At 31.2% G+C, this 54395-nt stretch overlaps 5 protein-coding genes and 1 long non-coding RNA gene across 10 annotated transcripts; 4 read left to right on the top strand and 2 right to left on the bottom strand.

The window, feature by feature from the left end:
- Window positions 1-6737: 6737 nt before the first annotated feature.
- Window positions 6738-9131, top strand: LOC130804120 (transcription factor MYB46). Its single transcript, XM_057668451.1, has 2 exons — window positions 6738-7315; window positions 8121-9131. The coding sequence occupies exons 1-2, from the start codon at window positions 6996-6998 to the stop codon at window positions 8836-8838; spliced, it is 1038 nt and encodes a 345-aa protein (XP_057524434.1). The 5' UTR covers window positions 6738-6995; the 3' UTR covers window positions 8839-9131.
- An 8929-nt stretch (window positions 9132-18060) lies between these two features.
- Window positions 18061-26385, top strand: LOC130803941 (uncharacterized). The gene is made up of 3 exons (XM_057668176.1): window positions 18061-18778; window positions 25515-25700; window positions 25776-26385. Exons 1-3 carry the CDS (start codon window positions 18185-18187, stop codon window positions 26061-26063), a joined length of 1068 nt encoding a protein of 355 aa, XP_057524159.1. The 5' UTR covers window positions 18061-18184; the 3' UTR covers window positions 26064-26385.
- On the bottom strand, window positions 23118-36909 carry LOC130803942 (uncharacterized). Of its 4 annotated transcripts, XR_009039962.1 has the most exons (5): window positions 36679-36909; window positions 32631-32785; window positions 25903-26006; window positions 23614-24346; window positions 23118-23448 (listed from the first exon to the last, which is right to left on the bottom strand). It is a non-coding gene; the product is annotated as an uncharacterized LOC130803942 (long non-coding RNA). The 4 variants fall into 4 exon arrangements; XR_009039960.1 differs by lacking the exon at window positions 23614-24346; XR_009039961.1 differs by lacking the exon at window positions 23118-23448 and having other exon boundaries at window positions 23517-24346.
- On the top strand, window positions 29434-36664 carry LOC130803940 (protein DETOXIFICATION 43). Its single transcript, XM_057668175.1, has 14 exons — window positions 29434-31343; window positions 32560-32658; window positions 33088-33209; window positions 33315-33566; window positions 33675-33874; window positions 33956-34091; window positions 34178-34274; window positions 34368-34468; window positions 34566-34729; window positions 34828-34899; window positions 34974-35090; window positions 35180-35275; window positions 35385-35506; window positions 35619-36664. The coding sequence occupies exons 2-14, from the start codon at window positions 32579-32581 to the stop codon at window positions 35671-35673; spliced, it is 1614 nt and encodes a 537-aa protein (XP_057524158.1). The 5' UTR covers window positions 29434-31343; window positions 32560-32578; the 3' UTR covers window positions 35674-36664.
- A 1363-nt stretch (window positions 36910-38272) lies between the features above and the next one.
- On the bottom strand, window positions 38273-39257 carry LOC130804265 (uncharacterized). Of its 2 annotated transcripts, none has more exons than XM_057668648.1 (3): window positions 39040-39257; window positions 38720-38947; window positions 38273-38591 (listed from the first exon to the last, which is right to left on the bottom strand). In XM_057668648.1, exons 1-3 carry the CDS (start codon window positions 39091-39093, stop codon window positions 38466-38468), a joined length of 408 nt encoding a protein of 135 aa, XP_057524631.1. In that variant the 5' UTR covers window positions 39094-39257; the 3' UTR covers window positions 38273-38465. The 2 variants fall into 2 exon arrangements, with proteins under 2 accessions (XP_057524631.1, XP_057524632.1); XM_057668649.1 differs by having other exon boundaries at window positions 38273-38579.
- Window positions 39258-41544: 2287 nt separating this feature from the next.
- Window positions 41545-52608, top strand: LOC130804016 (uncharacterized). The gene is made up of 13 exons (XM_057668304.1): window positions 41545-41677; window positions 41772-41839; window positions 44316-44397; window positions 45295-45378; window positions 45588-45627; window positions 46412-46457; window positions 47380-47438; window positions 50280-50347; window positions 50676-50759; window positions 50913-51014; window positions 51102-51169; window positions 51545-51651; window positions 52247-52608. The coding sequence occupies exons 1-12, from the start codon at window positions 41622-41624 to the stop codon at window positions 51622-51624; spliced, it is 837 nt and encodes a 278-aa protein (XP_057524287.1). The 5' UTR covers window positions 41545-41621; the 3' UTR covers window positions 51625-51651; window positions 52247-52608.
- The last annotated feature ends 1787 nt before the right edge of the window (window positions 52609-54395 follow it).

Below are 54395 nucleotides of genomic sequence, written 5' to 3'. Positions count from 1 at the left end.
TCATTTGCCTTTAAATTCACCAATTCTTATGAAAGACGGTTTCTTTGAGAGACTATTTATAATTGGGCCGACCCATTATATTTTTATTAAAATATTGTAAAAATAATGTGAGTAGATATTTAAGATATTAAAAATAGGCATTAAAAATACGATAAATAGACATTAAGTTTTAATAGACTGAGTTTGAAATATGTTTCTCAAAGTGTCTCTTTTTCTTACAACAGTGAATTGTGTTAGTGTCATAGACACAAAGCTGTAGCTTTCTTAATTGTTGTTTTAGAGTAGCTTTAGAGTTTCTCCTCTTCTTTTGTCTTCTGAATTTTGCAATTTGTTGGATCCTATCCCATAATTCATGGGTTCTTTCCTTTTCACTTATTGACTAGATTTTCGACCCAAATTGTACATTTTTATTTTGTACTACTTAATTCTGTCATTTTGTTATCATGCATTGCCATTTTTTTAGTACCTCATTTTATTGAATTTGCTCTAATTTTATTATTGGATATGATATACTTTTTAAAAAAATTTTTAGTCACATTTAATTTTATTTTTTTCATTTATATATTTCTTCAACTTTTTCATAAATACACATTATTTTATTATTTTTACTCATTTTATTTTTCAACTCATTTATACTAAACACAGAGATTAGGGTGATTATACAACCTACGACCTACGGGAATGGGAAAGTATGTCTTGCACCTTTTTAGTTTCACATGAAAATTTAATTATATTCAATATGTACAACCAATTACAAGTCTATCAGGGAAAAATTATTGTCAACAAGTACTCAATTAAGTTTATAATCATCATATGTAAAACAATAACAGCATGGCTCTTGTCCGGCAAGTATATAGCTTTTCTTATACAACACAAATAGGCAATACACATCAAACATAAAAATTGAAAGTAGGGTAGAATTTGAGAAATAAGAATAAATAATTAAAATAAAAAAAAATGCATGGCCTGATTATAAGCAAAAAACTTAAAAAGATTAAGGATTAAGGATGAAAGGTATCATTGTATTGACAGCTGAATAATACGTTACTAGATCATCTGCGTACATACTACGTACTACTGGGCTAGCTAGCTAACAAAACCAAATTATAGATGACAATTACATGCCGACACGTTCAAAGCTTAGCTTAGCAAAGGGGAAAGTATTTTACAAGCACTACCTACCTTCACTTTCAGTCTCTTTCTCTTTCTCCTTCTTCACATATTGTCTTGTTTTCATTTAATTAATTAAGCAACTTAATAACATGAAAAATTCCACACACAAAACATTAGCAAACGTTGCTTTAAGGCAGCTGTACGTCTATTTATGCGACTCACCATTTAAAATGACAATAGTTTCAACCTTCTCCCCCAAAACATAAAACCTAGCTCTACCATTTTTCATCCAAATCATATCTTTTCCCCCAAATCCAAAGATGGTAGAGATGGGTTTATGTTTTGGTAGGAAAAGGTTAAAACTAATGGCATTTGAAATGGTGAGTCGTAGAATTAGGCATACAACAGCCTTAAAGCTTCGAAATTAACGTTTGCTAATGTTTTATGTGCAAAAAGGTCATAGTAGAACAATCTGGTAAACTTCAGGATTACCGCATATATTTTTTAAGTTTTGGTTACCATGTGAAAAACCCAAAATCTTAGGATTACCATGTGGAATTTTCCTAATAATATTAACTATACAAATTATAACTTTCAATTGGCTTGTTTTTCACAATGTCAAATTTTCAATTAATGTTCTCCAATCACAAAACAAATCCTTAATTCAAATAAGAACATGTGTTTATTGAGAGTAAATATTTAAGAAAAATAAAGTCAAACTTATTAGGCATGACAATTCATCACATAATCTTACCGTAATCCATTCGTGAGGACACGGAACATCCGCAAACTCAGGCCCACAATACCCACAAATTAAGAGCGTTGACTTGCACATACACTTGGTGAGGTTCAATGTTTCCCAAAATCATATGGTAGTATGAGGATTAGCTCACCCAACATATATGTAAGTGTACAATCCACTATACATTCTTTCTACTTTATCACTTTACAAGTATTTATTACTTTTGACGATAATACTTTCTTAATTTTGTATCAAAAACCTTGCATTGTTTTTTTTTTTTAACGTTTATCTCTTTTGATTTTCTACTCCAACGACCTTATCTTTTAATTTAATTTTAATTTTTCGATATATATTTACACATAATTCAATCGAATTCATGGAATCTAATATTAACTATTTTTTAGAAGTTATATAGAGGAGATTCGAAGAAACAAAAGTGGGGACGAACCCCACTCCACATTATATGTGAAGTGGAAGCAAAATATAACTACTTCTACTAGCTTATACATGAATGGTAAGATGATCATAAAGCCATGATGATTACCTTGTGAGTGAAGTTTAATTTTACCCAACCTCCTTGGCCCAACCTCATTGATGGGGACATTATATGGAGTCAAAGACAAGAACACCAACTATCCCCTTCACTTTCTTTTTTATTTTTTTTATAAAAATGCATTTGTACGTTTCTAGTAGAAACTTTTCATTTTTTTCTCAAATTTAATTAGAATAACAAAAATTATATTTCTTCCCAACCTAAATTGGGTGTATATTTCCTTTTTCATAATCCAATTTTATTAAAACGAGTTTACATGTTTTGAAATAAAAAATAATCAGAGTGTTCACGGCACAAATTGACATGAGGCATTATAATTAAGTATGACAAAATGATATGAATTTCATAATTAAATTAAACTTAATTATTAAGAGGTTTAACAGAATTTTGTTACAACCGTGACTCAAACTAAGTAAGTTACCATGGGTTGAAAATGAGTCAAGGTTGTTGGATTCAGTGGTAGAAGGTGAGTAGGCTTTGTGGTGGCTGGACTCAAGACGAATCGGCGCAGGTTGTTGTTTTGAGATGCGTTTTTCTATGGACAACGCCGACTCGGTGTAAGTGGAGGCTTGCTTGACAGCTAAAATCAGCTTTAGGGTCTGACAAATGATGCAATTTTCCAGAAGTTTAAGTCGACTTGGCGGCGGTATGCAGGTAGAAACAGCCGACTCGGCTGTGGTCTGCAAAAAGCACGGGAATTATTTTCCACTAGTCTTGCCGGTTACTTTGTGTATTAATCATGTAATAACTTCCTTTTATTGGGTCTTATTATATATACCCCATTTTAGGGTTAGGGCATAATTATTCACAATTTGAGAGAGACACAAAAGAGCCATTATTATTTGTGAGTGTTACTGTGATTCATCTTGTAAATTCTTTGCGATCATAGTGAAATTATTTGATCTCGGTGCTGGTGGACGTAGCTATCACATTGATAGTGAACCACGTTAAATCTCTTGTGTCATTTTCTTATTGTTTGCATTGAATTTCTTTATTGTTTCATCATTGTTCATCGATCTTGCGTCCGCTATAGCACAACAATTAGCATTAAGAGCTCAAGTTTTGGCGAGTTTTTTGATTGAAACAACCGTTGGAGATTCTACAATAAGAATTGAGAAATTTATCGGGAAAAATAGCTTTGGGCTATGGCAAATAAAGATGAAAGCTCTGTTGAAACAGCAGCAAAGCTGGCGTCCATTGGCTCCAAAGAGTACAACTGCAGGGTTGGAAGACGGACTAACTAACGGGTAATTAGCAATAATGGAGGAAAAAGGCTCATTCTACCATTTTTCTAAGTTTGGATGATCATATCATCACGGAAGTCGTTGATCAAGCTACAAAGACGGAATTATGGCTGAAATTGGAATCATTGTATATGACTAAGTCGCTGACCAACAAATTATTGCTGAAATGGCGATTGTTTAGCCTTCGAATTCAGTCAGGTACTCCTTTATGGGAACATATGAAGAAACTTAACTCTATTTTACTGGATTTGCGTAATTTAGATGTTAAGATAGATGATGAGGATGCTGCGTTAATTTTAACTGTGTCTCTACCGTCTAGCTATGAGAATTTTGTTGAATCTTTTGTTGTCGGTAAGGACTCACTGACCCTAGAAGAAGTGAAGGCAGCACTTCATACTAAGGAACTTCGTCAGAGAGCTATAGGTGATAACAGGAAAAGTGACAATGGGTTGTTTGTTAAGTCCGAAAAATTGAAAAAGAAAAAGGGGTTTAACAAAGGCAACAATACTAGGTTGGATGCTGGAAATGACAATGAAGGATCTAGTAAGACTGTGGGGAAGACCTGTTATTACTGTGAGGAACCAAGTCACTTTAGAGCTAATTGTTCAGTAAGGAAGGGCAAATCCCAAGCTGCTATAATTGATGAAAAACCAAAGAAGAACTATAATTCGGAGGAAGACTTGACATTAGTAAGTTTTCCTAAGTCTAGGGATCTGTCTGATGATTGAGTTCTAGATTCGGGGTGTTCATTCCATATGAGTCCGCGTCGAGACTGGTTTGATACGTATGAGTCTTGCAATGGAGGTACGGTTATTGTAGGTGACAATGTACCATATAAGATTACGGGTATTAGGTCCACGAGATTGAGGACTAGTGATGGGAGAAATTTGATATTGACTAGGGTGCGGCATGTCCCTACTTTGGGGAAGAATCTGATTTCATTGGGTACCTTGGATGATTTGGGGTACAATGGAGTGTTTTCGGATGGGGAGCTGTCCATTTATAGAGGTTCGGAGTTGGTACTCAAGGGTACCAAGAGGAACGCCGTCTATGTCTTTGAAGGTGTTACACTGTCTAGTTCTGCGGTTTACACATCGGTGTCTCACCAGGAGATGACCAAGATTTGGAACATGAGGTTTGGTCATATGGGGAGAAGGGGATGCAGCTATTGTCTAAGTGGGGTCTACTATCTGGGATCAAGATTGCCAACCTTGAATTTTGTGAGCATTGTGTGTTTGGGAAGAAACAAAGGTCAAAGTTCAGCAAGGTGCTCATTGCTGATGATGTGCTCGATTATATCCATTCATATTGTTGGGGTCCATCTAGGGTTGAAGCTATGGGAGGTTTCCGCTATTTTGTGTCATTTGTAGATGACAAGTCCCGATACACATGGCTTAGGTTGCTTCAGTCAAAGGATGAGACCTTCAAAGCTTTTAAGCAACGGAAAGCTTTGGTGGAGAAGCAACAGGTTAGGAAGATTGACAAGCAAAGAACAGACAATGGGTAGAACCAGGTTAAGTCGACTCGGCGGCAGTGTGCGGGTAGAAACAGCCGACTCGGTTGTGGTCTGCAAAAAGCACGGGAATTGTTTTCCCACTAGTCTTGCCGGTTACTTTGTGAATTAATCATGTAATAACTTCCTTTTATTGGGTTTTATTATATATACCCCCATTTTAGGGTTAGGGCATAATTATTCACAAATTGAGAGAGAACACAAGAGAGTCATTATTATTTGTGAGTGTTATTGTGCTTCATCCTGTAAATTCTTTGCAATCATAGTGAAATTATTTGATCTCGGTGTTAGTGGACGTAGCTATTATATTGATAGTGAACCACGTTAAATCTCTTGTGTCGTTTTTTATTATTTGCATTAATTTCTTTACTGTTTCATTATTGTTAATCGATTTTGCTTCCGCTGTCACACAACAATCGTAAATTCCAAAGGAAACTTAAAACATATTGTTAGTAGGTTTGTCTGGGAAACTAGCTCCAAAATACGAAAATGAACACTAATTATTTAAGTAACAGAGAAGAACTCCAACGTAACCGGCCAGCCAGATACTTAAATCATCACCAATATTGCAATATGCAAACTTAGCAAAGCCTTCGCAAACTGCTGTAGAAAATGCTATCGACAATTTCATAACATCCAATAGGTGAAAGTCTTTTCTTAAGCAATTATTAATTTAATGCTTTGATTTTTATTAAATCATATATATACATATATATTAAATTATGTGAAAACTAATTAAAGTGGTGAAAAATTGAAAACAATTATACATAAAAAGTTAAAAGGTGTGTATATTCCGGTGGCAATTTGTAAATAATTGGACATTTATCAAAAAGTGTAAATATATGTTTAAAATGTATATATATATATATATATATGATTGATATGTGTCTATACCCTTTAATTATAATTATATTAGTCTTGGTTGAAAGATTTTTTAACAATTATAAGGAATCCGTACTGATTTGAAAATATGACTTATTTGTGTGCTTAATTGTTTTTCCATGAACAAATTAAAAGAAATAAGGAATAATAGAGGAAAAAAAAGAAAAAGAAAAAAAAAGGAAGGCACAAACAAACAAAGAAATGAAGGTGGAGAAAAGGGAACAAAATAATTAGGATAGAAGGGTTCCCCTCCAATCCGTTTTGTAGCTGTCAAGTTAACAAACCAACTAATTTAAAGACACTTTATTTTATGATCATTAAATTAAATTAAATTAAATAAAAAGCAAGTGAGAATGTGTAATTTCACATTCTAAGCAAGCTTAGAAGCATCAAAGTCATGATTATCATTCCCTCCTTATGAAGCCTTGTATGAATAAATTATGATGATAAAAATCTACTCTCACTTAACATCCAATATAAGTATATAGCTAGCTAGGTATCGAAGACAAATTAATCCCATCCGTGAAATTAATCATTACTTCCCTTAATTAGCTATGCATGCTCTGGATAGCTAGTTTCAGTTTTTTTTTTTTTTTTTTTTTTTTTTTTTTTTTTTTTTTTAATCTTTTAAAATTTGTTTTTCACGTATATAAATATTATATAGTACTGTACAACTAAGCTAGGAGTATATAATAGTATAATTGTAGCCTAGGTGGATGATAATCCAAAATCCAAATATAAAGAGATGGGGAAGCTCATATAATAATTGATGAAAAAGAGTAATAGATGAGATAGTCCAAACTAAGCTAAAAGAGGAAAGCTAATAAAGATGGATCGATGAGAATAAAAGCACAAATTATTGGTAATAAATACTTGACGTACTATTGAATATATAATAGGCCGGGTAGCTAAGGTTTTAGAGATATTAAAAGAGAAACAATATAATTAATGAGAGGTATAATAATGGGAAAGAATAATGATGATCGGCATAAGAATAAGAATAATAAGAATAAGAATGTGGCGGAAGTGATGATGAAAATGAGAAAAGGATTATGGTCGCCAGAAGAAGATGAGAAGCTTATGAATTACATGGTGAGAAATGGAAATGGATGTTGGAGTGAGATAGCAAGAAATGCAGGGCTTCAAAGGTGTGGTAAAAGCTGCCGTCTAAGGTGGATCAATTATCTCAGACCTGACCTCAAACGAGGTGCCTTCTCTCCCAAAGAGGAACACCTTATTCTCCACCTTCACTCCATCCTTGGTAACAGGTTTCTTCCTAACCTTTCCTTCTTTTCTTATTAATATTTATTCTCCACTTTCCACTCTAACTTCAACTTTCCATTAACAATATATAGGAGTATAAACTATATATATGACCATTCAGCACAATATAGGAATACAATAATCTCAAAGCCCGGCCCTTATCTTAATAAAATTTCTTGTAATAATTTTGTGAAAATACTAACAATTTAGAGTCTTAATTCTAAGATAAGTTCTCAAATGAGATGGTTTCACAATGCGTGAAATTTTCTTAGCTTCCGTAATTACAATGTATGTCTTCATTTGATAAAGATATAATTCTTAGCTTATTCCCTTTTAGAAATAGCTTTATTATACTTGTAAAATTCTTGCTTTTATTTCTTGCTATTATTTGTGCATTTAGTATATAGAAAATTTAAGCGGACATAGTTTTGCTTCCGCTTATATATAATTCGTCATATTTTATAGGTCCACCCTACGAAAGAGTATTAGCAGCTAGCACATACAATGTGTGTTATGTTTTTACACTAAAATCATAGTTATAGTAAATTAATTAATTAAATTATATATTTTGTAAGTCATGTTTTATTAATTTTTAACGTGAGAACATACAATTTTTAAATACGACTAATATTTATTTAGTCCACCCTAAAATAGTGTAATGTTTTCTCATTTTCCATTTATTTAAATCATGTAATACTATTATTTAAAATAAAGAGTGCACAATATTTACAATGTGAACTAATGGGGTTTATAATATACGTAAAATTAAGGTTTTATTAAGTGGATATGTTTGTATGTGCGGATGTATAGGTGGTCTCAAATAGCAGCACGTCTACCTGGCCGAACAGATAACGAAATAAAGAATTTCTGGAACTCCACCATTAAGAAAAGAATGAAAGAAAACAAGAATAAGAACAACAGTTCAACAATGGAGGGTCAGGCCCAGGATAATTCAAGTTTGGTGAGCGGCAACGCTGGCTATATAATGAACCAAACTGAAATGCTAATGCTTCCGTCGTCGTTATCCTTCATAAAAAATAATGATGATACTCATCATCAAAGTGGTCTAGCTAATTATAACATGATGTGCATGCAGCTGCATGATCAGGATCCCTTAATTTCATCATCAACTTCTCTATCCTCAAACTCATCATTTGATAGTTCTCTGCCACCCCTTCTTGACAATTATTCATGCCTACACCCACAAACACAAGATGATTTTGGTAATTTTTCTGTTAACCACCACCTACAACTACTCCATGATCAAGTAGTCACACCCACAGAATCCGGAATAATAATGTGCAATAACCATCCAATTATTAGTAGTGACAACCAAAATCAGAATTGTTGGGTTGATATGCTCAAATCACATCCAAATGGAGACATGACCTTGACGATGCAGGATCATTATTATGAGAATGGGATTAATACTACCGGAAAAGTAGGTAGCTTAAAGATGGGAGAATGGGATATTTTGGACAGTTTGTTGGGAGATGTCTCCTTTCCTTTCCTTGATTTTCAAGCTTAACATTCACTCTCTAGCCTTCATATAAATATACGATATGATATGATGCCAAAATTTTGCCCATTTTATTTTGATACCTACGCCCAGGTTACTAGTGGATTCATTTGACCACTGAACTCCATAGTAACATATCGATCACAAGTACAGTGTACGTTTGATTGGATCTACCTTTTCTTTTTCTTTAATTTTTTCTCGTTTTCAGGATTTTGCTTACATGAATCGTTTCATATTCATATATATATATATATATATATATAAGAAAAAGAAATGCATAGATAGATATACGTAAACTTATAATATATAGGCAGCGCAGTGCAATAAGGACTATGAGAAATAGTAAATGTGAATAGTCAATTGTTGTAATTCATACAAACAGTTAATATTAATTCATACTCGTATTATACTTATTCTCTTATCATCCTTCAATGTTTATGATAGTATATGTATATTGCAATTTTAAATTGGAAAGGCATGCTTCTTAAATGTTTCTGACATTCATCATGTCTTTCCACAAATGATATGTTCCTTATTATTTTTGTTTTGTTGTGTCTTGGACTTGTGTGGAGCCTTAACATATCATTTGTACTTTGAGATCTTAGAAAAAATGTCACAATAAAAGCATTCTCAAAAAATAGAGTAGTAATGTTCCAGAAAGAAATTACTAGGGCAGATATCGTTGAGGATCGGAGACAGCCGTCAATCATAGACCAGCAAAATCAAGCGAAACATGGACCAATAATTAATTTACGTGGATTTATAGAGTTTGGGCGGGTTACTAACCCAACTTATTGGCTACAAAGTGAAGATGAGGTGCCCAAATCAGTAATAAGTAACAAAACAGTTGCTAGAAATCTACCTTATAGAAATTACAATGCTGGTCCACTTCTTTATATTTGTTCACTATAAATCAACATTACTAAATGCCGACCGCCACTGTTTTATACTTTCTCTGTTCCGTTTTAGTCGCTACATTTGCATGAGTACGGGTATTAAGAAAAGTGATTGACCTACACTGTAGCTGATTATTTATTTTATAGAGTTTATTATTTTATTATTGTTATTGAAAAAGAAAAAGGAAAAATAGGTTGTTAGGTTACTTTATAAAGTATAGTATAGTATTTTATTATATAGTATAGAATATAGAGTAAGATAAAAATAGGGGTAGGTAGAACTTTAAATGATTGTTTTATTACTAAAAAAGGAAGTGTAGCAAGTAATATGAAATTGTCAAAAATTGTTAATATAGCGGATATTATGGAACGGATGAAGTGTTTTTTTTTTCACCTTTGGACTTTATCTCTAACTTTTCTTTAAATTAAAAATTGTCAACTAAATCTTAATTCATTATTTGTGTATTTAAGAAATATGAAAATTAAATTCATCATTAAAATTGTTGAGAAAATTTTTTCTATGCAAAGTTTTAGTAATTTTCTTAAGTTTAACGATTTTTTTCTATAAAATGGGTTAAATCTTCAAGTATTCACTTCACATATGTCGAAAAAAAGGGCTATGTCATAGGTTTCTATTAGACAACTCCATATATTTATCATTGTATTTGAAGATATTTAATAAAATTTATTAAAATATAATAAATTAACATGCCACCGAAAATAATAAAGTTGATAAAAGAATAAAAAAATTTAAATAGGGGCCAAGTCATGTAAAATGTGCCATTGTACCTAGATATAGTCACACATTTTGTGCAACTTGACATTTTTATTACTTTTTATGAAATAAATTGAAAAATAATCAATAAAAAATTATATTTGCGTCTAGAATATATACTAAAATGATAGAATTGTGTTTACATTGAATAAACATTGAGTTAGATAAATTTAGAAAATCAAAGTTTTTAAAGAAAGGGATAAAATTGAAAATTTAAAAATAGTATTTTTCTGACTCAAAAAACTAACTAATAAGGAAGAATCACAATAACAAAGGAAGATAAGTAGATTTGAATAGGTTTGAGGGTACGGTTTGTCGCCTCTTTAATAAGTTTTTACCAATTGAGATATTAATGTAAGTTATATGGGTTTAGATGACCAATTCAAGCCAAATCTGCTGGCCCATACCATGAAGTGCTTGCATTGTCCAAACAATATTGAAGAGAGACGTATGGATTCTTCAATCTTTTCGTTAAATTATGAACTTAATTAAGACTAAAAACATGAAACATGTACATAAGAATTCCCAGTTGGAATTACATAAAAGGTCGATCATTAAACTGAACAAGTAGAGAAAACAGATGTTACGTAGTGATGAAGGGCAAGAAATAGGATAATACAATGCAAGTATTGAATTAGGTTGGTTCATGATAGAAGTATATATAATAAATGAATCCCCAAAAAAGTGGATGATAGATAGATAGATATGGTCCCAAAAAGTTAAGTGAAGATAAGAAAATGGGCTAATATTATTATCCAAATGAACAGCGGCAGTCCAAATTCCAAATCGTGTAATTAAGACTGAAGTGTCATTTGTCAACTCTGAATCTCAACACTCAACATGGCTATGTTTCTAAACTCTCAAACCACAAATGTGACGTCTTACTACTTATATTTAAATTGCCTCCTGGGCCTCTTTGCTTAATGCTTTAATGCTTAGATCAGCTGTTTTTTTGAAAGACTGTCTATTAATAACACAATTTTAAAATAAAGAATTCATATGAAAATTATTTGTATTATTAGACAATATAAATTCATATATAAATTGCATTAAACCCGTCTCATGTTAAATTTTTTGTAATGTTTGATTGCTGTGGCAGCCATATTGGATTTATTCGATCTCTTTATTACTCTTAATTACAGGCACATGCAATTGTCATTCACTTTCTGTGCCAAGTGACAGCAACATGATCAATCATGTAAAATTTTGTGTAATGTTTTTTGAATTTTAGTTTCAAAGTTTTTTCCTTTACATTGGACAACTGCTCTAGTATGAAAAGACAGAAAAGTCCTAGTCGCTATGGATAATCTTTTTTCGGTCACTATGGGTAGGTGATAGATATGAGATCTTATTCGTATTCGTTATGGATATACCTAATTAATCATTGATATTGCAAAATTTTAATTAACCTCAAGCGCACAGTTGACGTGTAGCTACGAGTCGAACACAAGGAGGCGAGCTAACCAATTTGTTTGCCTTGTGACTACAAGACACGTATCAACAAATAGTTGAGTTGAGAAACTAATACTACAATGCAAATAAAACTAATAATTAAAGCTAAGACAATGATTAATACGAAGATAATAATAATATAACAAACCTACGGCGTTGGAAATCACCTACTTCTAACATGGGAGTCAATTACTTTTATAATTGTATGAATTTGAGTCATTGACATAATTAAACGTGATTTAATTAACCTCAAGCTTCCGCTCTATTGATCAATATCGGTTTAAGACCTTACTAGTGTTAATCCTCAAACTTCCGTTTTATTGGCTAAACTAATACGAATTTAACTTAAATATATCTCAATCTTAAATTAATCCTAATCTCAAACTTCCGTTTTATTGAAAAGGTTAATAAAGATATTTAAACTAAGATTCATTAAGCATAGATTTAATTATAGACCCAAATTTCACACAATTAATCGATAAAATATCATTCCATGCTTCGAATTAGGGTTTTTACCCTAACCCTAAAGAGAAAAACTACTCACTAAACATGGTAATGAAAATACAATTCATGATGAACGATGACTTAATTGAAACACTAAACATGAAAATGATGAACGATTTCAATGCACAAAGATAAATAATAAAGCAATAAACAAAGAAAACTTACTAATTGAGAAGAACGTAAATGTAAATTGCAAGGAAATTTAACGTAACAATGGAGTTTAACAACAAAAAGCTCTCAAAGAAGAAGAACAAAAAGAAAAATGCTGAAAATTAAAAATGGAAAAACTGGCCTCTTGATAAAAAATAAATACCACTATTTATAGTGGCTCCAAAAAGTAACCGTCAAAACGCACAAAAAGGGCACCTAACGTGATGGCAACGACTCGTGACATCAAGGGCGATGAATCGTCGCTTTGCTACTGCCTGGGATATGACACTTCAGTGAGTTGGCGACGAGTCGTCGCTTAGCCTCTGGAATGCAGTGATCAGATCAGAAAGTATGCGATGAGTCGCGGCATATATGAGACGACTCGTGGTTTTGGCTCTGGACTATTATGCTGAGATCAGTAGATGTGCGACGATTCATGGTATTTTCTGGAACGACTCGTTACTTTTGTTCTGGACTGTAATGCTGAGCGACGAGTCGTGGCTTTTTGGCATGGCGTAGCTACGACTCCTTTCTTCCCCTTGGAGCTTGTTTGGTTCGATCTCTTCATTTTTTTTTAGGCTTGAGTCATTTCTCCAGGCCTTCACTCTCTTATCACCTCCAGGGACCTAATAAAACTCCGATTTTGCCTTAAAAATTACATAAAATATATTATTTAGCACATGAAATAAAAATATCAAATACCCCTAACAACACTACCTAAAACCCACTAAAACATCATATAAGGAACGTGGAAATAACACAAATAAGTGCAAATAATTGCACTTATCAATCATAGTGGTTGGAAATAAGTTTAAATACGTAACCAAATGAGCAAATGCGTGTATAAAAATGTTAACTGTAATAATAGAAATATGATACAGAAGAACATATATCACCCACCCTACCATTTTACCATCTCTAAATTATTAACTTGTTTACTAAATATAGTGTATTGTTTTTGTGTGAAATATATATATATATATATATATATATATATATATATATATATGTATATATATATATATATGTATATATATATATATATGTATATATATATATATATATGTATATATATATATATGTATATATATATTATATATATATATATATATATATATATATATATATATATATATATATATATATATATATATATATATATATATATATACATATATATATATATATACATATATATATATATATACATATATATATATATATACATATATATATATATACATATATATATATATACATATATATATATATACATATATATATATATATATATATATACATATATATACATATATATATATACATACATATATATACATACATATATATATATATACATATATATATATACATACATATATATATATACATACATATATATATATATATATATATATATATATATATATATATATATATATATATATATATATATATATATATATATATATATATATATATATATATATATATATATATATATATATATATATATATATATATATACTTGTACAAGATAACAAAGCTGTTTTTTGGTCTTATATTTGACAGATATATTCATTTCATGTTAGTTGTACCACAAAACTAAAATAAGTTTTAATTTAAATAACAAACAACAAAAAGTAATTGTATTTCATTAATTGACTGCAGCCAACAAATACTCATATTATATGTATAATATAATTACTCATATATACATACCATTATACTCCTTCCATTACACTCAAAATGTCTCATTTACTTTTTGACACTATTCACTTGTTATTTTTAATTTATATTTTATTTATAATCTATATATTAAAACATAATCAAGTGAGATTTTGTTTGATTTATTTCTATGCAAAGAATATTAATATTCACTTTTTATAATATTTTGTAATGTATAATAAGAGATATTAAATATTAAATAAATATATTAAATAGCATGAAAATATAAATGAGACATTTCACGTGGAATGGGGATAGTAATATAGGTATCATGAAAAAGGAGGTCCTCCCATTCTCTCAATAGTTGGAATTGATTTAATTTAATTGGATTAATAATTGGCAAAAATAATGATAAAAGTAAAATTTCATGTATCGCTTAATTATTCAAATGCCCGGTCAATAATTACGGGCATAAGGCACAGACCTTTTACCTTTATCTAGCTTGCACTGCATGCCAATTCACAAATCACAATCATCATTATAAGACCAATATCCTATTTATAAGGGAATTTAATATGCCTACACGCAATAGTTCCCTGTTTCTGAATGAATAAATAAATAAATAAATATATATATATATATATATATATATATATATATGAGATTTATTGAAAAGAGGTTGAAAATGAAAAGGGTAAAAATGACTCTACATTCTTGATTTCACTAAAATAAAAAAAAATTTATGGTCACGATTGAGCCAAAAACTCATAATTATAAAAGTAACTATGTTACACAAAAAGGTAACTATGAAATAATTTTTAAAATATTTTTAATTGCATTGTATCTTTTTATGTATATATAGTAACCAAATAAAATAAAAAAAAATTTCTTCTCACCCTTCTCATTTTAAATCCTTCTTATTTGATCCTATATATATATATATATATATATATATATATATATATATATATATATATATATATATATATATATATATATATATATATATATATATATATATATATATATATATATATATATATATATATATATATATACATATATATTTATATATACATATATATATATATATATATACTTTTTTTCAGAAAAACGTGTTACTTTGGATTTGTATTTTTTTCTGACAGTTACTGTTTTTTGGTTAAAAGTACCAGATTTTTTTAAAAACACAAGTAACACAGTTTTTATACAAAAGTAGCACGTTTTCTGTAAAAATGTAACACATCTTTTGATTCTCACGGTTCGCATATAAGGATCTTTTATACAAATAAAATTGTTATTATGTTCATAATATGGTTGAAAATTTAAATCAATATAATTACTTTTCACGCTTTACGTTACCTATAACTATAAGTACTAGCTTATAATTTCTCCATTTCATAATATTTGCTACTGATAGTGATTTCCACACAATACGTCACACTCAGTAGCAAGTATTATGGAACAGAAAAAGTATTACTAAGTACTTTTCCCGTTTTATAATATTTGCTACTGATAATGACATTTTTTCACACAACATGTGACACTTAGTAGCATACATTATGAAACGGAGCAAGTATTATAATCTGATGGCTTTATTGACTTTATTCATAGGCAGATTATAGCCGTTCATTTGGAATCACGCAAAAATTAAAAGCAAATAGTCTTTTACCGAATTAGGAGTAATAAACTGGAAGAAAAATGATTGCTACGCATAATAAGTCGAAATTAAGAGACAAAGTGTGATTTACTTTGCCATCATGCTTTGACACCAAAAAACAAGTCTTCCGAGTAAAGTAGAAGTACTAATTATGAGTAATTAATATTAGCTTAGTAGTATATAGTCCCTCAGTCTTCTATGTTTTCCATTTATTTTTTTTTCAGATCTCAACATATACTTTAAAATCAAATAAATTTTATTGTGAGTTTTTAAAAATTCTAAAAAGTTGATATATTTGAAAGTATATATTGAAACGAATCTAACAAGATTTCAAATTAATATGTTTTTTCTTATAGATCAATGAGAAATTGTTGTCAAAGTTTGACACTAAAATTCATAAATTTTATTTGAGAAAAACATATAAAATAGACGAAGTATTTTATTCGTTACATAAGATTTGCACAAGCGTTCAAAAATTATTATTTTTGTGTTAAAATGACCATTATAATCTATACAAAAATAGATGTAAAGTTAATGAGTTATAAATAATGAAAAAATAAGTAAAATAAATAATAATATAATAGTTGTTATTTTTGCCAAAAATAATAAAATAGCAGTTAGTTTAAATTTGTTAAATAAGAAATACTCCCTTTATTCTTTTTTTTCTTCTCCTCCACTCTTTGCACTTTTTTCTTAGTAAATTTCAAATTTTAATATCTCTAATTATGCATAATAAAAAATTATATAAAATACATAATAAAAAAGTATAAATTATGATAAATTTATTAAATCTCATATGAATATATTTTATTTTTTAAATATATCTTTAAAAAATATTAGAGAAAGAGAAAAAATAGTATTCATACTTCATAGACTAGTGTCTATTAGGATCTGGGGATTAGGGCGGGATTTGCCAAGACCAGGGGCTCATAACTCATCAATTGCCCGAATACGAGGCAACTTCACGCCTTTGATACTTCATTTATACTTTCTTCGTTCATTATAATTGCTAAAAGTAAGAAAAAGTAAATTTGTAGGGAATAAAATAGAAAAATTGTTCAAATAATGTTATTTTTTTTTATTTTGTTATAATAATTTAAACTTTTAATTAATCATAAAAATATTAATTTAATATGCTTTGAATTATGACCTATATTTGTCTAGATTATAATACTAATAATTGAAATACGTAATAGGAAATTGATAGAAACCACATAGCTGGGTGCGAAGGATTAGTATGTGAGGATAAAATAAAAAAAATAGTGGTGAAAACGATGCTATATTAGAGATCAAACAACGTGTTTTAATCTCTAATATCACCAAGATCAAATGTATGAAGTCTTGTGACAAACAAATTACACTATCAATAAAACCAATGTTTGTAGGAGATAATAATGCAATAAAACGACACAAAGATTTAACGAGGTTCACCCAATTTAGGCTACGTCTTCCGGTGTGTAGTATCTCTTATATTATCATGAGAGTTCAAAGAACTCTCAAATATGGAGAATTACAATAGAGAATAGATTAGGCTAGTGTTTTGCCTAGGGTGTATTTTTGTGAATGTGTTACAATAGCATATGAGACCTTTATTTATAGAGGTTTGTATATTAATGAGTATTACATAATTAAGGCTAAGGATTAATGCACAATAAACAACTCAAGGAACGTCAAGAGTAAAAAAAAAAACCGAATCCAATGCTCAGTCAAGACAATGCTTCATAACTTGGATATTTTGTACAAGAATTTTTACCCTTTAATCTTCTCATTAACTATCATTCATCATATCAACTAAAAATGGTGCACGTTTATAGAATTCCATCTCTATACTCACACTAATACATAGTCATAAATGGTGCACTCAAATTCAACAAGAGTGAATACTTGCTAACATAAAAAATGTTGTGAAGTTAAGAAATAAAATACTAAAACTGAAAAGGGTGAGAATTTCGTAGGCGAGAGTTGACGCTCCCTGTGAAATGTGGTGAGTGTGGGCTGAATGATTAAAGTTGGCAGGGATGAGAGATGAGGGTCTATGCATGGAGCCCATTAGTATTGTATGATAAGCATTACTACTATTCTACTAAATACTAATTACTACTACTAGAAATACTCCAAGTAGCATTTACATTTTACAATTATAAATATCACGGGATACCACATTTTACTGCACACTGCACAGCACATACTGCTATATAAGATCAGAGTTTTTATTGTCTCAAGAGAAGTAGGGAGAATCAAAAGAAAGAAATGGAAGTACAGATTATGAGAAAGATGGAAGAAGAAGAAGAAGAAGAGAGAATCCTAGGCCTGGAATATGGGAATAATAATTACAGCAACTATTATGTTCAAAGCCCATCTTCAGTCTCTCATGCTCACACTCGCAGCATTTCTCATTCGGAGTCTGATAATAATAATAATAATAATAATAATATAATTCCGCCCACAAAGTCACTTCTCCACAACCAACACCAACACACCAATCTGTCTCGCTGCTCTTCATCTAGAGCTTCCACTACAACAACTTGTATTCCCCTTCCCAATCACAATCATAAGATCATCCAAGGCGCTCTTATACCTGTTTCTGATAATCTTTCATCTTCCAAAACTAATCTTAAAAATGTAGTAGTGCTTGGTAATAATACTAAGTATAATAATGATTATGAAGAAGAAGAAGAAGAAGATTATGATTATGATTGTTGGCAATATTTGTCATTCAACACTTATCCGTCCTCCCTTTGGATTGCTTTACAATTGTTATGGAGGTTTCTACTCAGTCTCATCTTTGCTTTGCTTGTTTTCTATCTTATCACCATGCCGCCTCCTCCCCATCTTTCTATTAAGGTACTCTTTTTTCTTATTCTTTTTCATTTATTAATGATTACTAGCTATACCGCATACTACCACTACTTTATTATACTTACTACTTCATCCATTATTGTGAATGAATAAACGAGATTATATAATTATTTTTAAGGAAATTTGCAAAAAAATACCTTTTAAAACCCTTTTTTTTTTGTAAAGAAACACCTTTTATAATTTTTTTTTGTAAAAAAACACCTTTTAAGAAACTTTTTTTAAAAAAAACACCTTAAATTAGTTTCCGGTGACTTTTGTCAACTTTCCGGCGTTGACTATGCCAGTCAACGCCGGAAAGTTGACAAAAGTCACCGGAAACTGATTTAAGTTGTTTTTTTAAAAAAAAGTCTCTTAAAATGTGTTTTTTTACAAAAAAAATTATAAAAGGTGTTTCTTTACAAAAAAGGGGTTTTAAAAGGTGTTTCTTTGCAAATTTCCCTTATTATTATTATTAATTTTTTTTAAAAAAAAATTTTTTTTTTATATAATAATAAAAATAAAATTTTTTTTCAAAAAATAATATTAATAATAAAAATAAAAATAAAAATAAAAACAAAAATTTTAAAAAAAGTTAAAAAAAATTAATAATAATAAAAAAAATAAAATAACAATAATAATAATTAAAAAAAAATAATAATAATAATAAAATTAAAAATAAAAATAAAATTAAAAATTTTTTTTTTAAAAAAAAAGAATAATAATAATAATAATAATAATAATAATAAATATTATTATTCTTTTTTATTTTTAAAAAAAATATTTTTTAAATTTTATATTTATTTTTAATTTTATTATTATTATTATTATTTTTAATTATTATTATTGTTATTTTATATTTTTTTATACTTTTTACTTTTTTTATTATTATTTTTTTTTTTTAGTTTTTTTTTTAACTATTTTTAAAATTTTTGTATTTATTTTTATTTTTATTTTTATTTTTATTATTAATATTATTGTTTAAAAAAATTTTTATTTTTATTAATATATAAAAAAAAATTTAAAAAAAATTTAAAAAAAAAATTAACAATAATAATAATAATAATAATAATAATAAAAACAAAATAAAAATAATAATAATTTTTTTAAAATTTTTTTTTTTTTTGTAAAGAAACACCTTTTATAATTTTTTTTGTAAAAAAACAACTTTTAAGAGATTTTTTTTTAAAAAAACACCTTAAATCAGATGCCGGTGACTTTTGTCAACTTTCCGGCGTTGACTGGCATAGTCAATGCCGGAAAGTTGACAAAAGTCACCGGAAACTGATTTAAGGTGTTTTTTTTAAAAAAAAGTCTCTTAAAAGGTGTTTTTTTATAAAAAAAAATTATAAAATGTGTTTCTTTACAAAAAAAGGGGTTTTAAAATGTGTTTTTTTGCAAATTTCCCTTATTTTTATTATATTGAAACTATTTAATTCATTTTCCACATTTGGTACTATCAAGAAGTATATAATTTAAAAGGCAAATGAAAGCACTCGTGTTAGAAGGGAATCAAGGAGTTTTATTTTTAGACAACTCAAGGGGTACACATATCTCATATTTTTAGTGATGCTTATGTTTCTTATATATTTTTTACTAATTTTATTTTAATTTTTTTATATTGTTTATAATCATCACATGGAACATACTAACTTTATAAAAATATTTTTTTATTTGTTATATTTTTATACTTTTTCCCTTAATGTTTATGCTCTTAACTTTTTCTTCATCAAATTATTATTACATAAAAAAATATATTTATATTTAAAAATTTAAATTTTTCTTAATTTTCATTAACATTCTCTGTTAAAACTTTATTAACGGAGTACTATATTAATTGAATAGCCACAATTGTTTTTAATTTATCATAATTCCTAGTTTATTTCTCTTAAATAAAATGTATTCGTCATTATATGAGGATATAAGGAATCATTTTAGAAGTAAATAAATACAAAGAAGAATGTTCTTATTGATATAATGCAAACTTAAGAAACAGAAGTAATAACTAAATTCAAAAGATGATTTTCAAGTGGATATAAAATAATATATTTAGTGCCCAAAAGACAAATAGCCAAAGAGTGAGACGAAGCCCGACCACAGGCCACATGGTTATACCTTACAATTTGGGAGATAGGTGAACCTACAAACTGATACTAGTCAGTAGACAGTAGACAGTAGACACTAGACACTAGTAGTACTGATGTATGATTAATCATTGTTACATTAACTCGATACATAATTCTTTTCAATAACTGTAATGGCCTGTCCCAACCTACAAAAATTAATTAATTAAAAAAATATTTACTGATTATCTTTTAAACATTGTAACGGTGAAGATTTAAGGTATACCAAATATCAATTAGGTAACTAGGGTGTATCCAGTAGGTTTGGGTTTGATATATGTCAGTAAAAATTTGAGATATACCAAGTAGGTATTTAGGATATACTAAACAAGTATTTAAAGTTGTAAGTAGGTATGTGAGGTATATTAGTATTAAGTATGGATTTGAATATGTAAAGTATGTATTTGAGGTATAACAGGTTGTTTTGAGGTATACCAAGTAGGTGCCTTTGATTTACAAAAATCAGGTGAATAAAAACACATACTTTACAACTTCAACATGCTAAAAACACATATTTGACATGTTGTGAACCCTTAAAATATCTTAAATGCCTACTTGTGGTATCTTAAAACACTACCGAGTAAACATATAATTACACTACATTTTTCGTTTTTTTAAATATAATGAGGCGATCCTACTAGAGACAATCTCTCACCAAGAATATGTAATTTCTTTTTGGAGAGGACTAAGGGCTTGCAATCCTTTTAAAGCGAACTGTCAACTTCAAACTTATAATACGGTAAATTATATAAAAAAAAAAAAGAATTATAATAATAACAGTAGCCAACAACTACAGTCAGGGTTACTTTTTCAAAATATTTTTTTTTTATATTTCAGTGACCATCATTAACACTTCTCTTGGAAACTAATTCTTGAAAATAGATGCAAGGTAATTATTGAACAAACACTTTATTCTATTATCAATTAAAATTAAAAATGCAGCTTCAAATATCCATTCATGCTTCCATTTTGAATTTATTCACAATCATTTCCATAAAGAAACAACATGGATGCTTTGAGAAGGAAGAAGAAAGACTAATAATTGGTTCTTGATTTTTTTTGAAATTAAACCTCCAATTATTATTTTGTCTATTAAAATTATTTTCTACAAAAATTAATTGAAATAAAACACCCAGTTGATGTTTTGTGGAGGAAGAAGAAAGGCTAATATTTGGTTCTTGGTTTTTTTGAAATTAAACCCTCAATTATTATTTTGTCTTTTTAAAATTGTTTTCCATAATAATTAATTGAAATAAAACGCCCAGTTGATGTTTTGAGGAGGAAGAAGAAAGGCTAATATTTAGTTCTTGATTTTTTTTTTTTGAAATTAAACCTCAAATTATTGTTTGGTCTTTTAAAATTATTTTCTATAGAAATTAATTGAAATAAAACACCTAGTTTATGTTTTGAGGAGAAAGAACACAATGACGTTGAACATGATGATGAAAATACAATATGTATTAAGTGTACTGTAAGTTGCTATTAAGTCTTATGTAAGTGGTTATTAAGTGTGTTGAAAGTTAGCATTAAGTATGATGTAAGTTGGCATTACATTTGAAGTAGATAATAAGTATGATGTAAATTGGCATTAAGTCTGATGTAAAGTGACATTAAATATGAAATAAATTGATATTAAGTGACATTAAATATGAAATAAATTGATATTAAGTCTGATGTAAGTAGGTAATAAGTGTGTTGTAAGTTGGCATTAAATATGATGTAAGTTGGCATTAAGTTTAATGTTAGTAGGCGATAAGTCTGATGTAAGTTGGCATGTATTAAGTGTATGTCTTAAGTGTACTGTAAGTTGGCATTAAGTCTGATATAAATAGGTATTAAGCGTGATGAAAGCTGACATTAAGTGTGATGTAAATTGACATTAAGTACGATGTAAATTGATATTAAGTCTAATGTAAATTGACATTAAATCTGATGTAAATAGGCATTAAGTATGCAATAAGTATGTTGTAAGTTGGTATTAGATAAGATATTAGTAGCTATTAAGTATGAAACGTAAATATCATATAAATATAGATTAAGATGATATAAGTAAGTATTAAGTGTACTATAAGTTGGTATTAAGTCCGATGTAAGTAGGCATTAAATATGCTATAAGTAGGCAATAAGTGTATTGTAAGTCAACATTAAGTCTAATGTATGTTGGCACTAAGTCTGATTAATTAGGCATTAAGTATATTATAAGTAAGCATTAAGGATGATATAAATAAGCATTAAAACACAAATCCTTAAAATGTAAAAGGATTTAAAATACACAATATTTGTCATAACATATACAAATAATAACAATAAACGATTTTACATAATTTAATAATCATAAATTTTCTTAATACATACTATTAAATTGTTTTTTTATTCAATCCCCTACACACTACTTCTTTGAGATGTATTTTTTCGCTTTGATTTTCCTCAAACCATTAATAACCACTGAAGCCTATTTGATTCACAGCAACAATCTGTGCACATGTAAGTTTGATCTCTTCTTTATCATTACACAAGAGATGTGGTTTGCAATTAGTATGGATGACTTTGTCAACCCTGTGTATACAAAACAATCATAAAAAATAGCATTAAATGACATAAACAAATATTAACAAGAATAATCATATATGTAATATTACAATAGATTTAAAACCAAACTTAAATATAATATAAATATAGATTAAGAAAAACCAAACTTACAATAGATTGAATCCAACTTACATTAGACTAACGCCAGCTTACATCAACTTAATGCCAACTACATCAACTCAATGCCAATTTATATTAGACTTAAAATTCACTTATACCAGACTTAATGCCCACTTATATCAGAAGTAATGTCAACTTACATTAGACTAATGACAACTTATAACAATTATAATGTCAACATATAACATATAACATATATAATGTCAACTTACATCAGATTAAAATGCCATCTTACATCAACTTAATACCAAGTTACATCAGACTCAATGCTAATTTATTTTAGACTTAAAATCCACTTACATTAGACTTAATACTCACTTATATCAGATTAATGCCAACTTATATCAATTATAATGCCAACTTATAACATATATAATGTCAACATACAACAAACACAATCCCAACTCACATCAGGTTAAAATGCCAACTTACATTATCAATGCCAACTTATATTAAACTTAAATACCGATTTAAATTAGATTTAGTGCCAATTTACATCATAACTAATGCCAACTTACATCATATCAAAAACATAAATACACACCGAAAGATTGTAAGTTAAGTTAAATTTAAATTTTTCATGACCCAGAGAATTACACCATCAAATTCAACTAAAAATCAAAAATTGAAAAAATTGGGTTAAATTTAAATCCACCATGTACATCATCAAAAACTTCTCAAATGATAGTAATGTGATTTCTCAAGTTCTACATGCCAGAAGTTAAATTTTGCTCATCATTCATACCTGGAATCAAAAAAGTTTACAAATTAAATGCAAGAAAACTACCTTAATTTTCGTTTAAATCAATAAGAACAATTCAAAAAGTTATGTCAAAAACACAAAAATTACCCCAGAATTTGATAACCTAAAAAAATAAATAAACTTCATAATTCCAATAAATACTTAAATACTTTGACGAAACTGAGCAACTTTGTTGATGAAGATTGATGAAAAAGAGGATTTGAACATGGAAGAAGCTAAAATTTCATAAAGATTGGAGAAGGTAGAAGAAAATAAACAAAAATGAGAGCAAAATGAGAGGAAATCTCATGAGAGAGTAAGAAAATTCAATGAGAAATTCAAAGAGTCATTTTGATTTAATGATAAAACCGACTTAAATGGCACGGGAAACAAAGAGACAATTCAAAATCAGTAAATTTATTTTTTTTATTGTTTGGGCTGGCCCATTGATAATATTTTATGTATGGGAAAAAGTTTTTTTTTTATTAATTGTTTTTATTAAGCCTAAAGTTACTCTAGTTGGCCTTTTTCAACTCGCTTTTAGTTTGTACTAACTTTTTTCTTCAATCATTACCCGTGGGATTGTAGGCCGACGCCTGCTCTATAGGTGTATTCATACGAGTAGGTCCATGAGGTAATCATGTGATGAATTGTCACGACCTAACAATTTCTCTTCCCTCCTCTCCCTTTCCCTTCTAACCAAATAAGGGAGACTTCTCAACCATATTTGTCAATTATCACCCACACATAAATTCTTTAGGATGTAAAAGTTTTTTGTAAAAAATTGATTTTAATTTGAAGTAAATTTAGATTTAATATACAGTTTTTGCTGAGTAATGAGTTGTTTATATATTTTATAAAGTACTTAAAATATCAAAAGTAAAAAACCAAATGAGTATTATACTCTATTATTTATTACGTTTTAAGTACTTAGGATCCTTTATATGATTTGAATCTAGGGCCCTAAAAATGAACTAGACCGTCGTTTCCCAACAAACAAGTAAGAATAGTAGAATACCATCAAATCCAATCATTCAAAATCCCTCTCCTCTAAAATTGGTTTTTAAAAACAAAAGAATCCGTCGATATTATTCCAAAATTCCCCTTGCTCTCTTTCAGTCTGATTCTTTCAATATAAAAATGCACATTATAACATATAATGTACATGCAGGTGACAGGGGTGAGGCAATTTGATGTAGCAGAGGGATTGGATTTAACAGGAGTAGCCACAAACTTGTTAAGTTGCAATGTATCAATGGCGATTGTTATTGATAACAAATCTAAAGTGTTTGAGCTCAATGTCCTGTCTCCAGTAGTAGATATCTACTTCGGTCGTGTTTCATTAGTCCAATCACAAGTAAGTGCATCATTTTTATTATTTATTTTTGATTATAGTGATGATATTATTTTATTAATGAAAAAAGTAATGCAGGGGCCAGAAATAGAAGTGAAGAGTGGACAATGGAGAGAAATGGAGGTAAATGCAGGAACAAAAAAGAAAGCAATGTACGGAGCAGGAAGAAATATGGAAGAAATGCTGAATTCCGGAAGAGGAGTACCTTTACTTATTACTCTAAGATTGTCTTCGTACATACGAGTTATACCAAACCTTATTCAATCCGACTTCCATCAACATGCTCACTGCGTGTTGTATGTTCAAAATCTGTATGACAAAAAACATCGAACTCAGGCTTACAATACCACATGCATTCTAACTTAATACTTCTACACTTGTACTCATCATTATTCATTCGTCATACCCGGCCTTGCCTTCAGCCTCGTCTTTTCTATCCACCCTATTCCTAGCCTAACTGGCTAAGCACATCATCAACTATTGAAGTCCCTCTTCATTTTATTTTTTTATTTATCTTTATCAGATTTGTGACTTTATCATATTTAAGTGAATATTTTCAATCAATGATTATTTGTTTTTTTATTCACTCCCAAGGTAACCAATTTTTAGCTTTTATAACCTTTTTATTCAATCTGTTTTCTTGTTACTGTAATTTATTATATTTAAATTATTAATATTACTTAATTTTCTAAATTAGCCCCTATTAAGTGTAGAGTCTAGACTAGCTCTTGGTGGGCTAGGCCAAATAATTTAAGTCACTCGATAAATGTTGATAGCTTTTGGGCCAGAAGCCCAAAACAGTATTACTCCTATTATTCACTTAAAATAAGAGAGTAATTCAGATATCATTATTGGGAATGTGCATACACCCAACCAAAAACAAGTAAAAGTACAAGGTAGAGGCTCGAGTAATAAATAAGAGGAATGAGTTTATTTTTAAGAAAGTAGTAATAAATAAAAAGAGAGAATAATTAAAATGTATGTATTATATTAAAAAGAAAGTGAAGGATCATTGTCCAAATATAAAAATTATGCAAATTAAGTGGGACAGACCAAAATGAAAAATGATGCAAATTTATGGGACGGATGGAGTAATCAACAAGTGTAAGGTTTTACTATAAAGTTAGCAAAAGTTGGTAATTGCATTGGTTGGTCCACAAAATGAAAGTCCACGTCAGTGTGGAGTGTGGATATGTGGGTAATTTCATGTGGAGGACACACGCCATTACCCTATTTTAAACAATTAGTGATAAGGTGTCAACAACAACCCACTGAATACTCAGAACTCATAATCCTTTTTTTTTTTAATTGGGAAAGGTGGAAGACAACATCAAAGTTTAAACCCCACGTAAAGAGCGAGTCCAACAATTTTCATACTAAGTAATCCCACTACAAATACATTTATACATTATTTATTCACCCTAATTTACAATAAAAATTCTTACAAATTAATAAGGACAAAATATATGATCGTCTACTTAATTAGAGATACGATATATAATCAAAATTTCCAACGGCTATCAGGCTCTCAGTTTCTCCAATGAATTTTTGTTGTTGGGATGGGAAATGATGTAGTTGAGTGTTACAATGTGCGTTTTTGGCAAAATTCCCAGATGAATTTACGTTTGGTTATGTTGGGAACGGAGAGAATAGAGATATTTAAGCTTCAATCTCCTTGAAGAACATTCAATCAGTTTTCACCTTGAAGATCTATTTTCTTGTACTGTCATGTCATATTATTTTATGTTCGATGGTAGAAACTAATTCTTATTCAAATTCAGCGAATTACATAAAATGTGACATTTGGTATAGCGGAAAGTGGAAATCCACCACTTAAAAAAAAGATGTTACTCATCTTTGTTATATACTAGTACTAGTATGAATGAAATACTCCTAATAACATTTTATATATATGATGATGCTGTGCTGTAATCTCCAATCTCCAAAATGTAATGAGGCACTAATCATTTAATCAATATAGTATTAGTACGTAGAGTAGACTAAAGGACTACGGCTTATATTATCTATTTATATATATCTATGTCTAATGCTCATGTTATTTTGGTCATTTTCCATAATCCAATTCTTTCAACCCAAATGACGCCACTCGTCATTATCTTTCAGGAGTATTTTGTTTTATATGACCTCTAATCTTCCTTGTGCATGATCAATTAAGGTTGGAATAAATCTTGAAGGAGGACCTATATATATATTATATTATTATTGAAATGACTTTGTTCGAGAAAATTAATCTTTTTATATAGGATGTTTGGCAAGTAAAATTATAAAAATTTCGCACTGCCTCCGTCTTTGTTGGATCGGGTATGGATATAAATTTGGTGCGTAGTGAGTAGATACTGTATGAAAAGTCCTATCCACCATGCAGGGTAATCAGTTTGGGATGAGTATGAGGTCTTATAGGGCATATAACGCAAATTTAAAGTGGATATGAGACGGATAAAAAATGAATATGTACATGATGAGTATGCCCAATTGATCATAGTGGGTGAAAATTACTAAATGCATACCCACGTGGACTACAGCATGAATATGAAAATTATACCCATCAAGCATGATTAATAGGGGGTGGATATAAAAATTTGAAACTGGTATGGATGCGAAAGCATACTGTGCTCGTCCAGGGCATCTCTAATTGATTCTAATTCTGTAGTGGGAAGTCTCTAATTGATTCCAATTCTTTAATGGGGAGTGTGAACAGTGGTGCTCATATATAATATAATGTATATATTCACCTAGCTCCAACGACGTATCGAGAATGAAGTGCACTTATCTAAAGATATTAACAATAAGTAAACTATATTATTCCCTCAAATAGGCTAAGTTGGTTCCCTCTGAGCTCTAAGCTCTAAGCTCTAATCATAGTTTTTGTTGGTGCTCAGCTCATTACTCATTACAAAATTAAAGTGGTGAGCACTTATCAACGTTTTCAGTGTATTTTCAATTAATTCTTTCCCTTCGCTTCCAAAAGTGTTTTACTGCACTATCACTTAACGTGCTCACCTCACCTACTAGAAAAGGCATGAAACACCCATCACCCCATCACTTCCAACTTGCTAATTTAAGTATTATTATTACAACTAATTAATATACTAATGCTAAACGTCTATAATAATAATGCTCCTAAAACAACAACGGTCTACAATCACTGATTATGAAAATTCAAAAAGATTTCCATTTTTTTAATTTTCCAATATGGTATATGTTAATTAATATAGTTAACCTAATTAATATATAATTAAGTAGTTTTTGTTTAAAGGAGATTAAAAAGTTAATATACACAATCATATATATTCTTATAATAACAAAAAAATGTTATAATGGCAAGAGTATAAGAATTTTTGGGGCTTCAACCAATAATTTCAGTTTTTGGTTGACATAAATATAATGATATTAAGAATAGGAGCATTTGCAAAAATAAGTTAATTTTAAAAAATAAATATATCAAGGAGAGTTTGTTTTAAGGTCCAATCTACAAAATTAGGCTTACTTAAGTATATGGAAGATGATCAGAGAGGAATGATTATAGAAGAAGCAGAGAAAAGATTGATAAACATGATTTAGGAGAAAAAGACATGGCACATTCAACAAATAAATTTAAAAAAAGTGGAGTAGCAGTAGCAGTAGCAATAGCAAATACAATGAGCTGTAGTTTAACAAAATAAAAAAAGGGAAAAAACAACATATTAGATGCAAAAGAACATAGGTTGACTAGATCAGAGTAGATGATAATAATATGGGTTAAAAGATGATGTAAAAATGAAAACGGAGGTAAGTATCAAGTACAAAGAAGCAAACTGTCCTAACTCCAAAAATTGCATGTAACGTAGTACTTGTTAGCTAGCTCAGTTTTCCTTCACACTCCTTGTCCGAATACTAGCTTGAGTTGAGTTTATGATTACTATTTACTACTCATATTATATAGATGATGGTACATACAGCATTTTGTCTTAATTTGCAGTCTTTCCGAGCCAGGCGCCAGCTGCTCCCAAATTCCAATATTTCACTCTTTAAAACACTCGCTTAGCTACATAACAAAATAAGAATACTATACACCATCACTGTGTCTTGATCATTTGATTAAACATCTTATTTTTATGTCGTTTAACATACTTTCTCTGATTTTTATTAATTGCTACAAATAGTGACATCTTTTGAGAAAATATGTCACTATTTGTAATAACTAACAAAAACCAAAAGAAATATAAAATAAAAACTAATTGCCGAATTCATTAATTTAGCACACATACACACAATGGTGGTGAATCTTCAGGCTATATAACTAATAAAAATTCTAGATTTGCCTCTAAATAACATGTATCCAATTAGATGTTAGGTAACAACAAAAATTGTCTAATACTAATCCACTCAATAGAAGATTCAAATTCTTACTGAAAACTTCCCTCAATTACAATTTGGATTTCGAAATAAACATCCTCTTGTTCTCCAAATTCTTATTTTTCTTTCCTTTGATCTCTTCTTTCTTAATACTTCTCATGTCGTCGTAACATTATAATTATTGCATATATATATATATATATATATATATATATATATATATATATATATATATTAGCTAGTGCATGAAAAACTCATAATAAAATTTAGTAAAACAATCAGGTAAAATTAGGTCATAATGTTGATAGGCCCACCAGAAAATAGAGGAGTATTGGATATCCAACACAGCCCACTTTCATTCTAAAGTTCTAAGCTCACCTCAAACCGCATTTATTTATTTAATTTAATTGGACTACAAAACACACAATTTCAACTAGACACCAAAACAAGTAAACCAATGCTTTCATCGATGTGATGTCTACTTTCTACTTTATATTCTACTAGATTAAATACTTAATAATTTCTAAACAAATTAATTCGTTGTAAACATTTGTCTTAAAGCACTCGAGTGTCGAATCAACTTATTTATGACTACGAATAATCAAGGGAGTTATTCAACCTCATACTCTTCTATTTTATTAACTTTGTAACACTAACTCAAAAAATTTCACATCAAAAATCATAATGTTGCAAATTTAAGAGGACAAAACAATATTAATCTCTAATTCACACAATAAATATACATCAACATTTTGTTTTAAAGGGTTGTATAATCCACATATAGGATGTTAATTCCTAGAGTGAGGAGATGAACAACTCCTTATAGGAAGATTTAACCGTTTTAGTTTATCAATCATATTAATTAATATTGCTATAGTTGACATATAAAACAAGCACATTAATTATGAAATGTAACAATCTTAATGGAACAGAGAGAGCAATCAGGTCCAAACAAGACAAGCATTGTACGAATCATAAGTAGTGCACATTAATAAATAATTTGCATTTTAATTGATAAGAGTTTTGTTATAAAGTGATAGTATTAGTAGTACACTAGTGCGAATTATCGTTTTATATCCCTAAATAAAAGATGTGATGTTTGGGAATGCGTTGTCCACTTATAAGGAGTTTTATAAGTATTTCATAGTTGCTAGAAAGAAAAAAAAGAGGAAGAAATGCGGCTATAAAACCCAGCTCAGTAATGCACCAACTTACTTGTTAGCACTTAGCAGTTAGCATCTAAGACTAAGCAATACAAACGTTGATCTTCAGCCTTCCCTCCTCAATCAGGTAAGCTTCGTTCACACTTTTATTCCTATCCTTCTCAATTCACAATCACATACTTCACATACTTCCTTTGTCCCTTTGATAAGCCAAATATATTAAAAATTTTTGAGTCATATGGTATATTTGTATTATAAAATCCTTAATTGATTCACTTAACATTAGGAGTATTATTTATTTTTAAAATTTGGATGGTATATTTGTTTCATGCAACATCCTCCCATCTTCCCCGGGCGTTAGGCATAGGGTTGGCTAGCTAAGAAAGGAAAAGGGGAGAAGTAATATATATGTAATGGAAAGTACTTCATATTATTAAAGTGTATAATGTACACATTGATATCCGATCCTAACAAGACTACTCCACTAAGTAATAAATTGTGGGGAGGTTTATCTGGGCCAATTAACCGGATTTCCCTAATACAAACCGATGAAGGTTTATTTGAGGAAGACACATTTCACATCATATATACTCCAATAATCAGGTCATGTTGCAACATACATTAGAACTTAATTAGAAGCAAACAAAACATTAATAAATTAGAGAGAAAAAAGCTTTGTGAAGTGCACCTTGAGAAGTTACGTCGAAGGCTTGAGCTAGCTAGCTACCTAGGCTTCCCCCCCCAAATAATAACTTTGTAGCTACTTTTTGTAAAGTTTAGTTCTCACCCATATTTGGCACAACGCATTTAATCCTTCTTTGCATTTGGCAATTCCAACATAACACAAATAGACTACTACTTCATTGTCATTGCCTGTGTTACAACAAATGTTATGTTGCTGTCTCGTCTTGCTCAATCACCCTGCTTCTGTCATTCCTTACTCCGCTCTTTTAATTATTTGTACTCATTTTTACTCTAAGCTTCCTACTTTTTTCTTCTATTTCTACTTCTTATTATATATACATAAACTCAATATATAAAAGCCGTACACTTTTTAGTAAATGTACATCATAATTGCTTATGCAAATAGACAACTTTTTGAACTTTATTTGGATTCATCTTGGATGTATTTCTTAGTATATTCAAGACGTGCTCAATTGTAAACGGGGCTTTAAATAAAGGGGCTTCTACTTTTTTCTTGTTATAGCTATAGGTAAAGAATTTTTAGCCTTAAATTCTTTGAAAAAAAAAGTTATATTATACGTGGTCTTGAAATTTTTTGTGTTTTTATTCTGTCCTTGTTCTTGATTACTAAAGTATTAAGCACCTTTTATTCTGTGTAGATCTTTTCGATACTTTAACATGGCTGAAAATGATGGTGCATTACGTCCCACTGAAAGCAAATGGAAGATACCTGTTTCTATTTTCTTCAAAGATGCAAGGTACCCAACTTTGTATATTTGTATCTCGTCTACATTTCTTCAAAAGTGGCCAGATGTATGCATGGCTGGATTTGAGAAGGGACGACAGAGTCAGTTGCCTTGACCCCCATAAGTAGAAGCCACGAGTCTATTTCATAAACAAAAAACGAAAAAACAAGTTACCACATGCATGTTGACATACGATTCTACATTTGATAAAAGTACACATAGAAAAATTATAATGAAATTTGATGCATAAATTAAAGATGATATATTAAAACATGATAACAAAAAACAATTTATAATCATCTTACATAAAAGCAGTGTGGCTCTAATATTATACTCATTATTGAGGGCGAAGAATTAAGTTGTCCCTTGGGAGTTAGGAGTTTGGCCTAAACACCAGTAAAATCTCTAAAACTAGCCTGGATGTATTGCGCATGCATGCAGGAGCGTGTTTAAGATGGATTCCTTGGGGTTGGAGATATTAAGGATTGCAATCCCAGCTGCTTTGGCTCTTGCTGCTGATCCTGTTGCATCTCTTATTGACACTGTTTTTATTGGCCACATAGGTCTGTTCGTAAACCATTTATCTCACTGTATAAAATTTATGACCACCTTCCATTATCAAGTTTTGATGCACTTGTTTATATATTGGTGTTTTTAATTATGTACAGGGGCAGTAGAACTTGCAGCAGTTGGAGTTTCCATAGCAATCTTCAACCAAGCATCAAAGATTACTATATACCCTCTTGTTAGCATTACCACTTCTTTCGTTGCAGAGGAAGAGACTGTTGGGAAAATGGGTGCTGCAGGATCCCAAAATGATGTAAATCAACATCAGGAGACATCTAATACTCAAGTTGAAGATGATGCATTGGGAAAACTAGAGGAGGGTTCTGCTACAAGGACAATTAACACTGATCACAGTATGTACTCTTCCCAAACAACGTTTTTGATAAGAATTAATCATCTCATCAGTCTACTCAGCGGAGTTTACAAAAATAATTAATTATTGATGATTCATTTTATTTCAGATAATCTGGTAGTATCCCAGAAAACAAAGATCTTAGAAATGAGCAATCCAGATAAGGTTAAAGGAGGAGGCCTAGGGGGCAAGCGGCATATTCCATCAGCTTCTACTGCACTTGTTCTGGGATTGTTCCTTGGTCTTTGTCAGACCATATTCCTAGTCTTTGGAGCTAAAATGCTTTTAGGAATCATGGGTGTTAAACATGTAAGTAAGAGTCATAAATCACTTCTTTTAAATTGCTTTGAGTTCTTTTTAGATTCTAATGTTGGTAAAACTGTTATGTAGGACTCCCCAATGTTAAAACCAGCTCTTAAGTACTTAACTCTAAGGTCCTTTGGTGCTCCTGCGGTGCTTCTTTCGTTAGCAATGCAAGGTGTCTTTCGAGGTTTTAAAGATACTAAAACTCCTCTTTATGCAACTGGTAACAGTCTTTTCTTCTCCTTCCGATCTATCAATTTGACCGGCTTTTTTCTGTCATCTTTTACACTTTTAAGATTTGCCTTGCAGTTGCAGCAGATCTTTCAAATATTATTCTAGATGCAGTTCTCATCTTTGCATGTCGTTTGGGTGTCAGTGGTGCTGCCATTGCTCATGTTCTCTCACAGTAAGCTTCCTCTGAGCGTTATATCCACCTCATTTTATCCTGCCTATCTCCTTCATACGAAGTTTATAGACAGACATTGTTGCAATGGTTCAGGTACTTGATGTCATTTATACTCCTATGGAGGTTGATGAGGGAAGTTTATCTGTTGCCTCCAAGTCTAAAACAACTTCAATTTGGCCGATTTCTCAAAAATGGTTCGTATGTAGTCGATTACTACAACTATTAGTGTCTTGTCTCATATGTTACCTAATTGTATAGGTATTTTTCTGACATTTCTAATTTGCAAAACAGGTTTTTATTTGTTCACAAGAGTGATAGCAGTGACATTCTGTGTCACCTTAGCAGCATCTCTAGCAGCAAGACTAGGTGCGACTCCAATGGCTGCATTCCAAATCTGCTTGCAAGTATGGTTGGCTTCATCTCTTCTTGCAGATGGTTTAGCAGTAGCTGGTCAGGTAAAATCCACAAGAAATAAATTTCCTTCGTGTGTCAAGTATGCATTGATAAGTAGTAATTTTGCTTCTGCTTCATGACTGCTGGTGTTAAAAATTAGGCCATATTGGCAAGTTCATTTGCGGAGAACAACTACATGAAAGCAACTGCTGCTGCTACCAGAGTATTGCAGGTATGACTCCGGAACTTAATTTCCTAAAGATTATTAAAGGCCCAATGTTTGGAGCTAACATCATGTGATTGCAGATGGGCTTTGTCCTAGGGTTGGGACTAGCAGTTGCAGTTGGACTGGGTTTGCAGTTTGGAGGTGGAATATTTTCTCCCAATCCAGCTGTTCTTCATCTCATTAGCATTGCTGTGCCGGTAATAAATATAATTCTGCATGTCAAACATCTTCAGGCTAATTACTATCTACGCTGTGCAACTGACACTATACTTTGTTTGGTGCTTAGTTTGTAGCAGGCACTCAGCCAATAAACTCATTATCATTTGTGTTTGATGGTGTAAACTTTGGAGCATCTGATTTTGCTTATTCTGCATATTCCATGGCAAGTTTCCTGGTTCTCTTATAAATTAATTTACTTTTTTTACACATTACTGCTGATATACAAAGTTTCAGTAACATGAACTAAAACTGTGACCTCACTCCTTAATTAGGTTCTGGTGGCTATCGCGAGTGTAGCATCACTATTTTTTCTGTATAAAAGCTATGGATTTATAGGAATCTGGATTGCCTTGAGTATCTACATGGCTCTACGTACATTTGCTGGGATTTGGAGGTAATACTTCACTACTAACTAGAGTGAGTCTGCAAGTTGATTTTTGAAGCAATATGTAGGATAAAAGTGAAAATTCGCTGATCATGTTAAATGTTTGGATGATTAATGATAGGATGGGAACTGGAACTGGACCATGGCGCTTTCTTAGGAGCGGATTTCTTTCTTGATAACTTTCCTATCTTCCCTTCACTTCCGTTCCTACCCTTGGAAAGAAGCAAAGAGCAAAGTGCCTGCCATCGTTTTTAGTTATGGTCGAGAAATTCAGAGTTCATGGCACTCACGCACATCATTTATGTCGTCAAATTTTCTTTCTTTCTGAATAGCTTTTGTATTGGAGATCTCAACAGCATATAGTCTATTTTAGGAGACGCCAAAGCTCACTAGCTCAGGCACTTCTAAATCCTAACCATGTCCATGCTTAAGAGATCCCACTTGTGAAAGTGAGAGTTGTACAATAATACTGGAATATTAGTTAAATCACAATATGTATTGGTTTCTTTGATGGAATGGAATGAAATAAAATGAAGAGCAAAAGGGGTGGGTGCAATCTTCTCTAAAAAGCTCATTAAGTACTCACTATAGTTCAACTTAGTAAATTAGTACTGGGAACATAACAAGGGAAAATTTATAATTAAACCATGACATTACGTTCTACCAACACCAAAAGCTTACAAAATCATATAAATTGCAGTTTGGGAACATGAGCATCAGTATGAATTCAAAATATAAAAGGTAATCATCAATGCTAACATATGCAAAAGGGGTGACTCTGTTTGGCAGAAACTTGTTCCTTTTTTTCCTTTGATCAATCCTTGAAAAATCAACATTAAATGATCAACCCATGCTCAAAGCATAGGCAAGCAAAGTACATTATTTTTCTTGTTTACTTGCACACAAATTCTAAGAAAAAAAAAAAAGCAAAACCAACCCAAATTCTAATAAAATTCTTCTTTTACCCAGAATAAACACAGCAGATTCAACGACCAGACAAACCTACTATTAGATGACAGATATCGAAAAATCAAATCAAAATCAACCCAAAAAAATCCAAATAGAAAACGCCTAATAACATAAATTAATAAACAGAAGTAAAATACTACGACCAATCGATTAACTAATTTTAGCAACAGAAGCAATATTTAATCAAGTAAAAGACAGAGAGGAAAAGATACCTATATAGATTATGAAGTATCTTTCAATCTTGTTCAACAAGAATGGGGTTAAAGAAAGAAGGAATTATTGAGTAGAGATGGGAAAAAAATGCAGAATCATACAATATTCTTCAACATTTTCACCAATTTTTAAGAAGAGATTGTAATTTTCAAGTTTCATTTTAACCCTAAATAAATGTTTTATCAAACGAAACTACCAAACTCGTTTAGGCCTTGTTTGATTAACCTAATTTTTACTAATGCTGGTGATTTTTACAAATCAAAATAAATTTTGGGCACTTCTCTTTAAAGACCGTATCGCTGTCAAGAGTTTAGCCCAATATATATTAAATTATAAATAGGTACTCTTTTGAAATCGTCTTTTGTAAAGACGGCTTTCAAAAGCTTAGCCCAAATCTGCGCACGTGTCAAGTGGAATGTAAAAAGTCATATAATATATTTGAAGTTATAACAACATTTATTTGATGTTATAACATATAATATATTTGAAGGTTAAACATAATTTATTTAGAGTTATAACATAATATATTTAAAGTTATAACCCCAAATATATGTTGGTATAACATTAAATATATTATGTTATAATTCCAAATAAATGTTATAACCTAAAATATATTATGTGACTTTTCACATTCTACTTGACACGCGCGCTTTGATTTCAGCAGTAATTTTTTAAAAAAATTAACATAAATTAGATTTGAGCTGGACTTTTTAAAAGTTGTCTTTACAAAAAACGCTAAGACGACTTTTTGAGACCTGTCTTTACAAAAAACGGTCTCAAGTAAAAATTTGTGAATTACAAAATAAAAAAACTGCTAGTAGTTTCAAAAAATAGCGCGTGAAAAAAAAATGTGAAATGTCTAATTGTTAACTATCCATATTCCTCATCTCATGTTCAATACTTCTTTAAAATGAATAATTCCTCATCTCATGTTCAATACTTCTTTAAAATGAATAAATCAATTTTTTCATCTTTTATTCAATTTTTTCATCTTTTATTTTACAATAAAAGATTTAATGTTTGAATTCGATTGTTATTCAAATATATCTCAAATTGAAAACAACAATAATATTTTTAAAGTAACATTTTATTAGTTAGAAAATTATTGCAATTACGAATGTGAAATCTTTTATTCAAAGATAATAAAAGCAATTATGATTCTTCTGATTTTCTTAAATTAAGCTTTGAAAAAGATAATATCTACTATTTGAAAATATAGAATAAAGACAATTATACTTATAAATTCGTATATTTGAAGAATAACCAAATTTTATTGATATTAATGATGTAGTTTTAGGGTAGGTTCTATTATTTTTAATGGGGTTATAAAATAATGTAGTTGAAGTTTCACATTGGTTAGTTGAAATTATAACATTATTTAATTAAAGCATAACATAGTTTAATAGGAATTACAAAAAAAAAAAAATATTTGTAGTCGATTAGTGTTGTGTAGGCTGTAGTGCATATGTACAGCCGTACAGGTACAATTCGTACTATTTATTTAAAATTATATAGCTTTCACTCATGTTCCAGCAGTTAGCACACAAAAAAGATCAAAGCAGCAACGTACACAAAATGCTATAGTTTAGGGACTCGCTAAATAAATTTTTTTTTTAAAAGGATAAGTAGACAAATCCCAGATGATATATATATATACATGGATGTATGTTTCTTTGTTACACTAATATAGGACTAATTAATGATTAAGTAGTAAAAATTAATAGTAATAGAGAGTCTTCTCGCTGAGGTATGAAATTGTAGTTTGTGTCATTTGTCCTTGGTATTATTATTTCCCTTTAACACATGATTTGACAAATTGCTTGAATCCCTTACTCTTGTTCTTAGGAGCAGACTTGTGTAGCTGTTTATCTGCTTTCTGTGCTTCCAACTCTCCCTTCAGCTGCATACACATCTGACCCTTTAATTAATTATGTACCATTATTGGATCATGCATCTAATAATTAGTAGCACTAGACTTGGGTATTAGTAATAAATCATGAAATTAAACTAAAGAATTAATACCACGTGAAATTAGTATACCTTGAGAAAACGATCTTCCATGAGCGCAAGCCTATCAAGGAGGGTTCCTTTATGCTCAGTCTCGACGATAACATCAACAATGGGGCGGCAGGCGCTCCTTGGTGAGAAATCAAAGGAAGAAGCGACGCCATCAGTAGCACTTGCAGTTGAGCTGGGTGTGGATGGTGTTGGCGATGAACTCTTTGTAGACCTTTTGGATCCTCTTACCATCTCCTCCATATGCCTCATCTAACAAGTAATAATCAAACAATTTTAGTTTCGATTCTCAATCATCCAATAGCTAAAACAATACAATTATTAATAATGTTGTAAATAGATACCAGATTATCAAGGCGATCAAGCCTAGATAGAATAGGCTCTTGTGTCACTGCCATATAGATTAGTATTTGATCAGCAGCCTGGCTATATATGGACGATCGATTAATAATATACTCCTACAAGTCGCAAGATGATGATCACCGTTTATTATTGCTTCTGCCTCCAAACTGATCGATCACAAAATTACCAACTAACACAAACACAAACACAAACACACACAATTAGCTAAACATATATATCTACGCTAAGTGACTCCAGGCTGATAAATAAATAAATAAAATAAAGAGTTCAATGGACACGTGTCATAAATAGGACAGCTAACTTCCTTCTTATGTGGCCACGTTAGGAGCTGATTAATCCCATTCTATTCTAATAATAATAATAATAATAATAATAATAATAATAATAATAATACATGTCAGGACATGTTTTGTGTATGGGTCGGTTCTTATTGGATTTATTTTCAGTTTCGAATTAATTTAAGGCTCCATTCCAATTTCAGTTCCAATTATTATTATTATTATTATTATTATTATCAAGCCTTAGTTTGATTGGTCGCACCGCTTATGAGTTAATCTCTTTTATTCACCTTAATGGTATCATTTGATTTAACATATTTGTGAATGCAGTAATTTTATCATTAATATATTTAAATGTGCATAATTAAAAATTCTAAAAAGTTAATATATAATGATCTTTTCATTGAAAGAAATCAAACAAAAATTCAATTAATAAATAGTGTCAAAAGTAATTAAATGAGACAATAGCTTGAATATGATGCAATGATAATAACACTACTTTACATGGTAACAATAACTATAAGTACGTCTACAAAGATGACACGTCACACGTGAAATTTTCCAATCATTTCATCCCTCCCTTGTGGGCTCTATAAAGATAACACGTAAAATTTTCCAATCTTTTTAATAAATTGTATGATGACACGTAGAATTTTCTAATATTTTTGATAAATTGTATGATTTTTGTTCTTGTGCCGAGGGACTTTTCGGCCGCATTCTTCTTTATAAGTGTGAGTTGTCATCTTCCTTCCTTCTTTAGACCCTGATCATAATTCCTTAAACGAGATATATTAGATATGATGATGATGATGATGATGATGATAAGAAATTATAATAAATAAATAGGAATGCATCAAAATAACTAAGAAAAAATATCCCTTAATAATCTCAATTTTTTATAAAACTTGAATAATCTAAATTATTAGTCACTTAGATTATTGATTTTCTAATGGTAACCGACTAATTAGCTAAGTTGTTTCAATTGTCCATATGCATCCTCATACCTGAATAAGTATACCATCTAGCTTTATTATTGTCTTTTTAATTTTATTCTCTTTTTAGTTTTATTCTCTTTAAAATCCTACCCACCTCTGATATTTTATATTTTTTGCATTTATTCTATCTAAAGGAGTGAATATTATATCCTTTGTAAGATGTTCTTGTTCTTTATTGAATAACTCATCAAGTCTTAAAGTAGAATGTACTTATCAATAAAACCTATGCTAATGTTGATTTTGCCTAAATGTAAACATTTTAATTACCTCCATGTAAATAATTTAATAACCTCAAAATCATTCATCAAAAGTAAATTTTTTTTACTACTACATTAATCAATACAAGGCAATTAAAAAGTTTTCCAAAAAACTTTTGTCAAAAGAGGACAATTATCAAATTTATTTCATATTATTTCCAAAAAAAAAAATCAATATAACAATTGTCCGATGAAAAATTGATGTTGATAAATCTAGCTATCTTCCATCCACTAAGCACCCAACTATCAATAATATAAATAATTGATAGTCGTGTATATTAATTTTGAGAAAATCATCTTTAATAACAATAATACAAATTGTGTTTTTTAGTAAATGAGAAATAGTTGGATATATTTTGAATAAAAAATGCTAATATTTTAAGTTTATTTTGAGTTAATTGATAATTTAATGTACTCCTATTTTAAGTGGACAAATATAATTGGGGTTTATTAGTATGAAATATTCACTATTAAATTTAAATTGCTTTATACTTTCTTATTTTCTCTTTAGATTGCAACAAAAAGCTTTGTAATATTGTGAAATAGTGAGATTGTTTGAAATGTTCTGATGACATTGAAAAGGAGTTGAAATATATAGATGAAAAAATAGTGAAAATATATTTTATGTATTAATATTAAAATTAAACTAAGAGAGGTAAAAGAAAAAATATGGTAAAATTATAGGGATGGAGATTTTATACCATAAAGTTAATTCTATAATGGTGTGAATAATCGCAACTTTGTATTATTATTTAATAAACTAACTTTTGCTTTTAATTTGCTGTTGTGAGCATACTAATAGGGCATGCTAATAACAAACTAAACTTAAAAAGTTAAATTATTATAAAATAAAAAGTTGCTAATAGCAAATTAAAAAAAAAGGTTGAATATTAAAAAATAATTTAAAAATAAATTAGTCACAGCTAATTTCAGCTAAATGAAATGTTACATAATAATCAATTTTTTCATCACATTCAATATCGTTCCACTAGTGCCCAAATGTTTCCATTACATTTCCACCGCCGCTACGGAAATGTCTTCCTTTAGCTCTTTGAAGTCGGCGATTTTCGATAAAGAAGAAAGGAAACTGTATTCTTCCTTTACACTTAAATACTTCCATTACTACGTCTTCTATTTCTTCTCTTCGTTTAATCTTTTTTGTTTATTCTGCATTTGATGTTAGGCATTATCAAGCTCATATTAGAGGCCTCAATGCATACGATCGACACAAGAAATTCTTGAACGATTATGGTAATTTTTCCTGTTTCTCTTCGTCTTTCCTTTTTGATTTCCGTGCTTCATTGGGTTTAATCAAATTAGGCGAGATTTTATAAGTAATGCTGTTTTAGGTTTTATTTTCTTTGTCCCTCATTTGGATTAAATTTTGGGATTTTCGATGAATGACTTTGATTGAAACTAGCTTTCACAAGTTTAATGCTCTATGCAGGAAGGTGTTCTCATCTTATAGCTCTTTAAAACATGCTCTCTGACTGTGTCTATGGGTGTTTTCCATTTTCCAGGCTAGTTCATAATAATTTGGCATAAATTAAGTGCCCTACTCTTATATATGCTAGGAATAGGGCCATGTATATTCATTGTTTTTGTATAGGGGTTTATATTTATTGTTGTTGTATAGGGCTTGGACACCATGATACGTGCTAGTAAGAAGCTGTTTACTTGCATCTCCTGGTGTCCTATAGTAACTGGATGATGAACAGTCCCCTCCACCGAGGAGGATGGGGGCTACAATCATTCATACAGTATTGGTTTGATCTAGCCAACCGTATGTGATCCTTGTTCTTAATGAGAAGCTTTTTTTTTTAATTTTTGGTCAAGTTTGTGGAGGCGATGATGATATCTTTAGTTTTACCTCCTATGGTTTTCTTGTGTCATGAATTGCATATTTTCTGTCATCAAATACTAGTTCAGTTTAAAGTGTTGCTTGCATTTAGAATGTTCCTTTCCATTTTCATTTGATGCACCTTTACAGCCTATTTGGTTAGGGAAATTGAATTTCAAAGATGAAATAAAGGAGCTTAAACTCTGTTTCACGTTGTTAGTGTAAGTTTAAGTAGGAAGCATAGTGCAAAACAAGGCCGCAACGCATTGGCCACATTGTAAAGGTTAAAAAAAAATGAACCGATATAACCCACGTTGTAAAAGTGGAAAACACCAGTTACACCACATTTTGGGCCATATCAAGGAGTATTTCTATTTCATATTTTTATCGATATTTAGGCATAACGATAATCGCATCACTTCCATTATCGCATCATTATTCTGTTGCCGCAATCATGACTGTTTCTGCATTTTTGAATGAAGATATATTACCGTAAAAATATATACACTCCCTTTCGATGATTATGATTTTTGATTGCCTAAATAATATGAACACATCAAATCCTGTCATTTCGATTCAAACAATGGAAATGCTTGTTTTTTTTCTCTTCCCCTCCTCTTTTCATGTTGCCATTGAAAAGCGGATAAGCTGCTGTATTTTGAATATTAGATGGTTATCATGTTTGGCTTTTGGTTGTGGTTGAGTTTTGACTTTTGATTGAAGGTAAGTTTATGTCAGTGGTAGACATGCATGACCAGAAAAGTGTATTTGAAGTTTAACAAGCAATTATATTGATTACATTTTGTCTTGAACTATGAATGTTAAAGTGCCGGCAACATTTTGATTTTTTCCCCTTCGTTATTCAATGTTACACTTGTATGCTCTTCTTCGCTTGGAACCATCATTTTTAGTCAAAATGTTTTTTTAAAATATAGTTATATTTTTATTAATTTCGGATATTTGAATTTACTTATAATATGCGAATATCCGATATTTGACTATCAATGTATTGCGTATATCCGATATCCCATATTCAACAATTTAAAAATGTCAGATATTTGGATATCCTAATCTCAAAAAATTGATATCCGAATTTGTGTTCGATGTCTGAATTTTTAAATCGGATGTGCAATTTGAATCATAATTTCTAATCTTAGGATAAAAATCAGATATGCAATTTGAATTATAATTTTGAATCGAATATCCTAAGATTCGAATCGAATATCGATCATCAGATAGAAAAGCTCAGCTCTAACGAAGGTGGTCATATCACCAAAACAAAAAGTAGCCAAACTAAATGGAATAATACCATATTTTCATCCCAAACCTTGCCTCACTCAAAGGGCAATACCTAACATTTTCTCCAACTTCATCATTAAATTAATATGCCTTGACAATGTCCATGACATAAGGGCTAGGGCCAAAACCTTTTATATTACTCCATGGAGTACATGCATACATGATTGTCATGTTGGGATTAAGGGTCTACTACGCTACTATTTCAATTGATAGGATAACACCAAATCATGTAAGTATCCTTTTAAAGGGAGGCAATGATTGGTAGGCATTTCTTTGTTCAATTAACAAAAGTTGAGTGTGTTAATTCCTTACTGGGGAGATAGGTTATTCTAAGTTATATGTTATAGGAATTAATCAAAGGTTCTTCTAGATTAGTCATCCTGCTATATCTCTCCCAACATGGTCCAATATTTCATAGAATAGTAATGAGCCAATCTCTAAAGGACAGCCTAAGTAGTATTTGGGAATTTTCTTAAAGGTGGAGGAATATATATGATATTACCATTGTTCTTTTCCACATTGAAAAGGTGTGGAATTTATTTTCTGAAAATGCATACAGTTTATTTTTTTTATATTTTCATTTTATAGTCAAGTACTATGGGAAAGAAAGGCCCTCCAACACAAAGTTACCTATCAAAACCGACCAAGACACCCTCAAAGAAGGATACCGGTATGTGTTATTTGTTAAATTTGATGTCTTTTTTATATTGCTAGTTTAATGATTCATCTTTTGCAACTCAATGTGAATATGTCATTAAACATTGAGGAAGCTCTTCTAAGTGCAATCGTGAAGTCTTTGTATTTCAAATCTAAATTTGGTTATAGTGATGTTTTCTACTAAACTAAGTTGGGATTATTTACAATTGTTTTGTAATGTATTATGGAAGTACTTTTTTGTGTTTGTAATCATCATTTGAAAACATCTAAAGGAGCAACTGCTGTGCTTCCTATCATTATTTTCCCACCTATATTCCTATGTTAAGAATTCTGCTATCAATATTATTTTTCTTGTACGTTTAATTACCGCATTATTACACCTTAAAATAAGGGGGATTTAAGGCAACTTTTCTATTCGTTTCAATCGTTCCCTAATCAGCACCTAATTTACATTCTTTTTTGAATCTAAATAAGATTGTTCAAAAGGAACTTTCTTTATACATTTAATTACTGCATTATTAGTGTTCTAAAAAAGAACTGTATGCATCTTCAATTATATCGTATTGTGCAAATGTTCTCTATGGATAACGTGTTACATTTTGTGCCATAGGGATATAGTTCTAAAACAATGAACACTATTCGCGTGTACTCTTAGCTCTTTATCGTTATATGTTTTATAATTTTTTATGAATTTATGATGTAATTTTTATACTTTTAAGTGGCTATGATGTGATTTTGTTATTAAGTGGCTGCCTGTTCCTTAGGCTATTCAGTTGTTTACTGAGGTTCTCTTTATGCCAAATAGCACAATTTTACAAGTCTATAATCAATACCTGTTCAAAGCTCTGGTTAATTTGTCTCTGGCACAACTCCTATTTCTCTTAGTACTACCCGTGCTTTTTATTTTAAGGTTCATTCGCACTGAAGAAGATGATTTGGACCCATCATGGGAGCAAAGGCTAGTCAAGCGTTATTATGATAAGCTCTTTAAAGAGTATCCTTCGTGGCTTTACCAACTGTTTGTTCCATTCAGCTGATCATCAAAATAGTTTGAGATTTCTTTGGTTGAAGTTTTTTTTTTTTCACATTTAAGTTCTCTTGTTTCTTTTGCCTCAAGTAGTCTCAAGTTTTGTTTGTTTGGATTTAACATGTTGCTGCATTTTATAATGGTTGTTGCTTGTTCGAAGCCTTGACTCAATGCAGATATTGCATAGCTGATATGTCAAAATACAAGAGTGGAAAGGTACTTAAATTAGCTATTTTGGTGTGCATCTATTTGGCAAGGTTGAGGAGTAATGATTACTTATAGTGATGGCAATTCAGTCCAAATCCGACCCTAGTCCGACTCGATCCAAGGAAAATAATTCGATTCGCGTCCGAGGAAAAGGTTATCCGACTCCAACTCCGACTTCACGATCCGAATCCGAGTTAGAAACGGACCGGAGTTGGACTTTATTAAAAATCCGACCCTCCGACCCGACTCCAACCCTGAAGGAAATCCGATTTTGATTTTGACTTTTAACCCAATATTTTGTTTCCTTTAAAACTCTAGACGTGACTAATTCAAGCTCTCTCTCATACTAATCGTAATTTTCGATTTTGAAAAACTACTTGGTATTTTTATTTAGATCAATCAATCAAGATACGACAAATCAGATCAAGAGAAATAAAATACGTCAAATCAAAATGCGAGAAAATTTTGTTAAATTATAATATTAGGAATATTTTTCATGTTAAACTTTAATTCAAAGTACATATTTTTTTGTTAAATTGTATTTGAAAAATATATTTTGTTAACTTCGTATGCTTTAAATCATTAGTACAACATCACAACGATAAAGTTTGATAATAATCCGACTCAGTATCCGACTCCGTTGGAGGTCCGAGAGTCCGAGTCGGGGCAAACTTAAAGTATGCATAATCCGACTCCGAGTGGAGGTGGACTGAAAAAAAAGTTCGACTAAAATCCGGAGCAAAGTCGGAGTAATCCATTGCCATTCCTAATTACTTATCATCCTCTTTCACAGATTGGCTTGAGGTGGAGAACAGAAAAAGAAGTTATATCTGGAAAAGGTAACTTTACTATGGACATGCTGGTGATTGTTGGACTTTCATTATGTTTTAGCATAAATTTAAATTAGCATGCTGAACATTGTTCTAGCTTAGATTTTTGATATTCTGTTCTAAAGTGGTGAAATGTGGTCTTCAGTCTTCTCTTTTTTTTCTGGGTGACAACCGGCAAGGGCCTAACAAATACCGAGTGCTGAGAAGGTTAAAACATATGGTCCAGAGTATCTTGAGCAATGAAGAAAAACTCTTGTTTTAATCATTGACAAAGTTTTTCCAAATAATATAGTACACTTTCTGTGAAGCATGGTTTAGGCTTTACTATATGGCCAATTTGCACACTTTAGCTATTGCACTGCGGTTGCACAATCAATGAGCGAGACACTGCTACAACAGCTATCCATTTCAAATCAATGGCCACTATGTTTTCTATGAAGATTTTATGCAACATTTGACTTTGTATCTGTGTATACCAAAAGAAGGCGTGCCTAGGCCTTGTCGTGCTGAGGCCTACTGTGCACCTGCTCAAATGCTTAGAAATGCATAGCATTTGATTTGAAGTGCACTGAAAAAACAGTTTTTTATTTTCGAACTTGTTCTGGCTGCTTGTACATTGAAGTTCTATGCGATTTATTTATTTAATAGCATATAGATAGGATGATCTATATTGTAAATTTTCTGTCTGTTGGTTTGTATGTTTGTCTAGTATCATGTTAGTGGGTGTGCCAAGTTGTTTTTATATTGGCTATAACTATAAGGTTATATTGGGAATAGATTATTTGTAAAAGGCTTCTTTTACCATGTTTTGTGTATGTGAGTGACTTGACACAAATTTAACGTAGTGAACTTTGATGCTTAAGGAAGTGTGTATAAGGAATTAGTCACCTCACTGGTGTTGCTGGAAGTAATTAGGTTTCTTGTTTGTCAGGGCAGTTCATTTGTGGTAACAAGCATTGTGAAGAAAAAACTGGATTGGCTAGCTTTGAGGTAATCACTTTATTGGTTAGTAGATTATTGGTTCTTCACTAAATTATTTTTGTTTGAAGACCCTTTCATAATGTTAGAACCTTTTTTGAAATCATTGTTAGATTTGATGAGTGGGATTTTTAGGCACCCTAAGTTTTTCTAAACTCCCTATGATTCAACTATGTGTTATCTTAGCCTTCTAATGTGCATCATGTATGTTAGTGCATTTGGTGGTACTGTGATAGCTTTGACATAAGGATTATTGATATTAGGAATTTGATAAGCTACTCTCTTTGTCTCATTTTAAGGGCTACATAAAACAAGGCACAAGTTTATAGGAAAGTAAAAGTGTGGAGAGGAAAATAAATTGGGTACTACAGTCCAATATTGGATAATTGGAGTTAAAAAGTAAGTGCAAACTTGCTAAAATAGGTTTGTTGCGGACAACATAAAAAGGAAAAATTGTGTATTATAGGTTTGAAGGAAGAATTTTTTTTTCGTGTGCTTAGCAATGTGCAGTATGCACTATGCACCATTGCAGGTGCACTGTGTATGAACCAGGTGCATGACATGCATTGGTTAAGGGAAGACTCTCTAGAGAGGGCTGTTTGAAGGCTTATCATATGATTCATAGGGACAAGCTAGAGGATGATTGGATACGAGGAGGGACTGAAACTAGGAAGAGAAGTGATTAACTAGTTTGTTGAGGCACATCATGCAATAAGTCGGAGCTGTCCAAGCGACAAGTCATCGCCAAGCAACAAGCAGCACTGCAATTTTAGACAGAATCCACACTGAGTTGGCATTTTTCGTCAGTTTTGTTCGTTACAAGTTTTTGATTAGAATTATAGTTAGACTAGAAATTTATTATCATGGAGTTGATGAACCACCGTACACTATTACTTTTGTCATTTGAGTTATGTTTTGCTTAGGTGGTTGAGTCTTGTATAAACCCACACATCTCATGAATAAAAAACAGTTTTAGGAGATAATAAATGCTATTCAATGATGTTATAAATTGCATCGAACTGTTGTTCAATTGTGATTTGAGTTTGCTTGTGTGTGACCAAGTGAGCAATTCAAATCCTCTCACCTTTCTACGTGAGTGTGTTGCTTCGACTTGTTTCAGCCTTTGAGAGTGGACAACAAAATCAAAATAATCAGATAGGGTTTATGAAGAAGTGACGGATTTCCCTTATGCACAATTGAAATCATTTCTTCTAATTTAGAAAGTGAGCCCTAGGATGGAATATTTATATCGCTTTTGGATTTGATATGTTTGCTTTGAACAATTGTGCTTGAACATGTCTTTACTTATTTTATGATCAACACGGTCATGTTTTAGAGTGTTATTATTTGAGCCCTTATCTTTGTTGTTTGGGCCCACTGTTCAACTGCACTACCACCTTTGCCACCTAGTTGCAGCGTTCCGGTGGTGGTGGTGGCCGGGGGGGCTGAGGTGTTTACATTTGTTGCTGGTGGTCAGGCTATTAGTTCAGATCTTGGCGGTGAGGGTCAAATGGTGGGCGGAAATGTCATCCTGTTGGTACTTGGTGGGATGATAAGAGGTAGGCGGTCAATGGTAGTCAGGGTGTGCTGACAATCAAAGGGTGGTCTTAGTGGTGAGAAGAATGAGCCCATGGCGGGTGAGGGGATTCCAGAAGAGAAGTTTGTTGGTAATTTCTTTCAGAAAAGTTGGAGAAAGGGACTAGGAACAATATAGAACAGAAACAACAGGAATTTTGTAGAACTGGTCCCTTCCCCATTCCTGATTACCTTCAATCACACATGGCAGTGCACACCCCCTTTTTTTCTATGAAGTCATAAAGTTTGAGCTTGTTCTCAAGCATGATGGATTCCAATAATAACAAATGTAAGAATTACCTTCGAAATGTTTAGAGGAAGCATTATGGTTAAATCAAGTTGCATAGAGTTTATAATATCAAATATATCATGTCCAACCTATAGGATTATTCAAGGGTTTGAAATTTGAGGAATAACTCTTTTATTTGAATTACGTAGTGTAAATGATCTATAGACTAGCGCACTCATGGTTGGTTCGCAACTAGGTGACTGTTAATTTTCATCAGTATTCATTTGATTGCTTTGCGGAAGTGTTTTTTCTATACGTAGTCATACTTTTTCACATGCATAACGGGTGCTTTGGTTTATTGGGCATACCTGGTGTCTTGTTTATCTTTGTTGGTATTTGGAAAGATGAATATAATTTGATACACTTGTATATTGTGTCAATTGTTTTGAAGGTCAAATGATCTTGATTATGGTATGTGTTGCAACTAAGAGCTTTGTCTCGTATACCTATTTTATTGTTTATTTTAATCTTGATTACTATAACCTGTACTCCTCACTATATATCATGTACTATTGTACAAGTAAAGGGCTGTTCTCCTCACTATATTTCAATTGAACTAAACCGAACTAAATAAAATTGAACCAAACTGGGCTTTTTAGCTGATCAAATTCAAGCTAAAGTAGATTAAAGGAAAACTTGTGAAGTGAAAATGTGAGTAAAATTTGTGAGCTCTGAATCAATGGGATCTACTAGAACTTGAATTAAGTTTGAAAGAATATGCCCCAAGTCTTGGTTCAGTAAGTGTTTTGCGTCGTCGTATTCAGCAAGTCTTAGGTTAGTCTGCTTACCTCGTTTGTAGATCCTTAGTTATTTGTGAATCTGGCTTGAGTGATGAGTATTTGGGGCAGAATGGTCGAAGGGGATATGCATGGTAGGTAGAGTTAGACTACTAGGACTGATTTATGGTTCATACAGCAGATTCACTATTTTGGGATTAAGACCGAAAATGTTCTTGCATTTATTTTATAATCTATTTACTTGTGTTTCAGGTGAACTTTTCTTATTTTGAAGCAGGAGAAAACAAGCAAGCTCTTGTCAAACTGGTGGTATGTGAGAGGTTAGTGACTTCTCTGGTGGATGCTTACTATTTTCACTGTAGATGTGAGTCGTGCATAGAACTTGGTTTGCAAATGTTATATTGATGAATCTGTACATAATGAACTGGTTGTGCCTTTTATAGTCTTTTGATTCGGTTGTGCTTATCACTGTACTTCTATGTTATAATGCAAAGGGAGAAATTGGGCTGTGTGGTTGCCTATGGGTGGTTGACGGCTGTACTGGATGTTTATACCAGCTCGTTTAGATAAAATTGTTTGTACGGCTGTACCTTGCATTCTACGAACTAAGACAACCTCGGTTATTTATGAGTGACTGCTCCTATATAGGTGTGCAGAAAAACTACACTTTAAAAGAAATAGAGAAAGAAAGTTGATGGAAAGCCAACAGAGAGAGGATTCTAAGAAAAACAGGTATTATAGAAAAAACTGCTATTGACTATTCAGATTTTATCTATTTTTATAAAACTGATTTATGAGATGAGATGCACAATTGGATTAACCAATTTGATGATTTATGCCTTGTTCAGTATTAGGGTTACTGATGCAGTCTCTTTGTCTTTTTAGAAAAACACGAATTGATGAGGAGTTGGATGATGAAGATAAGAGCATTGCCAGAAGCAGAACTAAGTCGGAACATGGGGATAAGGAAACCTCGAAGAGACGGAGGTAATGATGTTTCTCTATAATTTTTGATTTAAGTAGTATGCTCTCTTCTGAGATCTCACTATTTATGTATATATAATTTGATTCCAGGAAAAGATCTAGTGATGGTGATACTACTGACGAAGAGGCTGATGGAAGCAGAGGCGGAAAGAAAAAAGGTTCTAGACCTGTTGTCTTCGTTGAATGTTACCTCATGTTTGTCCGTAGTTTTGGTTGGGTGTTGCGATCTCATGGTCGCTGATTTTTTCATACCCTACCTTAAATTAAAAGTGACTTTTGACGGGTATAAAAATGTTTTTATGCACGTAAATAGTATTCGTTATCTACTCAAAATTCAATACGGATAAAATACAGTGAATAGAACCTTGAGCAACTAGTAAACCAGGAGTTCATACTAAACTATTTTCCTTAAGTGTTTTGTAAAGTCTTCCGCAGTTTTGCTGCACTGTATGCAGGCAGAGGCAGAGATGTTATAATTTTTTTCAGTCGCTGTGCAGGGATACTAATTTTTTCTATTTATGCTACACTGACAGGGAAAAGGGCCTTAGCTGTAGGAGCTGATCACGATGACAATGAAACTTTTGATGAGTTTTTGGAGGGAATGTTTCCGTGATGTTGCTGTTGCAGCGTTTAATATTCTGTAAGTTTACAACTAGTGTTACGAAACTCAAGGTTACCCGCACATCTGTGTAGCTGTAAAATGTAAATATTGGACTCTCATCTCTTCTCATATCCAAACCAAATGTTTTGATTAGTACTCATGTAATGCAGAACAAGACACGGAAACCATTTTCTTATTAGTCTCGATTGGATACTTGGAGGGCCTACTATGTTATTTTATTTTATTTTTATTTTTATAGTGGGCTTAGTCATTATAAAAGTAATTGCACAGTTCATTTCTAAACAATGGGTGATGGTTAACATAAAATATAGATTAGCGTGGCATTGTGATATGTGATCATGGGACGTCAGTAATGGTCCCAATCCCAATTTATAGTTTTGTCCTTGTGTTAACGTTAAAAGCTGATGTGATCATCAACGACCCCTTGTTATCCTGGTGGACGTGGATTTATAGATCCTTGTGGGCCAACTTTGAGATATATATCTTTTCCAGAATGCTTAAATATTATTATTCATCAATGATTTTTTTTGATTTCTTTTGAAATTAAAATTTTGACGTTGTTGTTAAATCTGTATATGTAAGTCATTCTAATCTATATTTTTGTGGTGAGCAGGCACTTTTTCTTGTTCATGCAAAGCAATTCACGGCCATGGTTCACTAAAGATGACAATCTTCAGATAAAGTTTTCTTCATCCCTTTATGTTGATTATAATTAAAATGAGGCTGGACACAATCTATGTTGGACGGACTTTGTACATATTTGGTTTTATTTATTGCCATTTATAGTGATTGTAATTGGTATTTGGAACTAATTTGCATGTACTTGATCCTGTTCATTAAACATCACTCTAGTCTACTATTCTTCCTCAAGTTTTATCAGATGGTAAAAGTAAAAATTGAGGTAGGAAAGTTACATTTGCATTGTTTTAAATTGCAAATTTAATTACAATTTGAATAAAGCAAATTTTGACAGTATTTTTGGTGGGTGATGCTAGCTTAGAGGATGGGAGTGGAGGGAGTACGGAGATCTTGTAAATTTGGCATAAAAGAAAGTACAAGAGACGAAAACAGAGGCCTACTTGCTTTGTTTTGTATCCAAAATTTAAAAAAAGAGGAGAGAAGAGAAATGGGAAAGGAAAAAAAAAAAAATGTTTCTCCCTCTGAGAGTCTCTCATCGTTTGCTTGTTGCTTGCTAATGTCAGATGTGAGGTCAGAGGTGTGATTTTGTTGATTGTGGTAGCTAAATGGTGCACCACGTGTCTATTCGAATAGCACGTGCAGGTAGGCGCGTGGTTGCATTACCAGGTGGAAATGATATTTTGAACTGTACCTGTAACAGTAAATATGATTCCGGAGGCTTTTTGTTTATGTATTCCTAATTTTTAGGAAAAATTATTGTGAATAATATAATTTTTTGTTAGTTTTTTTATAATAATACTAATTATTAATTAATCATGAATAATACCAACTTAAAAGGGTGTTGTAACACCCCTGAATTTCAGACCCTTCAGGGGTGTCACTTGTGGAAATAAATAATTATTTAAATAGGAAAAAGAAAGATGACGTTTGAAAACTTCCAAACAAAGTCCTACGGAAATTTCGGCAGCATCTGCCTTGAAATTTGACGCGCCGAAGATTTAGACAAACGATAAATCATCATAATGAAGAGGCATCAATGGCCTCGTAACAGAATCACGGCGGAAAGGTCATCGCCAAAACCTCTGTCGACATGCTAAGCATGGATCGTGGTTCCCATGTAAACGCTTGGGTTTTCCAAGCAAAAAGATAATCCACTGTACAAGCCATTCAAGATACTATAACAAAATATAAAACGATATAAATCTTTGCAGCGGAACGAATTACATCAAAAGGAGGATTCATGCCTCAACCAAAACATATACACTTTCAATTCGAAAACACATGTAGCGTCAAAAATGGTTCGAACAGGGCACGCGTCAAGGTTCTCACTCGATTTCCCCCCCCATATGCAATGCAAGGAAACTCCAAAACCTGCAAGACCTATCTACGACGTCCCTGCTGCTCAACGTAAAGTCGTAGACCAAACGTGTCATAGCAGGGCCATCAGAGACAAGCCGTCAACAAGGAAACAAGCAGTACACGTCAGTATCTAGCAACAAGTTATATATGCAACCAACAATCAATTCAACAAGATGAGAGAAGATAGACACTCCAATGTATAAAAATCTACTCCAACCATTCCTCACTTCTGTGCACTTCTCAATGCCTTCACCATTTTCTATTCCTTCCTTAATTCCACGTATCATCTTTTGTGACTAGAGGCCACCATATTGGGGTTTGCAAGACCCACATGGCAACACCTCAGCCAAGGGCGGTGACGGCCATGCCGGCGCCCAATGGCAAAGTATGATCATACCCCCGTACAGCGACCATATATAGATGATCCATGCCTCCGGGAACTAAACCAACTGGGGTACCAATCCAGTGGAGTCACAGTAACATCCAACTTAATATCTCATCAATAAGGGACTCATTCCCATTCCATCTCATATAATCCAACATTCTACTCTCGCGATATCAGAACTCAATCTCTACTATCTTTACAACTGATTTTCACTTGTAACACAAACTTAACCGTATTTAAATAGCAAATCATATTCAACCTAGTTCGTATAATATTATCACGCAAGGAAAATAGATTGAAGATGCATGCAAGAATCAGTTACTGCGTGTACTTACCTGCACTGCAAGACGACAGCCACAAAAATCGCTTCGAAGGGGTT

The sequence above is a fragment of the Amaranthus tricolor genome, chromosome 17, assembly GCF_026212465.1.
Source record: "Amaranthus tricolor cultivar Red isolate AtriRed21 chromosome 17, ASM2621246v1, whole genome shotgun sequence".
In the NCBI taxonomy this organism is placed as follows: Eukaryota; Viridiplantae; Streptophyta; class Magnoliopsida; order Caryophyllales; family Amaranthaceae; genus Amaranthus; species Amaranthus tricolor.
The sequence above is the reverse complement of the archived record's forward strand: the minus strand, read 5'-3'. Positions and strand labels throughout refer to the sequence as shown.

Excerpts from the sequence above, each read along its gene's own strand:
- LOC130804120 (XM_057668451.1), top strand. The coding sequence starts at position 6,996 with ATGAGAGGTATAATAATGGGAAAGAATAATGATGATCGGCATAAGAAT. Across the intron at positions 7,316-8,120 it reads CACTCCATCCTTGGTAACAG|GTGGTCTCAAATAGCAGCAC; the intron begins GTTTCTTCCTAA and ends GCGGATGTATAG.
- LOC130803941 (XM_057668176.1), top strand. The coding sequence starts at position 18,185 with ATGGAAGTACAGATTATGAGAAAGATGGAAGAAGAAGAAGAAGAAGAG. Across the intron at positions 18,779-25,514 it reads CTCCCCATCTTTCTATTAAG|GTGACAGGGGTGAGGCAATT; the intron begins GTACTCTTTTTT and ends ATGTACATGCAG. Across the intron at positions 25,701-25,775 it reads TTTCATTAGTCCAATCACAA|GGGCCAGAAATAGAAGTGAA; the intron begins GTAAGTGCATCA and ends AAAGTAATGCAG.
- LOC130803940 (XM_057668175.1), top strand. The coding sequence starts at position 32,579 with ATGGCTGAAAATGATGGTGCATTACGTCCCACTGAAAGCAAATGGAAG. Across the intron at positions 34,092-34,177 it reads AACTCCTCTTTATGCAACTG|TTGCAGCAGATCTTTCAAAT; the intron begins GTAACAGTCTTT and ends TTTGCCTTGCAG. Across the intron at positions 34,275-34,367 it reads ATTGCTCATGTTCTCTCACA|GTACTTGATGTCATTTATAC; the intron begins GTAAGCTTCCTC and ends GCAATGGTTCAG.
- LOC130804265 (XM_057668648.1), bottom strand. The coding sequence starts at position 39,093 with ATGGCAGTGACACAAGAGCCTATTCTATCTAGGCTTGATCGCCTTGAT. Across the intron at positions 38,948-39,039 it reads TTGATCGCCTTGATAATCTG|ATGAGGCATATGGAGGAGAT; the intron begins GTATCTATTTAC and ends ATTACTTGTTAG. Across the intron at positions 38,592-38,719 it reads TGGAAGATCGTTTTCTCAAG|ATGTGTATGCAGCTGAAGGG; the intron begins GTATACTAATTT and ends TTAAAGGGTCAG.
- LOC130804016 (XM_057668304.1), top strand. The coding sequence starts at position 41,622 with ATGTCTTCCTTTAGCTCTTTGAAGTCGGCGATTTTCGATAAAGAAGAA. Across the intron at positions 41,678-41,771 it reads GATAAAGAAGAAAGGAAACT|GCATTATCAAGCTCATATTA; the intron begins GTATTCTTCCTT and ends ATTTGATGTTAG. Across the intron at positions 51,015-51,101 it reads GAAACCTCGAAGAGACGGAG|GAAAAGATCTAGTGATGGTG; the intron begins GTAATGATGTTT and ends ATTTGATTCCAG.